At 39.9% G+C, this 72089-nt stretch overlaps 1 long non-coding RNA gene across 3 annotated transcripts; it reads left to right on the top strand.

Annotated features, from left to right (window-relative positions):
• The first annotated feature begins 16887 nt into the window (after positions 1-16887).
• Positions 16888-71468, top strand: LOC136398934 (uncharacterized). 3 transcript variants are annotated; one of them, XR_010750070.1, is made up of 4 exons: positions 16888-17039; positions 26266-26349; positions 67310-67596; positions 67789-71468. It is a non-coding gene; the product is annotated as an uncharacterized lncRNA (long non-coding RNA). The 3 variants fall into 3 exon arrangements; XR_010750071.1 differs by adding an exon at positions 50683-50943 and having other exon boundaries at positions 67310-71468; XR_010750069.1 differs by having other exon boundaries at positions 67310-71468.
• The last annotated feature ends 621 nt before the right edge of the window (positions 71469-72089 follow it).

The raw sequence follows: 72089 nt of genomic DNA, 5'->3' as shown, positions 1-72089 counted from the left end.
CATAGATCTGCTAATTTACTCCACCGCTTAAAATGTTTCAATCATTTCTCATTACACTTGAATAAAAGCAAAAGAGTTTCAGTCTATGTAAGGATCTGAATTAATTAGTCAGCTCCTAATTTCTTTTTTTTTTTTTCTTTTTCTTTTTTTTTTTATATAATTTTATTTTTTTAATGGGGTGACATCAATAAATCAGGATACATATATTCAAAGATAACAAGTCCAGGTTATCTTGTCGTTCAATTATGTTGCATACCCACCACCCAAAGTCAGATTGTCCTCTGTCACCTTCTATCTTGTTTTCTTTGTGCCCCTCCCCACCCCCTATCCCTCTCCCATTCCCCCCTCCCCCCCATAACCACCACACTCTTATAAATGTCTCTTAGTTTCACTATTATGTCCCACCTACGTATGGAATAATACAGTTCCTGTTTTTTTCTGATTTACTTATTTCGCTTCGTATCATGTTATCAAGATCCCACCATTTTGCTGTAAATGTTCCGATGTCATCATTTCTTATGGCTGAGTAGTATTCCATAGTGTATATGTGCCACATCTTCTTTATCCAGTCATCTATTGATGGGCTTTTTGGTTGTTTCCATGTCCTGGCCACTGTGAACAATTCAGCTCCTAATTTCATCAAGAAAGTTTTACCCTTTCTTTTGCTAGGGAACAACTACTCTAATTCCATCATTTCTGAGCTAAAACAAACCTAAATTAAACTTTTAATAAGGTTTCTTCCTACTTCTGTTTCTCCTTTGTTTCTGAACTATAGATAACCATACTTCTTTTTTTCTGTTGATCAAGCTGTTATTTCACTATTATAGTATTGCTCCATTTTTTCTATTTAATAAACACAGCAGGTTCATGAAGAGGAAGGGACTTGAGCATGCCCAATGCATGCCACTGAAGTCTTTTAAAATTGTTCTGCCCTGTGGATTTCCCCCCAAGATTTATTAAAATATAATTGACATATAAAATTGTGTAACTTTAAGGTATACAACATGATTTGATATATGTCTATATTGTTAAATAATTACCATGATAAAGTAAATTTGCCCATCATTTTATATAATTAACACTTATTTATGTATGAAAAGAATAAAGATCTGCTCTATTAGCAAATTTAAATTATATAATACAGTATTATTAAATTTAGCCATCATAATGTTTATAAAATCCCCAAACTTATTTATTCTATAACTGGAAGTTTGTACCCTTTGACTAACATTATCCCATTTCTCCCATCTCTGGCAACCATGTTCTACCTTTCCTTTTTTTTTTTTCTCATTGATTTGAGAGAAAGAGAGAGGAAGGAGTGAGAGAGAAAGGGAAAAAGAAGGGAAAGAAGAAAAAAGAGAGAGAAACATCAACTTGTTTCACTTCATTGTTCCATTTAGTTGTTTAATCATTTGATTACTTCTCCAATGTGCCCTAATGGGTCAAACCCACAACCTCTGGGGTGACAGCGCTTTATCCACTGAGCCACTTGGCCAGGACCTTTCTCCTCTTTGTTTCTTTAGACATGAAAACAACTTGAGTCTCTCAATCTATGAATGGATAACAAAAGTAAGCATATATATGGATATTATTCAGCCACGAGAAAGTAGAATATCCTACCATTTGTAATAACATGGACAAACTTTAAGGATATTATGCTAAGAGAGATAAATCAGAGGAAAACAAATCCTGTATTTTCTCACTTATATGAGGAATCTAAAATAAAAAATAATCACACTCTTTGAATGATAGGATTGTTATGTTCAGTGGGAACTCTTCCTCTGGTGATTTCTTTTTTTTTCTTTTTTTTATAAATAAATTTTTATTAATTTTAATGGGGTGACATCAATAAATCAGGGTACATATATTCAAAGAAAACATGTCCAGGTTATCTTGTCATTCAATTCTGTTGCATACCCATCACCCAAAGTCAGATTGTCCTCCATCACCTTCTATCTAGTTATCTTTGTGCCCCTCCCCCTCTCCCTCCTTCCCTCCCCCCACCCCCCTTAACCACCACACTCTTGTCCATGTCTCTTAGTCTCATTTTTATGTCCCACCAATATATGGAATCCTGCAGTTCTTGTTTTTTTTCTGATTTACTTATTTCACTCCATATAATGTTATCAAGATCCCACCATTTTGTTGTAAGTGATCCTATGTCATCATTTCTTATGGCTGAATAGTATACCATGGTGTATATGTGCCACATCTTCTTTATCCAGTCTTCTATTTCTTTTTACAGTGATTAAGCCTTTAAGCAAACTCTTGGCCAATACAGCAAGAATCCATAAAAGAGTAGTGCCCTTAACATGTTCACCAAGTCCAAGTTGGCCCCAACTCCATGCCAAATCCCTGAAAAATGCAACCCAACCCCAGTTCAGTCTGTTAGGAACTTTCACAAGGAGCAGGAGTCCAGGAATCCTCTGGTGATTTCTAAACTAGAATCTCTCACCTGGCCTGTGTGGTGCAGTGGATAAAGCATTGACCCAGAATGCTGAGGCCACCAGTTCAAAACCTTGAGCTTGCCCAGTTAAGGCACACATGGGAGTTGATGCTTCCTGCTCCTTCCCTCCTCTCTCTCTTTACTTTTCTCTCCCTCTCCTCCTTCCTTCTCAAAAATGAGTAAAAAAATAAAATAAACTAGAATCTCTGGGTCCTCAGCAGTGTAAGAATACTTTTTAAAAGTAATGCTTTTTTTTTTTGCATGCATTCTAGTCAAAACTCAAGTTAGTCACTTACAGTATTGAGAGTATTGGTAACTTCCTTTAGAAAAAGAAGCTACAGTTCACCAACAAATCTCTGTGTGCTGCTTTTCTCTCCACACTCTTACCCTGTCTATAACAGACACATTTAAGAAATGTCAAATGCCTTTAATAGATACATATAAAATGCCCAATAAATGTTGGTTTTTACTTTACTATTACTATTGTTACTATTATACTATCAACATGATTGTTCCCTCACTTGTTCGAAGCACACTACTTGCCAGAACAGTTAAAAGAGAACTCCAAGCATTATTTTAAATAACTCATTTTTCATATCAAATATATTATTATAAACAACTAAAAGTCTGACTTTTGGAGATTTATTTTATATTAACTGACATTTAGATAATAGAGTCACTTCCAATGTAACTTAAAATGAATTAATAATATGGTTTTCATTTTACTTGTTTTAGTGTCATGAAAAGTTCTTTGACTACTTCAATTTGATTATAAAAAAGAACAGAATGACCTATATTTAAAGAACTTTTTTTGTTCTAAAGAGTGCAGCCTTTAATAATACAATTCAACAAGTTTACATGACAGATTGCAAGATATGTCACAGCCAATATATCAATGTGCAGATTTTTCATGGTTATTATTAAATCCCTTCAACCTAATGACTCATGCTGTCTTTGGCATAAAAAACTTCTGTTCCTTAAAAATTTGCTACACGTGCAGTAAACCAGAATTACACTTGCAAATTAACAATTCTGTCTTTAATACAAAAAAATACTTTTCCCTCAAGTTCAGTACATCTATTTATTATTCATCCTTCTCTCTTCCAGAGCCCCAAAAATGCCAGTTTGTAGAAGTATAATTTTTGTCCTTTTCTTTTGCTTTTTCATACAAAGTAAAATGAAAACCATATTATTAATTCATTTTAAGTTACATTGGAAGTGACTCTATTATCTAAATGTCAGTTAATATAAAATAAATCTCCAAAAGTCAGACTTTTAGTTGTTTATAATAATATAATTGATATGAAAAATGAGTTATTTAAAATAATGCTTGGAGTTCTCTTTTAACTGTTTAGTCCTAGTATCAAATGTATATTATTTCATAGGAAATTAATTGGAAGGAAATAAACTTTGGGATAACTGTAAAAACCTTGGAAAACCTTCAGGTAACTAAACCTCAGAATTTAGTAGAAATTCTTACCTGTCCCAACTATTAATTACTGCCTATGAGACACTCTGCTGAGTAAATAAGAAATGAATATAGCATGAGGCAGTCTTATTTGTTTTGCTATTGCATTGAAAAAAGACTGTTTCTATACATTTTGATATCAAAAAAGAGAGAACTTATTTCTCAAGTTGTAGTAATCATATCATCTAAACCTCTAAATATATACTGAACACAAATGTCTTAGATTTCTGCAATATCGATCATTCATCAGTATATTCAATTGCATTGTTTTATTTGTAGTGATTATTCATGTATCCTAGAGCTGTTAATATCCCTTATCATGGATCCTGGAACATGAAGAAATGGCAAAATTGAAATCTAAACTCCAGATCTATCTCTAAATCCTAGCTCTGACATTAACTGTGTAACCTAGACATATTTAAACTTAGCATCTTAGATTCTCAGAGCTATGCCAATGTTTATATTGAATTATATAAAATAGCATCAGAAAAAGTATATTGTGGCATAAAATACATGGACTTGTTATTACCTGTCTTGTTGATAATAGCTAATCTAACAGGTGTGAGGTGGTATCTCATTGTAGTTTTGTGGGTTTTTTTTTTTTTTTTTACAAAGACAGAGAGAGAGAGGGATAGACAGGGACAGACAGACAGGAATGGAGAGAGATGAGAAGCATCAATCATTAGTTTTTCATTGCGACACCTTAGTTGTTCATTGATTGCTTTCTCATATGTGCCTTGACCGCGGGCCTTCAACTGACCGAGTAACCCCTTGCTTGAGCCAGTGACCTTGGGTCCAAGCTGGTGAGCTTTTGCTCAAACCAGATGTGCTCGCACTCAAGCTGGTGACCTCAGGGTTTCAAACATCCCAGTCCGACGCTCTATCCACTGCGCCACCGCCTGGTCAGGCTCATTGTCATTTTGATTTGCATTTCTCTAATAGCTAATGAAGATGAGCATCTTTTCATATATCTGTTGGCCATTTGTATTTCTTTCTGGGAGAAGTGTCTGTTCATGTCCTCTTCCCATTTTTTTATTGGATTGTTTGTTTGTTGTTGAGATTTATGAGTTCTTTGTATATTTTGGATATTAGGCCCTTATCTGAGCTGTTGTTTGAAAATATCATCTCCCATTTAGTTGGCTGTTTGTTCTGTTGTCAGTTTCTCTTGCTGTGTAAAAGCTTCTTAGTCTGATGTAGTCCCATTCATTTATCTTTGCCTTCACTTCTCTTGCCCTTGGAGTCAAATTCATAAAGTGCTTTTTATAACCAAGGCCCATGAGTTTAGAACCTATGTTTTCTTCTATGTACTTTATTGTTTCAGGTCTTATATTTAGGTCTTTGACCCATTTTGAATTAATTTTAGTACAAGGGGACAAGCTGTAGTCGAGTTTCATTCTTTTGCATGTGGCTTTCCAGTTTTCCCAGCACCATTTGTTGAAGAGGCTTTCTTTTCTCCATTGTGTGTTGTTGGCCCTTTTATTGAAAATTATTTGACCATATATATGTGGTTTTATTTCTGGACTTTCTATTCTGTTCCATTGGTCTGAGTGTCTATTTTTCTGCCAATACCATGCTGTTTTGATTGTCGTGGCTCTATAATATAATTTCAAGTTAGGTATTGTAATGTCCCCAGCGTCATTATTTTTCCTTAGGATTGCTTTGGCTATTTGGAGTTTTTTATAGTTTCATATAAATCTGATGATTTTTCGTTCCATTTCTTTAAAAAGTGCCATTGGAATTTTGATGGGAATTGCATTGAATTTGTATATTGCTTTGGGTAATATGGTCATTTTGACTATATTTATTCTTCCTATCCAAGAACAAGGAATATTTTTCCATTTCATTGTATCTTTTCCGATTTCCCTTAACAATGCTTTGTAGTATTCATTATATAGGTCCTTTACATTCTTTGTTATGTTTATTCCTAGGTATTTTTTTGTTGCAACTATGAAGGGGATTATTTTTTAGTTCATTTTTTGATGTTTTATTGTTGGCATATAGGAAGGCAATGGACTTTTGTATATTAATTTTGTATTCTGCGACCTTACTGTATTGGTTTATTGTTTCTAGTAATGAAATCCTCATTTACTGTTGGTGGGAATGTAAAGTAGTACAACCATTATGAAAAAAAGTATAGTGGTACCTCAAAAAACTAAAAATAGAACTACCATATGACCCAGCAATCCCTCTATTAGGTATATACCCCCCAAACTCAAAAACATTGGTACATAAAAACACATGCAGCCCAATGTTCATTGCAGCATTGTTCACAGTGGCCAAGACATGAAAACAACCAAAAAACCCTTCAATAGATGACTGGATAAAGAAGATGTGGTACATATATATTATGGAATACTACTCAGCCATAAGAAATGATGACATAGGATCTTTTACAACAACATAGATGGACCTTGATAACATTATATTGAGTGAAATAAGTAAATCAGAAAAAACTAAGAACTATATGATTCCATACCTAGGTGGGATATAAAAATAAAACTCAGAGACATGGACAAGAGTGTGGTGGTTGGGGGGGAGGGAGAAGATAGAGAGGGTAGGGGAAGGGGAGGGGCACAAAAAAACCAAATAGAAGGTGACGGAAGCCAATTTGACTTTGGGTAATGGAAATGCAACATAGTTAAATGTCAAAATAACCTGGAGATGTTTTCTCTGAACATATGCATCCTGATTTATTAATGTCACCCCATTAAAATAAAAAAAGTACATGGACTTAATAAAAATTCCACTATCAATAATAGTCTACCCTCCCACTGATTTCCCCTGAATTGCAATACACAAAAGGAATCACTGTTTTATTACAATTCTGGAACTCCACTGATTCTTCTCAATGACTTTTTAAAGACGTTTAAAAGTTGATCATCAACAGAGTGGATGTTTTAAGGAAATGATGTTATACATTGAAAACTAAGAGCAGTTTTTAATCACTGCAGATGGCAACCAATAAAAAATGAAAGTCAGTCATTCCTGAAGCTGTGTTCTACTTATGAAAAATTATAACATGAAAAATAATAATTTTATTTGTCACAATACAAAGATAAAAAGTAAAATTAACCATTTTCATTTGTACCAGCCACTCTACTAGGCATTTTCACATTTATTACTTCATTTAATATGACAAATAATATCTGAGCTATCAATTATTATTTCTACTTGTAAAATGACAACATGGTAGTTTAGAAAGTTACAGTAATTTGAAGAATACACATGTTATTATTAACATAAAAAGAAATTCAGCCATTCTATCTTTAAATCTGAAGCCAATACATTCCCCTAAACATTGAAAAATTATAGATACAGCTGAAAACATATACTGTAACAAACTATACTAGATTAGAGCTGCACTCATTTCTCTTTGACTTTTTGGTAGTAATATCAAGTAAACATTTGAAATATAGAAAAGAAAGTGTTTTTTTTTTTTTAACAAATAGGTACTTTAAAGGCTCTTAGTAAAAGTAACTTCATTTAACTTCTCTCCTAATTTTTTAAAAAATCTTATTTATTTATTTATTTATTTATTTATTTTGTGACAGAGAGTCAGAGAGAGAGACAGACAGAAAGGGAGAGAGATGAGAAGCATCAATTTTTGTTGAGGCACCTTAGTTGTTCATTGATTGCTTTCTCATATGTTCCTTGACTGTGGGGGCTACAGCAGACTGAGTGACCCCTTGCTCGAGCCAGCGACATTGGGCTCAAGCTGGTGAGTTTTGATCAAACCAGATGAGCCTGCACTCAAGCTGGCAACCTCGGGGTCTCAAACCTGGGTCCTCCGCATCCTAGTCCAACACTCTATGCACTGCACCACTGCCCAATCAGGCTCTCTCCTATTCTTAAACTACCTCAGAACTTACTTAGGTTTAAAACTCCCTAGCCCCAGCCTTGCCAAATTATTTTGGTGTCAGGGAGAGGTTGTAAATCCTAGAATATTTAGGAATATTTCTGTTAGATAGGTGAAACATTTATCACTACTGTTGCTTAAGTGTGTAGAAATGTTTTTTCCTTTTAATGGATCCTATAGATAACCATTGTAACAAGACAGTAAAATTTAATGAGCTTGTTAGTGAAATTAATGACTTTTGTACCATGCTCCCCCTCCTTCCCATACCCCAACCAGTATGTGATTTTGTCTTTAAAAGCTGGCCCCAAACTGTGTTTGGGGCCCCATGATTTGGATGACTTAGGTCTTCGTGAGTTCGCCTGCTTTAAAATAAAGACTCCTTAATTTAGGTACTTAATTGTGTGGCAAGAATTCTGTTTCTCATTGTTCCAATACAACATTTTGAAGGCCCCAGCAAGATTTGTGTCTTCTGGACACATTTGTCTTTGCCATACACAAGCAGGGCCACCAGCCTCCTTGGCCTGACTTCCGGGAACAAAAACCCAACAGGGAAGGCGCCGTCTGAGATGTTCCAGGGCCCTGCTGGCCTTCTCTGTCCAGCCAACAGTCAGTATTGGACAATTGGCATGCCCATCCACCCATTTGGAGTCATCAGGAAAGCTTCCGGAGGTGAGTAGAGCAAATTTGCAATTTGCTCAATTTGTAATCTGTCTGTGGCTAGCCAGTCTAAAACTATTGTGATCCAGGATTGGAAGTAACCGCACTCACACAATAGGCTCTCCGGGGCCAAGACATTGGCAGAGAGTGATCTAAAGTCTGTTTTGGTAGAAGAGTCCCAGGACATGTTTAAATTTGCTCTCTCATATGTTTACCCTCTGCTTTTTTGTTGTTGCTTTTGTTTATTTTTACAAGCTATCTTAGAGGACATCTCCTGGTTTAGTCCCTCTTCAGAATTTCCTTTCTGCATTCTTTACTGGATAGAGGACTTTATTTTCAAGGGTTAATCTCTGATTTTGCTCCTGCTGAGATCTTGTTCTTCACTTTTGCTTTGTTATTCTGTCTTTACACTGAAAACCCAAGTGAATAGTGTGTGAATGAGGTGTACCTGTAACTGAGTTTCCAGTTTGTGGCTCCATGGTTTTCACCATGTATAAAGTCGGGGCTTTATACAGACCTACCAATGTCAAGAGGTGCTCAAAGTTCCTGTGAGGGACATGACCAGGTGGGAATCTGAGGCTCCTCACAGGGCACTCTCTTCCCTTGTATGGCAAACTTTGTCTGAAAGTTCTTTGTCCTTTGGTTCTGTCTGTCTCTATCTATCCTTCTCTCTGACTCTCTCTCTCTCCCTCTCTCTGTCTCTGTCAAAAGAAAACTACTACTTGCCAGGCTTAGAATCTATTATAGAAAGCATAGTGTCCAAATGTTTAGTCTGTGCTCAAGTAAACACTAAACAAAATAGAGAAGTCGTAAAGAGAAATAGGGACAGAGGAGCTTTCCCAGGTGAACATTGAGAGATAGATTTTACTGAAGTAAAGCCACCAGCACAGGGATGTAAGTACCTATTAGTTTTTTGTTTGTTTGTTTGTTTGTTTTACAGAGACAGAGAGAGGAATAGATAGGGACAGACAGACAGGAACAGAGAGAGATGAGAAGCATCAATCATCAGTTTTTTGTTGCAACACCTTAGTTGTTCATTGATTGCTTTCTCATATGTGCCTTGACCGTGGGCCTTCAGCAGACTGAGTAACCCCTTGCTCAAGCCAGTGACCTTGGGTCCAAGCTGGTGAGCTTTGCTCAAACCAGATGAGCCCGCGCTCAAGCTGGTGACCTCAGGGTCTCGAACCTGGGTCTTCCACAACCCAGTCCAATGCTCTATCCACTGTGCCACCACCTGGTCAGGCCCTATTAGTTTTTATTGACACCTTTTCAGGATGGGTAGAAGCTCTTTCTACTATAAATGAGACCACAGTAACAGTTGTTAAGAAATTGCTGTATAAAATTATTCCCAGATTTGGCTTGCCCATTCATATTGGGTCTGATAATGGGCCTGCATTTGTGTCTAAGGTGTCACAGCTAGTAGGAAAGGCACTCAATATTAATTGAAAATTACATTGTGCTTATAGGACTCAGAGTTTGGGACAGATTAAAAAATAAACTGAACTCTAAAAGAAGTCCTGACTAAATTTATTTTAGAGATGGGTGAAAAGTGGGTCAATCTCCTTCTCTTTGCTATTTTGAAAACATAATATACACCCTATAAAGCTGGGTTCACACCTTATAAAACTGTATTTGGGAGACCACCATTATTGCTCCCCAAGCTTAGAGCAGATATGTTAGCAGAATTAAGAAAGCAAGAACTCATTAAGTAATTATAGGAGCTGTGGAAAACTCAGGAGCAGATCCATAAGCAGGTGTGAGAAATTCTTTCTTTGCCCAGCTCTAAGCCTGCTCACCCATTCCAGCCTGGTGACCATGTCCTGGTAAAGAAGTTTATCAAGGAAGGACTGACTCTGGCCTGGAAGGGACCCTACTATGTCATCTTGACTGCACCAACTGCAGTAAAGGTTGATGGCATCTGGCACGGATTTATCACTCATGGATCAAAAAAGCCAATCCAGGATGGACCATCACAGCTACCAAGGACCCTTTAAAATTAAGATGAACCCATGTTTAATTGTTTTACTTTGATTTTTGTATGTAATTCCCTGCAGTATAGGAGGTAACCCCCTAAGCCACCACAACCATATAAATTTCAGTTAAGAAACAGAATTATAGGAGATATTATCAAGGAATATATATATTTGGACAGGAGGTAATGCCCAAGTCATGCTTGACCTTTGTGATATTTTTCAAAGCAATTTTGAAACAAGGTACAAGGGGAACTCATATAATATAAAAAGAGCATTTGAAGTAGATAGAATAGTAGAAGGATAAAGGACCTTTGGATGCAGCTATGTAAGTCAGGAAATAGGACTAAGGAGGTTTGGAATCTATATTTGCCCTGGATCTGGTAATGTACAGTCAAGGTGTTTAAATGTTGAAGAGTATTTCTGCCCTTACTGGGGTTGTGAAACCATTTTCACCATAGACAATAACAAGAAGAATAGGGATAATCATATTCTTCTATCCAGAATAGCCCCCACAGGCAGCTGCCAAAATACTGGCAAATGTAAACCTATAAATACTACCATCATAAACCCTAAAAATGCTGGATGGGCTGTAGGAAAAATGTGGGGAATACGACTCTATGTGTGGGCTAAAGATCTGGGAACACTTATAACCATGAAAGGAATACATACACCCCACTTAAGAATCTCATAGGTCCCTTAGCAAAATTAATACTGCCAATCCCTGTAGCTCCGCTTGTTATGCAAGCACCCTTGTTACTCCTTCCACCAGACTTAAGAGATTTAGCACCATCTGAGGTACCTATACCTACTTTAACTCCTAAATCTCTCCTTTTTAGTATTCTTGATGCAGTACATAAAGTTGTAAATAGTACAAATCCTGATTTGGGAGCAGACTGTTGGTTATGTCTAGGATCTAAACCACCTTATTATGTTAGTCTTAGAATCATACGTAATATTACTTCTAGTAACCAAGAAAATATATGTAGTTGGGAACAACCTAGGTTAACTTTAGGAGATATACAAGGACAAGAGTCTGTTTGCAAAGCCAATCCTATCCAATTTGCAGTTCCCCTTATAAAAATCTGTATGGTAAAACACTTGTTATAAACAATCAGACTACAGGGAAAGGAGAAGCTAAATACTACACAGCCCCCAATGACAGTTAGTGGGCCTGCACAGATGGGCTCACTAGGTTTGCTAACAAAAACAGGTTTAGAGAACAGAATAAGCCTCTATTGTGTATTCTAGTGTATGTCATGCCTCAAGATTATTTGTATGGAGGAAATGAAGGAAGGCTATTAATGCAACCACCTAGCACGTTGTCTCATTGGAAAAGAGTCCCAGTTCTTGTCCCCTTACCAGTAGGATTAGGATTAGCAGGAACAGCTGCAATTGGGACTATGGCATTAGTAAAAGGAGAAATTCAAATATGGCAATTAAGTAGTCTAATCAGTAATGATTTAGAAAATATAGAGCAATCTATCTCCAAGTTAGAAGCCCAAGTAGATTCCTAAACTGAAATAGTTTTACAAAATTGAAGAGGCTTAGACTTACTTTTCTTTCAACAAGGTGGTTTATGGTGGCTTTAGGAGAAACGTGTTTCCATGCTAGTAATTCTGGTGAAATTAAAGAAAGCCTATCTTTAGTTAGGACAAACATAGAAAAAAGAAGAAAAGAATTTGAACAATCAGAGAATTAGTTACAGAAAATGTTTAGTTGATCAGTATAGCTCACTACCCTATTGTCTGCTGCAATCGGTCCTCTTTAATTTTATCTTGTCTGATATTAGGACTGTGTTTAATCAATTTTATAACAAGGTTTGTTTGAGAAAGGATAAACTCTATCAAATTAATGGTAATCAGAAATCAATATACACCTATACAAGAAGATAACAATGAAAATGAATCGATTTGATTAAATTTTAATTAAAACCAGCAAGGAATAAAATGTAGAAAAGAAAGGGCTTCTTAGCATAAGTAACTTTTTAGCAGAACTCAATTTCTCTAAAACAAAGAGACTTTTGGCAGAACTTACTTTTTCTAAGACTCTCTACCCCTGGCCTTGAGGCTGGTTTCCCAGACTGTGGCCTTGCTTGGGCTGGTTCTGCAAGGTTACAGGTGTTCCCAGAATGTTTCTCCCTGAGTTAATCTTATAGATAATCCTCTAGATAAGTCTTGTAAATAAGCTTGTTTCACTGCTCTGTTTTACTGCTAGCCTCCCCCCCCCCCCGCATCAGTGTGTAATTCTGTCTTTTTTTTTAAAATTTTTTTTTAAAATTTTTTTTTAAATTTTATTTATTGATTTTACAGAGAGAGGAGGGGAGAGAACAAGAAGTATCAAGTCATAGTTGCTTCACTTTCGTTGTTCATTGATTGCTTGTTGTATGTGCCTTGACCGGGCAAGCCCAGGGTTTTGAACCGGCAACCTCAGCATTCCAAGTCAATGCTCTATCCACCGCACCACCACAGGTCAGGCTGTAATGCTGTCTTAAAAAGCTGACTTCAAACTGTGCTGGGGCCACATGATTTGGATGACTTAGCTCTCCTTGTGGTCACTGGCTTTAAAATAAAGACTCCTTCATTTGGCTAAGTTGTGTGGCAAAAACATCTGTTTCTCACGGTTCCAATACAACAATGGCTATAATGGCATTGTGCAGGGCTGGGCTTGGCTACAGTCTGTGCCTGGCAGGGAAGGGAAGGTCTGTTGGTGAGTGTGATTCCCTGACCCAGAGCTTGGGGACTGCCCCAGAGGGTGCATCTGGGGCTCAGAGTTTGTTTGAGGTTCCCAGGACCCTCACTCCAGGGGTTCTTTCCTGCAAGGTGTACACAATGGCTGAGCAGGCAGCACCATTGGGACTTATGTTGAGTTGATATTTCCGAGGGCAGAAGCCCAGGGGAGTGTTCAGGCCTGGGCTAGGGCTCAGCTGCTGGGAAATCCACCGCCTTAACCTGGGCCTGGTAGGCAAGGGAAAGAGTGAGGACCAGGTGAGACCAGGGTCCACTTGCGTAGACTGGGGTAGGGCCATGTGGGACAGGGACTGTCTCTGCTCCACCTATCTGTTAATACCTATCAAAAGCTTTATGTTTCTGGCTCTGTTATGAACCAGGAGGAGGTAGATATTCAGCACAGCCAGGGTGCCCTCCTGACCTCTTCAGAGCACAGCCCCAGGGCCTCTGTATGAGGAAAGATGGGCCCCAAGAGACTGTGTTCAGCCACAACCCTGACTGGACCTGCCCTTGATACCTATTCTCCACAGAGGTGACAGATCCCAGGGTTCTAGACAACACATTCCCTGGGTCTGGTGATGGCATCCACTGGACAGCTGCTGCCTTGCCCCTGGGGTGTGGTGGGGACTGCCCACTCTGCCTGATGTAGCATTTCATGTGTCTTGTGTGTGTCCATATGATAAGGTGCCATAGAATTGCAAAAATTGTTAACATTAGTATTTTAAAAGGAAGAGTCAGGCCCCCTTACCCCTCCTTTCTGAAAAGAAAAAAAAACCCAGAGAAAGAGATTAAAAGGGCAAAAGTTAGTAACCAATCTTAGTTTAACTGTAGTTCTTTGGAAGGACTAAGGCCACTTGCTAGACAGCAAAGATAATAAAAGTTATCTGAAAACTTCCTCTTCCCCATCCTTAAGAGCCTTTAGGAGACAATGTATACATATCTTAATTAAAAATTCCTACACTGATTCTAACAATTCCTGCCCTCCTGGAGTCCTGAGAGTGACATATACCTCTAGACCAGTGGTTCTCAACCTTTCTAATGCCGTGACCCCGCAATACAGTTCCTCATGTTGTGGTGACCCCAAACCAAAAAATAATTTTGGTGGCTACTTCATAACTGTAATTTTGCTACAGTTATGATTCAGAATGTAAATACCTGATATGCATTATATATTTTCTGATGGCTTTAGGTGACCCCGCTAGGGTCGCGACCCACAGGTTGAGAACCGCTGCTCTAGACAAAGGGATCATGAGCCCACTCCCCTTGGTTGAAAAACCTGCATTCTGTAGGTTTTTATATGCTTTTTAATAATTATTCCTTTTTGCCTGACCAGGCGGTGGCGCAGTGGATATAGCATCGGACTGGGATGCCGAGGACCCAGGTTCGAGACCCCGAGGTCGCCAGCTAGAGCATGGGCTCATCTGGTTTGAGCAAAACTCACCAGCTTGGACCCAAGGTCACTGGCTCGAGCAAGGGGTTACTCGGTCTGCTGAAGGCCCGCGGTCAAGGCACAACTAAGGTGTCACAATGCGCAACAAAAAACTAATGATTGATGCTTCTCATCTCTCCATTCCTGTCTATCTGTCCCTGTCTATCCCTCTCTCTGACTCTCTCTCTGTCCCTGTAAAACAAAACAAAACAAAACAAAACAACAAACAAAAAAATAATCATTCCTTTTGAAATCCTTTATATGTATAAAAACTTGTAAACTAAGGAAGTGGGGACTAGCTTATTAGGAATAATAAGCTAGCCCCAACACTTTTAGCAAAGGTAGTTTCATTTAGCTTCTCTCCTTATCCTAAGCTAACCATTTCATTGTGGCAACAAGGATGGGTGGTAGACACTAGAAGATTTGGGAATGTCTTTGCTGAGAATGTAAAACAATGATCACTACTGTGTTATCTTGTGGTCTTGATGTGTAAGAATGCTTTTTCCTTTTAATAGATCCTCTAGATCAGGGGTCCCCAAACTTTTTACACAGGGGGCCAGTTCATTGTCCCTCAGACCGTTGGAGGGCCGGACTATAAAAAAGAATTATGAACAAATCCCTATGCACACTGCACATATCTTATTTTAAAGTAAAAAACCAAAATGGGAACAAATACAATATTTAAAATAAAGAACAAGTAAATTTAAATCAACAAACTGACCAGTATTTCAATGGGAACTATGCGCCTCTCACTGACCACCAATGAAAGAGGTGCCCCTTCCGGAAGTGGGGCGGGGGCCGGATAAATGGCCTCAGGGGGCCGCATGTGGCCCACGGGCCCTAGTTTGGGGACCCCTGCTCTAGATAGATGTTGTAAGCTTGTAAGTAACTGACTACTATACCATGCTCTCCCTCCTTACCCACCCCAACTGGTATGTGATTTGGTCTATAAAATCAGCCACAGAAGGCCCTGGCCGGTTGGCTCAGCGGTAGAGCGTCGGCCTAGCATGCGGAGGACCTGGGTTCGATTCCCGGCCAGGGCACACAGGAGAAGCGCCCATTTGCTTCTCCACCCCTCCGCCGCACTTTCCTCTCTGTCTCTCTCTTCCCCTCCCGCAGCCAAGGCTCCATTGGAGCAAAGATGGCCTGGGCGCTGGGGATGGCTCTGTGGCCTCTGCCTCAAGCGCTAGAGTGGCTCTGGTCGCAACATGGCGACGCCCAGGATGGGCAGAGCATCGCCCCCTGGTGGGCAGAGCGTCGCCCCTGGTGGGCGTGCCGGGTGGATCCCGGTCGGGCGCATGCGGGAGTCTGTTTGACTGTCTCTCCCTGTTTCCAGCTTCAAAAAAAAAAAAAGAAAAAGAAAAAAAAAATCAACCATAGAATGGTAGGGACTTGCTACATGATTTGGAACCATGCCCCATGTAGCTTGCCGGCTAATTAATAAACTCAAAATTTTATTTGGATTTGGTGTCTTTATGTAACCCATGGATTCAGTACTTTAAAACATCCAGGGTGATGTGTGTGAGAAAGATACGTGTTTGTCATGGGAGGGGGGGCCAGGCTGGAAGATGAGCTCCCAGCCCCTTTTTTCTCCCCCTTTACCAGGCCAGGTTCGCTGGTGTCCTGTTTTGGTTGAGAGGCCAGTGTTGCAGCGAGGCTGGCATGGGGTTCCCCTCACTGGCCCCCTAGGAGGAGGTGTGCAAACTGACTGGGCTGCCTTGGGCTCCACTGTTCCCATTTTATTCAATTTGAAGGAAATTAGGGATCTATAGAGAGGGATATAGCTGGTAATTAAGATGATGTAGATATAGAATTTCAACAAAAGTTAGCCAGGATTAAAAATCTTTTGAATAATTTAATTTAACAAGTTCAAATAGCATTAAGTACAATTAATAAGGTTTGAATCAAACCCCTGCAACAAGTCCTGGATGCTCCAGCTCATGTCACTGGCACTGGAGGACAAGGCACATTCAGGGCACCTTGGGCGTCTTCTGGGACCCTGTCTCCCTTCCCATCCCCAGGTAGTGCCCTGAGGCTTTAACAGAAGAGTGATCAAAGGGCTTGCTTTGAGGCCTGGAAGGAGCATTGTGTCCTGCAGAAGAGGAAAGGCTCCCAGGGGGGTTTTGTAGGGAATTCCCAGAAATATCCTCGGGCATTTCTGGATACTTTAAGGACTACCCACTCACGCCCCTCCAGATTGTATTCCTAGAGAAACCCCGCTCCCCTAGACGTGGGACTCTAGGCCTGAACTTGTCCACTTGTCCCCTCCCTTCTCCAACCACTAGTCCTGCTGGAGTGCGCCTGCGCGTGCCCCTCCCCCTTCGCGCTCCCTCCCGGTGCCCACAACTGAGTCCGCAGCTTGGCCACCTGCTTGTGAGTCCCGGCCCCGGAGCCAGGCCAGCAGGCAGAGAGTGCGGACGCGGCGCGGGGCCAGCGGCGCTGAACTGCCAAAAACCCCTGCCTGAGCCCGGTGAGGGGCGGACGGTGAGTACAGCTGCTGCTGGGGGGACCGCTGGGAGCCGCCAGCTCAGACCGGCGGGTTTCCGCCTTCCGGTCCGCTGGGCGGTGGGGGCGGGGGCGGCACGTGGGGGCGCCGCGGCCTCCCCACTCCCGGCAGCGGGGCCAGGTTGGTGGGGGGTAGGGCACTGGTGCCCAGGATGGCCGAGGCCATGCTCTGCCCCCAAGTGGCCGCTGGTCCGGGCAGCGCCGTCCCCTCCGGCGCCCCTCCTCCCGTGGTGCAGTCCCTGCCGGTCCCTTTCGCATCTCCTTGCCGCCCGCTCGGCGCGTCCCAGAGCCATCACCGTCAGACCTGCGCCCAGGCCGCCTCTGGCACCCATGTCTCGGCTCTGGTCCCCTTCCTGCCCCCCTATGGAAAGTGAACCTGGCCAGGTTTTCCCAGGACCCTGGAAGGAGCAGGTCAGGTCGTGTAGAGGGGACCCGGGCTGTGCCCCTGACAGGTGCTTTGTTCCACTATAGCCCAAGCTCTACGCGGATCAGGTGTCCCTGATTCGACTTCTCTGTGCAGTGGGACACTCCTGCTTATCAGCAGGGCTGGCAACCTCTTGGAGACTACTCTTGGGGCGGCTATGAGGATTCTACTTAGTGCCGAGACCCACTGCCACCGGAGGAAAAACACGACCGACACAGAGTAGCAGTAATCACACAGGCAGTTTATTACTCACAAATCCTTTTGGCGTGCCTGGGTACAGCCTAAGGGGGCCGTCATCGTGCTCCTCTTGGCTGTCTTTGGTCAGAGTTCAGAGCTATGTGGAGATAGTCCACATCAACGTTGGAGTCTGGGTGACTACTGCAGCAGGGGGAGCCCTTAGCTTTAGAACCTTTTCTGGCCAACCTACTTTTTTATTTTTTTTTTATTTTTTATTTATTTTTTTATTCATTTTAGAGAGGAGAGAGAGAGGGAGAGCGAGAGCGAGAGAGAGAGAGAGAGAGAGAGAGAGAGAGAGAGAGAGAGAGAGAGGAGAGAGAGACAGGGGGAGGAGCTGGAAGTATCAACTCCCATATGTGCCTTGACCAGGCAAGCCCAGGGTTTCGAACCGGCAACCTCAGCATTTCCAGGTCGACGCTTTATCCACTGCGCCACCACAGGTCAGGCTGGCCAACCTTCTAATAGGTGTCAATCTACAGGATTATCACCTCAAACCACCTTTTGGGAGTTCCTCGCAGGGAACCCCCTTTTATGTTAATCTACTGAAATGTTTACATCAAACCACTTTTTAAGATGTTCTTATTATGTTAACTTACAAAGTTATGACACCAAACCACTTCTTATCTATGTATAACTTCACACACACACTAACTGGGCCCTGCTTGAAAGTCAAGTCTGTTTATCACATCTGCACCAACTATATTAATTCCTATCCAAATGGCATAACTTTAATTTTGATAATTACTTTTAATATTATTTTAATTATTTTTATATATCATTCATATTTTTTTTTACATTTCTATATATTTAACTACTATAACATTATATTACTACAACATGCTTCTCCTGGGAAAGCACCTTGCCCGCCCCAGGAGCTGGTTGGGGGCTGTTCTTCCCCTTCCTTGGCCTCCCTGCTGCCGATTCTAGAAAGGGACCTGGGTCCCAGTGATCTGTCTGCTGGGTGACAGGAGCCACCACTATGAGCCTCCTCGATCATCACAGCCCTGCCACCTGCACCTGAGTGCTACGAGAGGAAGGGATGGCATACCAGTGAGCAGAGGGGGCGGGTGGCAGGCAGCAGGCGAGGACTTGAGTCCTAGTGTTCTCAGTGTTGGGAGATTATTGACGACTGATCAGCCTTTTACTAGTAATCTGTCCAGATTTCCTATTGTTTCATTACTTTGTGAGTGGCGTAGTATTAAAAATTTATCCTCTAGTTTGGCTAAGTTGTTGGTATATGTAAAGCCAATATCCACGGCCACCATCACAGCAGCCTAACCCATGCAGGTTCGCATTGGATTCGGACAGACATTAATGAAACAACAGAGCCACGAACTGGTGGGCCATCATTTTTAATCCTAGCTTGCACCAGCAGGCAAGTAAAAACACACACTGGGCTCCGAAACCTACTCATTCAGTGCTCACAAAGCTACTGACTTATCCGAGTTTCCAAGAATCAAAGGTTTCTAGCTCACCAGACTTATTCACCTGTGTTCCCCATCGCCTTCCTTCTCCCTGCACAAACTCTGCACAAACTGTTTCTCTTTCAATACTCCACCATCTTGGCTGCTTCTCCTGGCCTCCTCCACATGGCCTTTCTCTGCTCTTCTTTCTAATGCTAATCTCAGGAACTGAGAGAGCAAGCTCCCAGTCTGCCCCACTTTATAGTACAGAAATCAAAATCTTTAATCCAATATACAAAATAGGGAAGTCTCTAATACAGAGTCACTTATCTGAGGCATGATAGGATTGCACCACCTCACATTAAAAAGAGTGGGAAAGGCTTAGTCCTAAAACCAAGCCCCAGGCTACAAGGATCCTGCCTGCCCACAGCCCGCCCCAACACACATTAATATCACCTGGGTGACGGGCTTCCACGTGGGCAGCGCCATCTTTAACAAAGTGAGCATAATATATTTTATCTGCCCAACAGTATATAATTGTTCATGGTAGTTGCTCATGAGCCTTTGTATTTCTGTGGTATCAGCAGTAATGTCTCCTCTTCATGTCGAATGTTTTCTCCATGGCAGTCCTCACTTCTCTTGGTGAGTTTAGCTAAATGTCAATTTCTAAAAAGATATTTTCAGAGAATCTAGTTTTACTTTCTTTAAATTTTCTATTTTTCTGGTCTCTGATGAAGGGAGAGAAACCAGAAGAATGCAGAGGAGAGAGTGACCTGAAATGTCTGGGGTCTTACACTCTAGCCTGTGACCTCAGTGTTCTTGAATTGTAGTAAGTTACCAAAAAGCTACAAAATTAGTATTAATATTTTAGGGAAAGAAATGTGAAAGTTTCCTGGCTTGCAGAAATGTACTGTGTAGGAGGCTCCCTTCTACTAGGAAGCTTAAAGAGCATTTTGTTAATTTGGGCTAGGCGTGAAGAGAAATTTTGTAGTATGATTTTATGCTTATGTGATTTGCACCAAGTCAGAGTGGCCAATAGCATTGTATTGTAATTGAAGAGGGGAAAGAGATTTAGATTCCCTTCTTTCCCTCAAACCTGTAAGGAAGCAGGTAAATAGTTAGCCAGGTGCAGGAAGAGAGAGATTGAAAAAAACCTTTTCTTATTTGATGAGCCATTTGCAGGCATTTATCCCCTAGTGCCATGGAAACTACCCCTCCCCTCCTGAAAGCATGTAGTTAATGTATATATCTCTAAACAAAGGAATGGCAAATGAACACTAGAAAATTTAGGAATATCTTTTAATATGTGCAATAATATTTTTGCTATTGTGTTACCTTGTAAGTTTTGATATATAGAAATGTTTTTATAAATCCTATAGACAAATGTTGTACGCTTGCTAATGAATTGTGTCCCATCCCCCTCCTCCTTTTCCTGCCAGCCTGTGTGTGTGTGAGAACAAAGGTATATAACCTGCCGCAAGGGCTGTGCCAGACACACACAATTTGGGTCTGCAAATGCCCCGTGTTAGTCATATGCGGCCGGCATATTTAATAAATCTCCTTTAATAAAACTCCTTAAGATTCATCTGGACTTGGTGTCTCTACGTAAACCCACAGAATTGAGGTACGGGTACTTTACAACAGACTGAGGGAACAAGGGCAAACAGAAAAGTTTGAAAAATAACACACCAGGGTGTGGACCTTGCTTGTTATCCTTTAAATCAGGGGTCCCCAAACTATGGCCCACGGGCTGCATGCAGCCCCCTGAGGCCATTTATCTGGCCCCCGCCGCACTTCCAGAAGGGGCACCTCTTTCATTGTTGGTCAGTGAGAGGAGCATAGTTCCCATTAAAATATTGGTCAGTTTGTTGATTTAAATTTACTTGTTCTTTATTTTAAATATTGTATTTGTTCCTGTTTTGTTTTTTTACTTTAAAATAAGATATGTGCAGTGTGCATAGGGATTTGTTCATAGTTTATAGTCCGGCCCTCCAACGGTCTGAGGGACAGTGAACTGGCCCCCTGTGTAAAAAGTTTGGGGACCCCTGCTTTAAATGAACTGCAGCTCCAGTAAGAAGAATGAGTGATAGGATTATCAAGATGGGCCCTACGGCTACCTCTCCCCTTCCCCTCCCTAAGACATGAAAATCCTCTAGGTCTGCAAACAAAGAAATCGCCCCCCCCCCCCCCCCAACTGAGGAGGACTGCAGGGGGAAGGGAGCCAGCAGTGGTTAACTGCTTCCTATAGTTCTCTGAAAGGGTGCATGAGGCTACTTGCTACACAGAAAGGAAGATTAAATTTATTGAAAAATCCCTTCCTCTCTTTTTTCCTTAGAAGTTTTTAAGACCTTAATTTGTAAACTCCAACACTTAATATCTGACCTCACCTAAACCTCCTCCCATCCTGAAATTGTTTGATTGACATGTACCTCTAAACAAAGGGATCAGGAGCCCCTTGTGTGTAAACCTGTGATCTGCAAAGGATATATGAGATCTAACTTCAGAAAGCACGTGTTTGGCTTGCCTCTTTAGGATGTCACGCTGCTCTGCCAGCTAAATCAATCCTACTTCCTTTAGCAAGTTGTCTGGGCGTTTTTGTCCTCCTTTGATTCCTGCAATACTATTTCATTTATTTTTGTTCTAATCTTTATTTCCTTTCTGCTCACCCTGGGCTTTATTTATCCTTTTTCTAGTTCCTTGAGGTATATACTGATGTGGTTTGAGGTCTTCCTTGTTTCTTAATGCAGACATTTATTATTATAAACATCTTTTTAAACTGTATTTGATGCATCCTATAGGTTTTGATATGTCATATTTCCATTTTAGTTTGTTTCAAGGTATTTCTTGTGTAAAGCCAGTAGTCACAGCCACCATCACAGCCGCCTGGCCCATGCAGGTTTGCATTTGATTCGGACAGATGGTAATGAAACAACGGAGCCAAAAACTGGTGGGCCATTACCTTTAATTCTAGCTTGCACCTGGTGGGCAAGTAAAAACACACTTGGCTCCAAAACCCAGTGCTCACAAAACGACTGACTTATCTGATTTTCCTAGAATCAAACGTTCCTAGCTCACCAGCCTTATTCACCTCTGTTCCCCATCTCCTTCTCTCTACACAAACTGCACAAACAGGCTTCTCCTTCAGCACTCTGCCATCTTGGCTGCTTCTCCTCTCTTCCATGTGGCCTTTCTCTGCTTTCCTACAGCATGGGCTTCTCATAGAATGTAATCACTCTTCTCCTGGAACAACGTGATCTCTCTTCCTTTTAAAACCTTTTGGCGCGAAAGCCCTCCCGAACACATATTAATATAATCACGCCCATTTCAAGCAATCACCTGGGTGGCGGGCTTCCATGTGGGCAGCGCCATCTTTAACAAAGTGAGCATAATATATTTTGTCTGCCCAACATCTTGATTTTCCTTTTGATTAATTTTTGACCAATTGGTTGTTCATGAGTGGTATGTTGTTTAATCTTTATATATAAATTTTTAGCTTTCCTTCTGTTACTGATTTCTAGTTTCATATTGTTGTGATCAGAAAAGATACTTGAATGACAATCTTCTTAAATTAGTTGACACATTTTGTGACCTGTCCTGAGATCAGACCTGGAGAATGTTCTGTGTGTACTTGAGAAGAATATGTCTTCTGCTGCTGTTGGATGCAATGGTCTGTATATGTCTTTTGGGTCCATTTGGTCCAAAGTGTTATTAAGGTATTTTATTCCTTATGGATTTTCCATCTAGATGATCTACGGTGTATTCATTGTTAAAAGAGAGGTATTGAATTCCCCTAGCATTGAATCGTTGTCTATTTCTCCCTTTATATCTAATAATAATTGTTTAATATATTTAGGTTGTCCAATATATGGAGCATGTATGTTTATAATTATTACATCTGCCTGATAAATTGATCCTTTTATCATTATGTAATGACAGTATTTTTTTGTTTTGTTTTAACAGTTTTTTACTTCTGGTCTCTTTTGCCCGATGTAATTATAGCTGCACTCTTGGTTCACATTTACATGGAATACCCTTTTCATTCCCTTGACATTCAGCTCATGAATGTCCTTTAGGCAGCATATAGTTGAGTTTTGTTTTTTATCCATTCAACCACAGCATATTTTATCTGGAGAACTGAAACCCTGTACATTTAGGTAGGTAAAGACTTACTATAGCCTTTTGTTAGTTGCTTTGTGGTTGATTTGTAGTTCTGAAGTTTCTTTCTTCTGAAGTTTCTTTACTATCTTTGTGACTTGATTTTTTTAATAGTATTATGCTTTGATTCATTTTCTTTATTTGTTGTACCTATTAAATACTATGACTCTGAGGTTAACCATGTGGCTTTTATTATATGTTATAGTTATAATTATCAACTTTAATAAGCTGATAACTTCAATTTGTCAGAAAGTTCTACCTGTTTTCCTGTCGCCATAGTTTATTCTAACATCCTAATGTATATCTCTACATATTGTGTATCCATTAAAATAATGTAGCTATAGCTATTTTTAACACTTGTCTGTGAGCCTATATGCTTCAGTTCAAAGTGATTTATTTACACAACCCATTACAGGATTAGAATATTTTCTTGTATTTTTGTTTTTATTGAAGTATGGTTAACCAATTATATGTATATTAGTTTCAGTTGTCCAACATAATGATTTGATATTTGTATACACTGTGAAGTGATCTCTGCAGTAAGTCTACTTAACTGTCATCACCATACATAGTTACAAAGAGAATTTTCAAGTTCTAGTCTCTTAGTAGCTTTCAAATTTGCAATACAATATTATTAACTATATTCCCATGACTTATTTATCTTACAGGTGAGATCATATGGTATTTCTTTCTCTGACTTAATTTCACTTAACATAATGCCAGCAAGGTTTATCCATGTAGTGACAAATCGCAGGGTTTTTTTTTTCTTTTTATGGCTGAATAATATTCTGATGTGTGTATATATACCACATTTTCTTTATTCATTAATGCATTGATGGACACTTAGGTTGTTTTGATAACTTGGCTATTGTAAATAACACTTAAGTGAACATGGTGTGCATAGATCTTGGTGAATTAGTGTTTTTGTTCTACTTAGATCAATACCTTGAAGTGGAATTACTGGATCATGTGGCAGTTTTATTTTTAATTTTGAGGAAACAATAATGTTTCCCATAGTGGCTGCACCAGCTTACATTCCCGATAACACTGCCCATTCCCTTTCCTCCTCACCTTTGCCAACACTGTTCTTTCTTTTTGATAATACCCCTTATGACAGGTGTGAGCTGATTCCTCTTTGCGGTTTTGATTTCTATTTCCCTGATAATTAGTGGTGTTAAGTACTTTTTCATGTAGCTGTTTGCCATCTCAACCCATTTTGTTATTGGGTAGTTTGGCGAGGCTTTGCTATTGTGTTGTATGAGTTCTTTATATAGTGTGTAGATTACCCCTGAGGCATAGATATGATTTGCAAATTTTTTCTGACTTTTAGCAGGTTGGCTTTTCGTTTTGTTGATTATTTCCTTTGTTGTGCAGAAGCATTTTATTTGATGTAGTCCCACTTGTTTATATTTGCTTTCCTTGCCTTTGCATTTTTAGTATGAGATCCAAAAATAATCATCAACAAGACCTATGCCTAGAAACTTATAGCCTGTATGTTTTTCTAGGAATTTAATGGTTTCTAAGCTTATGTTCGGATCTTGAATACATGTTCAGATACATTTGTGTGTGGTGTAAGATAGTGGTCCAAGTATATTCTTTTGCATGTTTTTGTTCAGTGTTCCTGTGGTGCAGCTGTGTTTGGCTTGTTCTCTGGTTTGCCGACTGCAAGCACTTTGCCTGATTGGTACATGAGTGTGTGGCAGTGCCACGTGCACAGGCGGATTAAGGCTGGTTGAGGCCCCAGGTGCAACTGTGCATGGCCTGTGCAGTGTAGTATGTAGCGTAGTAATTGGGGTTTTGCTGGGCCCTTCAGAAGTCGGGGCCCAGGGCATGCACCCAGTGTGCCCGCCATTAAATCCACCTCTGACTGCGTGTGTATAGTCTATATCAGGGGTAGTCAACCTTTTTATACCTACTGTAAGGTATTTTTCCCTGCCGAGAAGGAAGGAAGGGGCGTAGCCACCAAGTGTGGAATAGTAAAGGCTTTATTTAGTACAGAGTGTTTCTTGGACGAGATTCACTGGCTCAGAAGATGGAGGTCAGGAAAATTGTGCATGGAGAAACCGCGTGGGCAAATTTAAAGGGGTCCTCTAGGGAAGTCGGGCTAATATGATGTAGTGAAATCTCACCGACTGATAGTCAGTCGCTTTTTTTCCCAAGGACTCCTGGGAATTTTCTTGGCATGCTTGGTTGTGGGCGCTCCTAGCCAAAGTTCACAGGCCTGATTTCCCCACGTGACCTTTCCCCATTATCCACTGATCTTACACGTACCACCCACTTTCGTATCTCTATTAGTAGTAAAATTTTCTAAACACCCACCAGTTCCACAGTAATGGTGATTTATAAAGTAGGGAAGTAACTTTATAAAATTTATAAAGCAGAGTTACAGCAAGTTAAAGCATGTAATAATAATTACTTACCAAGTACTTTATGTCAACTTTTCGCTAAGTTTGGCAGAATAAATCTTTATAAAACAACTTACTATCTTTTTATTTATACTTTGGTTGCTCCGCTACAGCCCACCATAAAAGCTGGAACGCCCACTAGTGGGCAGTGGGACCAGGTTGACCAGCACTGCTCTAGAGCATACTGTTATTCCTGTGCTCATAAAAAAGGGTTCAGGAGATAAATTTGGAATCCTCCCCTGGCCTATGATTGTGCAAGGTTTATTTTTCCTTATAAACATTTTTGTTACTTGAAAGAAGAGAAGCCTAGTAATTGGCATCTGTGGTCCAAATTTACTGTGAGAGCCACATGGTTGAACAAACCTGATTTCTTAAGTCACAATAATATTTCAAGTTTGTGTACTTAAGAGGAAGCAAAGTTTTAGGGATTATTAGTAACAACAAATTCTTTGATTGAAAATACTTTTATAAATTATAGTAGAGATTATTCATACTATGCAGAATGCTATTCCAGTCTTTATAGCTTATTCATATCTGGGAAATCATCCGAATTCTACTGTTTGGTTGTTTTCTCATCCCAGATTACCACCATGAAGTGAATAAGATCTCAGAATTCAGCAATGATCTCAATGGAGAGAGCAAAGAGACACAACCCACTTTTTTAGGTAGGTTTCTGTATCAATTTCTTAGCAAAACAATGTGTCTTTCTGCAATTAGGGGAGAAAAGGGACATGTCTGACATGGATGATGATGTTCTTTTCAACACCTTGTATTTTACATATTGCCAATATAGCGTTTATTAACATTGGTAAAAGTTGTAATTTCAGACATAAATGTTTCCTAGGGTCTACAAATAGTGCTAATTAGCACCCACTCCCAGGGCCGATGGTGAAGGTGCACTCTGTGGTCTGTGTTCACCCTGTTTACATGGCGTATTCACTGGCACAAGTTTGTGTAATTGGGGTATTTCATCTTTGATATGTGGATAACAGAAATTCAGTTTCCAGGAAGCTGCTAGTTGTTTAGTTTTACTTCTGCCTTGGGTGAGAATAAAGAATTAATATGCTGTTTTATTATTACCTCTCTTCACCTTTGTGGCCTGGTTGCTAATCCTGCACTGACAAAATTAAATCTTCAGTCAGAAAGCATGAGAAAAATAACGGTGTGATTGTCAGCTGAACCCCCATTGATAGTTCTACAGTGTGTCCGTAAAGTCATGGTGCACTTTTGACCTGTCACAGGAAAGCAACAAAAGACGATAGAAATGTGAAATCTGCACCAAATAAAAGGAAAACCCTCCCAGTTTCTGTAGGATGATGTGGCAGCATGTGTGCATGCGCAGATGATGATGTAACACTGTGTATACAGCGGAGCAGCCCCTGGCCATGCCATTCGAGATGTGGACAGTACAGAGGAAAGTTCAGTGTGTTCTGTGGCTCGCCAAATTCGAATTTGTGAACAAAGTGCAATGTGAATATCGGCGCATTTATAACGAAGCGCCACCACATAGGAATAACATTACTTGGTGGAATAAGCAGTTGAAAGAAACAGGCAGTTTTGTGGAGAAACCCCATCTGGTAGGCCATCAGTCAGTGATGAGTCTGTAGAGGCTATACGGGATAGCTACCTAAGGAGCCCTAAAAAATCTGTTTGTAAGCCCACATCGAACTACACTGAATAGGTATGAAACTGGGAGAGTTTTTCTTTTATTTGGTACAGATTTCACATTTCTATCATCTTTTGTTGCTTTCCTGTGACCGGTCAAAAGTGCACCATGCCTGACCAGGTGGTGGCGCAGTGGATAGAGCGTTGGACTGGGATGCCGAGGACCCAGGTTCGAGACCCCGAGGTCACCAGCTTGAGTGCGGACTCATCTGGTTTGAGCAAAAGCTCACCAGCTTGGACTCAAGGTCGCTGGCTCAAGCAAGGGGTTACTCAGTCTGCTGAAGACCTGTGGTCAAGGCACATATGAGAAAGCAATCAATGAATAACTAAGGTGTTGCAATAAAAACTAATGATTGATGCTTGTCATCTCTACGTTCCTGTCTGTCTGTCCCTGTCTATCCCTCTCTCTGACTCTCTCTCTGTCTCTGGGGAAAAAAAAAAAGTGCACCATGACTTTACGGACAAACTGTATTATCACTGAGCAGCTCCTCATTTTCCGGTCTTTGTGTTTATTTCATGACAGCAGTTGGGGTCAGAGACTAGCTGTGCTTTGCTCTCACTGTCCTCATTTCTAGCTCAGCTCCAGGACACAAGAAAAGCAGTATCTTTGAGACTTTCCCACAAATGTAGCTGCTTGTAGCTCTTGCTATGTGTAGTGTTTGTTACCTTGCACATGCAGTTTCTTATCTGCAGACCACTGGCTCCAAATTAGGATTTTGGAGTATTTTTGAGAAATAATTGGCCTCTATTTATACTTTTATAACATACTTATAATGGTAGAGCTCTTTTGTTTTTGCTCAGGTATTTTGAACTTTTCTGAAGTTTACACATTATTCTCTCTTTCCCAGAATAGCTTTTTAACTAGAGCCCTTTTGAAATAGAGCAAAAAGGAATTCCTCCTTCACCACAAATGTCTCTCTGGCCACACAGGTCCTTTCTCCCTCCTTGCTGAAACATCAGCACAAAGCCAACCTCCCCCTGCTCTGGGTGCATCCACCTCTGCCTTCTCAGAGGCCTTGCTCTGTCATTCTCCAGTCTCCTCTAACTTCAAAACTTTCCACTCCATTAGCTTTTACCCTTCAATACACAAATATACTTACAGTACATCTCCCTCTAACTACCACCACATCTCTCTTCTCAGCCAAGTGTTCGGGAAGAGACGTCCTCAGTTCCTATCTTCACTTTCTCCTGTGCTATTCACTTTTCTGTCCCTGCCTGCTATCTGCAGGCACACATCCCCAGTCCCTGAGTTGCCATAGCCAATGGCATTTGTAGTTTTCCTGCCCTCCTGACATCTGACTGTGTTTAGGGAATTATGTATGGGGTGCCTACCAGCCAGACACTGGGGTAGGTCCTGCTGCACCAGAAATGAAAGACAGAAGTGATCCGCAGCCTTGTGGGGCGCAATGGACCAGCCTCTCCTGATAGTACTCAGGGTTCTCGGCTTCCACTGCTCACCTTTGCAGGCTTCACTTAAATGCTACTGAACTCTTCCTATTCTCCAAGTTTAAAAAAAATTTTTTTCTCATTATACATATCTTCTTGAAGCAATCAGTTTTTTACCCTTGACTTTAATTACTACATATACTGTAATGACAATATAATGTTAAATGTCTTAACAGTTTTATTTTATATTGGGTGCCTTGTTTACTAAAACCATAGATTCCAAGTTGCTCCATGAAAGCAGTCTCAAAAAATGTGATATTCTTAGAGTGTAAACTTTAAGAATTTTCTGTAGTTACTTTCTTTGGTTTGTTGAATGTGTGCTATCTTGAAAATATAAGTTGGGATATCACAAAGCGAAGTTGGCCAGTTGAGGTTTATATTGAACTTCAGCCCCAAATCTCCATTTCTGTGTTTCACTTAACAGCCAAAAATGATCTTCCTTTACAAACCTACTTCTCTGTCTGTGTTCTCTTATCTAGGAGACCGTCACTGCTGTGTACCCAGTCCCCCAAGGCAGATCCCAGCAGCCATTGTTGTCTCTCCTGTTCACTTCTCTCCCTATCTGGTGGGAGAAGGAATTTAAAATTACCGATGTGAAATGTTACTGCCGGTGCTACAGAAGAAGGTTTTTGGTTGGTTGTTTTGTTTTGTTTTACACAATGGAGAACCCACAGAGTTGTGATTACTCTAAAATATCTGCTTTGACACAAGTGTGTCTTCAGTCTTACTTGAGTGACTTCACAGACTTCGGTCACGTTGCCTGTTCTAGAGAAGGGTGTGGTTGGGTGCTTATTGAGATCATTGGTCAAAATTTCTAAACACAAGAAAAAAAATAGGCATTAATTTGTAACATAAGATTTGGTAGTTAAGATGCAAGATCCTGCAAAATAATGTTTGTCTCTATATCTCCCTCTCCATCCTCTCCCCTCCTGGCCATAGATTTCTGTTTAACTGTAAGAATCTTGAGGTAAAAGGTTTAAAGACCAGATGTTAAACACATTGTTGACTGCTCACGAGTTAACTCGTGATTGCACCTGCATTAGCTCTTTCAGTTCTTGAAACTCAGGGTAATATAGGATTATGGTATTTGTGACTCTTCGCCCTGAGGGTCGAAGTTCGAAAAACAGCACACCATTCTATATTCTCATGTGGGCTCCTTTTCTTCCCACTCCTCCAGGCATGAGACTGCAAAATTGAAGGTGGTACGGTAAATAAAACCAATCAGTGTCAAGCTGCCTAAACTTGGACCATCTTCTAACTGCTTGCAGTTTGAATATACATATCAAGGACATTGTAAAATCTTTTTCTGTGTCAGGCATGTTCAGTTTATTATTAAAAAAGTGACTTTGCTTGATATTTAGGTTTTTACTGCAATTTTAGTTTTACCGAAGTTTCAACTATGACAGATGGTGAAGGTGAAGAACTTTTCACTGAATTATAAGCAGACATTTTATCTGATTGTTCGAGTGATTTTGAAATATATCGTAGTGATGTAGAAAAGAGATGTAATAAGATCTGATAGTGAAAGTGATTTTGAAGAAAAGTGGATTGAAAATGATATTACACCAACTTTGGAGGATTATTCACATATTTCAGGTATAACTGCCAACCTTAGTGATCCACAGAGTATCAGGGGAGTGATGGAATTACTTTTCAGTGATGATTTTTTTTATTTGTTTCTCACACCAATTCATACCACCACCAATGGAACAATTTTACAAAAAATCTACTAAAAGTGTACTAAATCTACTAAAAGAAGTTTCTCAGTTTGTTGATATTGATGGGACATACGAAAAAATCACATTGGAGGGATTACTGGTCAATGGACCCTTTGGTCGAAGCTCTAGTATTTCCTAAAGCTATGAGAAGAATGAGCTGATTATTCGAGTGATTTTGAAATATATGGTAGTGATGTAGAAATTGATAGTCTATCAGAAGACAGTAATGAGTCAGATATTAGACCATGCATCATTCAAGCAAATTCTTACATTTTCCATCTTTGTGATAATTTACAAAATATATCCAATGAAGACAGACTGTATAAAATTAGCCTCTTTTGGATTACTTTCTTCCAGAATTTCAGTCTTTGTATGTACCTAAGCAGGAGTTATCTCTAGATGAAGCAATGATACCATATACAGCAGTCAGTAGTCCTCGACCCCGGGCTGCGGACCGGAACCGGTCCGTAGAGAAAGAATAAATAACTTACATTATTTCTGTTTTATTTATATTTAAGTCTGAATGATGGTTTTTGTTTTTTTGTTTTTTTTTATTTTTTAAAAATGACCAGATTTCCTCTGTTATATCCGTCTAAGACTCACTGTTGACACTTGTCTCGGTCACGTGATACATTTATCTGTCCCACTCTAAAGGCCGGTCCGTGAAAATATTTTCTGACATTAAACTGGTCCGTGGCCCAAAAAAGGTTAGGGACCACTGATATAGAGGATGTATCAGCTTCAGAACATATAATCCAGCAAAGAAAAACCCCCAAAATACCAAAAAACAAAAAATGGGATTTTAGCCAGAATGCTTTGTGAAAGCAGGAGTAAATATGTTTGCAACTTTGAGATTTATTCCAGTGAAGGCAGAAGGCTGGAAGAAACTATATCATCTGTCTTAGAGCCATATGCCATATCTTGATTCTTGGCATCATGTATACCAAGATAATTACCACAACAGCATTTCTACAGCTGAAATGTTATTAGAAAAGAAAACATTAATCTGTGGCACCATAAGAGAAAACCATGTCTTGCCAAAGGTACTAAAAGAAAAGTCAAAGAAAATGATGTTTTTATGGAAAGGACCCATTGTCCTTATATCATGGAAGGATAAAAGACTAGTGAATATGATATCAACTATCCACGATACCTCTATGAAAACTGGAAAGCAAAAAAGAAATTCTATGGAAGATATAGTTAAATCTGTGTGCATATTAGACTGCAACAAATACATGAAAGGAGTCAATCGAGCAGACCAATATTTGGTGAACAGCAGTATCTTTTGAAAAAGTATAAAGTGGTTTAAAAAAGTAGCATTCTTTCTGATCAGTTGCACTTTATTTAATGCATTCAAGATTTACTGTAATTACAATAGACAAAATAATATACAAAAAATTTGTACCTGAAGTAGCTAGGGAATGGATAGCTGCTGGTTCAAATGAGTACGGCTCAGAACCTAACACTTTTTCTGGTATTTCTAAAAGAGCTCCTTACATTGATTCACCTTTTAGGCTTTCAGGGAAACTAAAAGACCACGTTTTAGAAAAAATAGTCACTGGTATAAAGAAAAATCCAATGAGAACATGTAAAGTATATGTTTCATAAGGAAAGTGCAGCGAAACCAGATATATTTGCAAAACATGTTGTATACCATTACACATAGGTGACTGCTATACAGTATACCACACCAAAATAAATTACTAAAATATATACTATGTAGCAGATATGTACAGAATTTCATTTAAATTCATTATGTATGAATAGAGTATACTGAAGTTTATTTAATTGTTTCACTTTCATACTTAATTAGGAAAAAATAGCTGGTGACATGAGATAACTTCTGCCTAAAATTGCTGGTCAACAATGTGTTAACAGGGATGTGTGTGTGGGGGGGGGGGGGAGAGAAGGTGAAGAGAGACAATGTTTGATTTAAAATCATTCTGAGTGACAATGTAGCTAATGAAGACCATGTTCTTTGAAGTATTGTAGAAAACAGTATTTAATAACAATGTTAAAGCCCTTTTGATCCAGTCATTTCAATTAAATACCAGAGATTATTTTTTTTATTTCATGAAGGAAATGTTTTATAGCTCTTATGCTATTTAAACTTTAGTTGAGCTTCTAATTTCTTTAAGAGTTAGAATAATGAAACCTGTGGATTGAGCCAGATGGCTTTGTATCTGAAAAATATTCCCTTTCCAGAATATTCAAATATTGTGAAAAAAATGAACAAATTATGTGAATTAATTAATTTGTTCTTTTGGCCCTGTTTGATTGTCTCAGTGGATAGAGCATTTGCCCAAATAGCAGATGTCCTGGCTTCAATCCCCAGTCAGGCACACATGAGATGCGACCATCTGCTTCTCTCCTCTTCTCCCTCATCTCTTTCCCTCTCACATCCAGTGGCTCCATTGGATTGAGCCTTGCCCTTTGATAGGGTTGCAGGCGGGGGCCATGACCCCCTCCTTCCTTAAGTGGATGAAGGGACATTGACAAACTAGATGTTCCAGATCACCTTCCCCCAGGCATCCGGATTGACTCACCCAGGTGTGGAAGGTTCCCTAGCTAGCTTACGGTTAATCTTACATAAATCGCTGAAAACTACATTTTTCCCCATAATGACAACCAGTTCCCACCCTGGAATCCCCTATTTAACCCTCTTAGAGAACTGGTTGCTGACCTCCACATTAGCAGTCAGCCAGCAGATTGACCCCCCAACAAACTTTTCTTGCTTAAACTCAGCTGTCGTCCTTTGGCCGACCTTTCACCCTTGACTGCTAAGGATGGCTCTATTGGTACAGGAGATGACCTCAGGCACTGGGGATAGCTCAGTTGATTCTAGCATTGGCTCCAGATGGGGTTGCCAGATAGACCTTGGTCAAGGCACACACGGGGATCTGTCTCACTATCTACCCTCCTCTCAATTAGTACATTTTCTCTCACCAGAAAAGCACTTTAGAGTGTCTTCCAGTAATATTTGCTGAATAAATGAAAAACACATAAGCTTGTTTAAGAAAAGAACTGAAATTTTGATTTTCTTCTTTTTTTAATTTGCTAAGGAATCTGGAAATGTAGTTGTCATATGTCACTGTTTTAAAAATGAGCTAAGGAATAAAATTTTGAAGGATCTATTTTTGGAAACATTTCATCCAGTAGAATTAGGTTTTTTGCTTGGTGGTGTTTGTCCACTTGCTTTCTCCTGGGTCATATATTTTGTGACTAGAACTCATGTAAAATCTAGCCAGATTGTTTTCAAATGAGGTTTTCCTTTAGGAAAATCTAATTTCCACATCTTCTGTTCAGTGATAGATAGCAGAGGGGTAGTAGGAGACTTCTTCCCTCGGGGCTGTGAACCAGACTGCCTAGGCTGGGCCTCTGTCCTGAACTTGTTTGCTTAGTGTGGGACAGTCACTTATTTTCATGTAGAAAATATTGCCTCCTGTTAATAGTTGAAACTATTCACAGTTGAGAGAGTCTGAAATCAACCTTGTTTTCCTATATTGTTCAGAAAAAGTTTTAAAATAAATGAAAGTATGGTAATTTCCCTGAAGTAGAATTTCTAGCCTTTAAAATGTTTGAGCCCTGGCCAGATAGCTTGGTTGGTTCTAGCATCCTCCCAAGGTGGGAGGTTGATCGTTTGATCCTGGGTCAAGACACATACTGGAATAGATCTTTGTTTCTGTCTCTCCTCCCCCCCCTTTCTCTTTCTCTAAAATCAATAGTGTAAATGTTAAAAAAATCTTTAAATGTTCTATTGTATGTAATACCCTTGAGTTCTAGTTAGAACTTAAGATCCTGAATTCTTATAAAAGACATTTAAGGAGAAAAGAAAAAAAATATAATCAGAATAAAGGCAGCTTCATATAAAATGGATGCTAAACCATTGAGCATATCAATAATTGAAACCTTCAAAACCAAACTAATTCTGCCCCCTTCCCTGCCCTCTCAGCCCTCCCAGCTCCAACTAGGCTCCAGTTGAGGTGGATTTTTTGCAGGAAGACAGTTCTACTTTGCTGGTTTGCTGAGTGAATATTTTTTTTGTGTGTGTGACAGAGAAAGATGAGAAGCATCAATCCTTCATTGTTCATTGATTGTTTTCTCATATGTGCCTTTTTGACAGGGGGCTACAGCAGAGCGAGTGACCCCTTGTTCAAGCCAGCAACCTTGTTCTCAAGCTGGTGAGCTTTGCTCAAACCAGATGAGCCCATGCTCAAGCCGGCGACTTTGGAGTTTAAAACCTGAGTTCTCTGTGTCCCAGTCTGATGCTCTATCCATGTGCCACTGCCTGGTTAGGCCTAGTGAATATTTTTGAAAGCATTCTTGTCTTTCCAGGGGTTTTGTTTTCTCAAAATTTAGAAATAATGCAAACTATAGCTACTGCATATTTATTTTACTTCCTCAGACTGTGCGAAGACCCATTTTTGAAATTAAGTTTGGTCATGAGCTGCATCTGTAGATGTACACGTGCATTCATTCACATTGGTATTTATTACATGTTAACATTGCTTAGCATTACTGGTTTATTGGGTCTGGAGTATTTATTGGTACCAATTTTGTGACATACTATTTGTGAAGCATTTTTGGAAGGATAATCTTTCAAGTTACCCCACCCCATATACTCCCCACTTGCCCTTGATTGGTATCTATAGGTTGAAGGAAAATAATTTCTCCTGAATTTGAAGGGTTTGGTGTCTATAGACAATAGAGGGATAAAGGATGGTCAGCACAACAACATGAACACACTTGAAACACTCCTGTTTGAGCTTTCTTTTAGAGCAGAGGTCTGTTTTAAGGATACTCTAATTATTTTTAAAAAATAAGACAGTTTTAGAGTTTTAAAACCTAAATTTTGTTTAACAAATGTTAATGTTTTGTGACAACTATTTTCCAAAATCCTGTGACTAAATTAAAAGAAAGAGCTTTGCCTGGAAGGACCTTCTAGTCTATGAGGAAACAAGAATTGCATGCATAAGAAACCTAATGTGATCACCGTATCTGAATGACCCAGTGCATTATGTAGTTAGCCAATGGTGGCATACAAACAGTAAGGACGGAGGACGCCAGGTGGAGAGTCTAGTGGTGAGTAGCACTATGGAGGAAGGTTTGAGGAGGTCTGGTACAGTTTTTGAACTAGAGTTTGAAAACTGAGAGGAGAGAGACAGGGCAGGCGGTGAAATGTGGCTCATAACTGAGCAGAATGCTTAGAGAAACTGGCTGGATGAAGGATCTTTTGTTTGTTGTTTTTGCTTTTCTTTTTTGACAGACAGAGAGAGAGTGAGAGAGAGGGACAGACAGGAAGGGAGAAATAAGAAGCATCAGTTCTTCGTTGTGGCACCTTAGTTCATCGATTGCTTTCTCATATATGCCTTGACTGGGGGTTTCAGCAAAGCAAGTGACCCCTTGCTCAGGCCAGTGACCTTTGGGCTCAAGCTCGTGACCATGGGGTCATATCTGTGAACCCACACTCAAGCCAGCAACCCCGTGCTCAAGCTGGTGAGCCTGCGCTCAAGCCAGTGACCTCAGGTGTTGTTGTGAGTTGAGGGCGCAGAGAGAGAGATCAGCAGACGAAATCATCAAGGACTAGCAAAGGACCACCGCTCGCTCAGGTAAATGGCCCCGAGTTCACGCTGTGTCCTAATTTTATTCACAAGATTTCAAAAAGCTTGTTTACTGAGAATTTGGCATAACATCAGGCATAACCTTTACTTAAAGATATATGGAGTACACCTGCATGATAGCTTAGTAACAACATAATATCAAAAGGCATTAATTGCTATTGCTTCTATAGATTCCATAACATTCCTCTTCTTATCTGAAGGGATAACCTTGGAAAATACAGAAATCTTTTTTTTTTTTTTTTTTGTATTTTTCTGAAGCTGGAAACGGGGATAGACAGTCAGACTCCCGCATGCGCCCGACCAGGATCCACCTGGCACGCCCACCAGGGGGCGATGCTCTGCCCACCATGGCGTGATGCTCTGCCCCTCTGGGGCGTTGCTCTGTCATGACCAGAGCCACTCTAGCGCCTGGGGCAGAGGCCAAGGAGCCATCCCCAGCGCCCAGGCCATCTTTGCTCCAATGGAGCCTCGCTGTGGGAGGGGAAGAGAGAGACAGAGAGGAAGGAGAGGGGGAGGGGTGGAGAAGCAGATGGGCGCTTCTCCTGTGTGCCCTGGCCGGGAATCAAACCCAAGATTTCTGCACGCCAGGCCGATGCTCTACCACTGAGCCAACTGGCCAGGGCTTGAAAGTACAGAAATCTTATGAGAATGTTTTACTGAGAAAAGCCCAGCAACTGCCTTCAGTCACATAGATCTGTTTCAGTGACCCGCCTTCAAGTCACAAAACAATTCTCTTGGCAAAACATTCTTTTCTTGTTGGCTGTGTTCCCATCCAAGGCCATGCAATGGGTTATTCCACTACATTTCCCCCTTTTTGTTTATGCTGAATGTTATGAAGCACCACAGAAAACAGAGCCTTCTGTCATTCATCCCTTCTTTCTTTTTTTTTTTTTCCTTCATTTTTCCGAAGCTGGAAACGGGGGGGGGGGGGGGGGGGCAGTCTGACAGACTCCCGCATGAGCCTGACCGGGATCCACCCGGCATGCCCACCAGGGGGCGATGCTCTGCCCCTCTGGGGCGTTGCTCTGTCGCGACCAGAGCCACTCTAGCGCCTGGGGCAGAGGCCAAGGAGCCATCCCCAGCGCCCGGGCCTTCTTTGCTCCAGTGGAGCCTCGGCTGTGGGAAGGGAAGAGAGAGACAGAGAGGAAGGAGAGGGGGAGGGGTGGAGAAGCAGATGGGTGCTTCTCCTGTGTGCCCTGGCTGGGAATCGAACCCAGGACTCCTGCACGCCAGGCCAATGCTCTGCCGCTGAGCCAGCTGGCCAGGGCCCATCCCTTATTTCTTTTGCTTTGATTTGTCGACAGACTATATATAAAAGAAAACATAGAATTAATATTATAAAAAGTCCTATAGTGGATTTCCAAAATCCTTTAATATATTCAATAGGATTTAATTGCGATAAATTATTTATTAATCTCTTCAATATAGGTTGACATGTTAGAATTTCTAATTTTCTTTGAAAAGCTTCATGAATATGTCTGTAATTTAATGATTTCTTTAGTTGCATTATTATGATTTAACAAATGCTTTTTAACATTTTTCTAATGGAAATAAGTATTATTTTAAGAAATGGTAACACAAAAAGTAGTTACATTCTAATTACATCTTAGCTTAATTTGTCTTTGCAGGCTAACAATTTGATCTCTTAACACAATTATAGTTGTTCTAAATCATTAGCTTTAGTATTAATGTTACTATTTATATGTTATTGAGAAGTCCACAGTTGTTCAGAATTTTCATGCCATTTTTGCACAAAGTCTACAGTCTGAATACTTTGATATAATCCAACTTTAGATATAGCAGCCACGGTGGTTACAGCTATTAGTCCTATAATGATGGCAATGATCAGTCCAACCAGTCTCTTGGTTCACTTCAAGGACTTAATAAGATGTTATAACAGCATCATGGAAGGGGAACCCTGCCACATCCGATGCATCTGTACTGGAATCTAGACTCCTGTTCAGGTTCTTAAAATGTAAAGACTTTGACTATTTTATTAAAAAGAATAGAAGAGTTAATACATGTATAAAAAGCACACTTATTGTAAGTTATTGAATAATTTTCAGCTGTCTTTTTGGTTTCACCTATAACAAATATATAAAGCAATCTAACAGAAGCAGATATGAAATGTGTTTTATTCTTCTTAAAGATTAACATAATATGATTAGAAGGATAATTTCTCTAGATTTTTCCTTTCTACACTGACATATGTTTAAGTGCTATGGCTATTTTCCACAAATGATATTGTATAGGACCAAATTTTATATGAAGAGCTCGAGGTTACATCTCTCCTCAATGCTATATGATAGTGTGATTATTTTGATTACTAGCTGTAATTAAACTATTGTTCTATGCTACCTTAAATTAGTACCCTGCCCTTTAACTTGGGCAGAACTATAAGGGCTTTAATTTATAACATTTTATGTACAGATGTATTACTTTGAAATCTATATTTTTGTAATAAACGTTTGGTTGTTGTTTTTTTTTCATATCCTTTACTGTTATCTTTGACAATAGAGAGCCAAGCTTGAGCTTCTATGTATAAACAATGTGGCTCATGTTCTATACATATAGGTAATTCCTCAACTCCTGTTGTATGATTTTCTAATTTTACACCTTCTTTTGAACGTGCTAAGGGACCTCTATCATTTAAAGGTCCTAGAAGCCAATTAGAATCATTAACAAAAATAGGAAAGGCACTATTTTTCTAATGAATAGCTCTACTTAATGGAGGATTAGGAACATATGCCTAATAACTAAAATTTTCAGCTCTACTACCGGAATTGTTACCAAAGCAATCATTGCTAAAAACAGGTTAGTAGCATTTTTTCTTTCTAGTAGCTTGTAGCATATTTTTACCATTAAAGGTCAGCCTTTTAAGTTGAACCCAACTTGGTATTTTAGCCTTTTCAATACCAAGCACTAGTACCTTTAAGATTCTTTTGAAATTCATTTCTTCCATCTCAGCAATGGGTGGATGTGGAAAGAATCTATTATTTTTATTCATGTTGTTAGTTTAATTGTGAGCAGGATACCAAAGAACTTCACCGGATTTTGCAATGACACAAACAAACCCTCTTCCCTAATGTTGCACTACACTAGGTACCTATTGATTCAACTCACTTTTATAATGTATAGGTTGATTAATCTTAGAACTGTTACTTTTTGTTTAATGTCTGCAGCAGTCAAATTATCTTCTCCTGTATTTAAGAAATTTAAAGTAAATAAAGCTTTGTGTAACATAATTCTAGGGAATAATCTCCTTTCTTCTCCCCCCTTTTGTTTAAGTAACATTTTTCAGAGTGCAATTACTGCGTTCAATAATTGCTTGTTCTTGTGGATTATATGGAATTTTAGTAGTATGTTTAATATTTTAAAATACTAAGAATTGTTGAAATTTAGTAGATGTATAGGTAGGATTATTGTCAGTTTTAATTGTTTTAGGAATGCCTATAATATTAAAAGTTTTAATAAGATGTTGAATGACACAATTAGCCTTTTCTCTAGGCAAAGGTGTGGCCTATTGAAAGGAAGAATAAATATTAATAAAATTGTACATAAGATAGTTTTTTAAAAGAAGAAATATGAGCAATATCTATTTGTTACAGGTTATTACTTTGTTGCCTTCTAGGATTGATTTTTCTTAATAATAAAGGAGTATTTATAATATTGTACTATACTGAGGATAGTTTTTAACAATATTTTAAGCTTTTTGCTAGGTTATTTTAAATTTTTGTATAAATTTTTTTTATTTGTATGAGTCTTTATATAAAACTTAGCTATTTTTATTAATCTAATGAGTAATTAATTAACTTCATTATTTGTAGTAGACATAGGTCCTGGTAAAGCTGTATGAGAACAAATGTGAGTTATATAGATAGGCAAATTTTATTCCTACAATAAAAGTTGTAACTTTTGAAACAATTTGTGCAATCTAGAACTATTATTTGAAATATAGACAGTTTTTATAAGTTTAATTGTATGTTCTACATATTGTGAATCAGTAACAATGTTAATAGGACAGGATGTTTGAATTTTGTCTTTAATTACAATTAAACACTGATTTAAGGTTTCAGAAGCATTTTTAAGGATGACTGAAAATTCAGCATTATTTTTATAAGCTATTAATATGTCATTTATATAATGGATTATTAAAGATTGAGGATATTTTTAACAAATTTTTTCTAAAGGTTGATTTACATAATGTTGATACAGTGTCTGACTATTCAACATTGCTTATTTAAGTAATAGAAACTTAGTAAGAATAGTTAGTTATGCTTATTGTTATAGACACAACAGCTAGCATTGCTAGAAACAGAGTCAGTGATGTTTTTTGAAGTCTTAGTCTTAATTAAAACATTTTTTTTGCCTCTTGGGTAAGTTTATTTAATTGTCAAATTTTCCTTTTTCCTCTTTCTAATTTATGCTGAGGCTTCAATTTTCTGGAAGGTATTTACTAGTCCCATATTTGTGGAGATAAGAGCAAATCCTCACCCCTACATTTTTTTACATTGCTGTTGTAAATTAGTAAACTGTCCATTTAAAATGTTCATCTTGTGTAATATTAATAAGAAGGTTAGCATTAGCATTTTGATTAGCTGGAATACAAGCTTGATTTTCCTAAGTTATAAATTGTAACTCTTTCACTTTTGAAAGAACAGTCCAAGCTAACATCTCTAATTTTTTTGAAATAAAATATTCAGAGTCTATGAAGGAGGATAGCAGTTCCTGCGTATAAAGACAGTTTTATACTGGGAGCAAGCTGTTTTTAACTCTTTAAGAGCTTTGACAGAAGTTTGGTCATAGTGAGTATAAAAAACTCGTCAGAAAGTTTAGACTGTAATTTAAAAAGTTGCTCTTTTAATTACTTATAAGATAAATGTTTTTCTTTATCAGAGGCCAAATGACCCTTGTTATTTTCCTATTGTAAAAGAAATCTTAGAGCTTTGTTAGGGACTTTTCCTAAGCCACGCAGTTTAGTGACTACTGCCTAAGTGGGCTAAAAAGAAAACTAACATTGCTTAGTAATAAGAGATGCATCAGCTTCTATATCTAAAAGTCTTTTGTATTGTTAAGTCTATTATAGGGCATCAGAGGAACTAAATTCCTGCTTTCCTCAGTGCCTCCTTTTTCAGGATGTTGCCTTACAAGCAGCCAACTGTCTGAAGCAGCTTGAGATAAATTCTTAAAATGACTTAATTTTACTTAATTCCTTTGTTTTACAAATTTGAGCATATTTTACATATAAACAAGACAATTTTCAATACAGAAACACAAGTATAACATATAACTTTAATTAGTCCTAATATTTGAATTCTTATTTGATTTCAAACTTTGAATATACCTGATAATGTATTTACCAAATTAGTAAGTCTTAAGGATCCGTATTCTATTTAATTTAAATTTAAATGAGTGCTCCTTATAATTTCTCATTTTAAAGTAAAAATATATGGATGAAACTATTTTTTCAATATAAAAGCTGGCATTTTTAATTTTTACAAATGGAAACACAATTCAGGCCTTAAAAGTCACATTTTAGACAACATCAAACAAAAACTAAACAGAAATTAGAATCAGATAAAACAGACTAGACAAACCAAAGAGAAACCAGGATTTCAGAGCATAGTCAGACTAGAAAGATGCCTGCCTGATTTTAATCAGGGCATTTTCTGACAGAGGGACTGATAATGGATGAGACTAAACAAAATTTCCCCAAGAAAATTCTCTTGGCAGCTGCTAGGGTATTTTCTATAGTCAGATCCAACCCATGTCCCCTGCCTCAGTTTCTAGGCAAAGAATAAGAAAGAAACAAAATGATAGCTCAGAGGATAGTAGTTAAAACACCAAAGAAATTTAGTATTTATTTATTATTACAAAGACTAGAGAATTCTAAGGACTTCATGATTCTTCTATATGTCCTAATTCTAATTGAATTTGTACCAACTGATGTAAAGCTGCAAGCTTTTCTTCCTTTTCTCCATTTCCAGTGATTTGCATCCAGGCTTTAAGACAAGCGATCTAATTTGAGCTATAACAACATTGGTATAATTAGTTTATTGTTTCACAGCTGCATAAGTGCCAATGCTGATGAGCATTTTAAAAGTAGCTCCTGGGGGATTATTTCTGGTGTTCATGTGAGATATTTGAAGAGCCTCCTCTCTCCACCAAGATTTGAATTGTAAATATTGTCCTGGTTCCAAAACCATACTAGCAAGCAAATCCCAATCCAAAGCAATCATTAAATGATCATTACAATCGGAAGAGATAAGACCTTGAACATATGAGGACTGAGGTCCATACGTAGCAACAGCTTGTTTGACTAGCTTTAAGAAAGTAAATTCAGTTTGGTCAAATTGGATATTATGCCCTCCCCCAGGATCTGGAGCATTAAGAGGAAAAGGCTATCGAATAATTGGAAAAATAGATGCAGAAAAATTACTAGAATTAGATTCTAAATCATCATGATGCATAAGCACCTGTTGCATTTCAGAGATTTCAGGGAATTGAAAAATCCTTCCCCTGCCAGTACCAATTAATTTTTTACCTTGAATTGGAGGAGCCATAGGCTCATATATATCTTGCTTTTGAACAGGTTAAGCAGTATACTGATTTCTATTCTTCTGTTGTTCCAGTGTAAATTGTAGTTTACTTAATAAATATTTTAGACAGGCACCATCATCCATAGAGGCTTCCTCATTTTTTAAGAAAGAGGGATGAAAACCTGTGGAATGCTGAATTTCATTAACATTATCAGTAACTTCAGAAGCAGAGACAGTATTGTCCAAGTCATTATTCTGTTCATTCTGTGCTGAATCAAATTCTTCAGGCTTATTAAAAATAACCTCACTCAAGTCTTTAACAGAATCTCCATTTGATTGCAAAGGGCCAAGGGCTGTAGCAATAAGATTATAAGCAGCCCACATTTCAGCATCAAGTGGATCCTCGTGCTGATGAACACAGCGTAAAGATTTTCCTACTTGTTGCCAAACATTCAAATTTAATTGATTACAATGTTCAGGAGTATACCAATAACAGTGTTTCTGAATAGTATTTAAAAGACGTAACAAAACCTTGTCTTTTATCTGAATCCCAGACCCTTTTAAAAGGGATTGTAAAACCTGTTCATAATTGTCATGTAATAAATGGGAATTTCCCTTGACTTTGCTAGTTACCTTAAAGTTTCACGTACACAGCGCATTCAACTTACCCTTTCGGGGTTCCATCTGTTCCCAACCTCTTCTTAAGGCCCCACGGTAGGCGCCAAATGTTGTGAGTCGGGGGCAGAGAGAGAGAGATCAGCAGACGAAATCATCAAGGACTAGCAAAGGACCACCACTCGCTCAGGCAAATGGCCCCAAGTTCACGCTGTGTCCTAATTTTATTCAAAAAGCTTGTTTACTGAGAAATTGGCATAACATCAAGTGTAACTTTTACTTAAAGCTACATGGAGTGCACATGCAAGATAGCTTAGTAACAACATAATATCAGAAGGCATTAATTGCTATTGCTTCTATGGATTCCATAACATTCCTCTTCTTATCTTAAGGGATAACCTTGGAAAGTACAGAAATCTTATGAGAATGTTTTACTGAGAAAAGCCCAGCAACTGCCTTCAGTCACATAGAGCTGTTTCAGTGACCCACCTTCAAGTCACAAACAATTTTCTTGGCAAAACGTTCTTTTCTTGGCTTTGTTCCTATCCAAGGCCATGCAATGGGTTATTACACTACACTCAGGGTTTTGAAACCAGGTCCTCTGCTTCCCAGTCTGTCTATTCACCACACCACTGCCTGGTCAGACTGTTTGTTTATTTGTGTTTATTTTTTTAAGTGAGAGGAGAGGGATACAGGCACAAAATTCAACATGTGCCCCAACTAGGATCCACCCAGCAATCCCTGTCTGTAGCCAATGCTTGAATAAACTGAGCCACTGGCTGTGAGGAAAAGAGGGAGAAGGCAGAGAGAACATAGACAAGAAGAATATGGATGCCTGTCACATGTGTTCTGACTGGAGATTGAACCTGGGATGTTCATACACCAGGCCAATGTTCTACCTGCTGAGCCAACCAGCTAGGTCAGGGGTTGTGAACCTCTGGCTCGTGAGCCAGGTGTGGCTCTTTTGATGGCTGCATCTGTCTCGCAGACAAATCTTTAATAAAAAAAATAACGTTAAAAATATAAAACATTCTCATGTATTACAATCCATTCATTTCCTACTGCTCCTGTTCATGGTTGCGGGTGGCTGGAGCCAATCACAGCTGTCCTCCGGGACAACACCAAATTTTTATTGGATAATGCTGAACATTCACAGGTCGTTGTATGGCTCTCACAGAATTACATTTTAAAATATGTGGCGTTCATGGCTCTCTCAGCCAAAAAGGTTCCTGACCCCTGAGCTAGGGCCTGGATGTTTGGAAAGTAAAGTTGAGGAGATAAGGTTAGGGCAGGTTCTGAAGAGACTCTTTAAACCCCTCTGTTCTTACAGATAGGTTTCTTGGCCTCACAGATTAGGAATAACGCCGAATCTGACCTGTGGTACCAAATAAAGGATCTTCAAAAATCATTGAAGTACTACTTATAATTCACTGGTGAATGTTGGACCGAGTATTTGTTTTATTTTTAGCAAAGTTTTGGAGAGTAGAAAACTTGGAAGAAAGTAAACTTCAAGACCAACATTGACTTTTCTTTCTAGTAGGTCAGCTAGTAGACTGTGCATCTTTGGTTCAGTGAGTGATGGGAGGTTACAGAGACTGTACTTTCTGTGCAAAACTGGAGCTAGAACTGAGTTGTGTTCAGAATGATCAGATGTGCTCTGATAACTAGGGTAAACTCACTTTATGGAATTTGTAAATTACTTTTAGAGGAGATATAAAATGATTAATTTAGTCAAGAATGTTGTTAAAGGCCCTGGCCGGTTGGCTCAGCGGTAGAGCGTCGGCCTAGCGTGCGGAGGACCCGGGTTCGATTCCCGGCCAGGGCACACAGGAGAAGCGCCCATTTGCTTCTCCACCCCTCCGCCGCGCTTTCCTCTCTGTCTCTCTCTTCCCCTCCCGCAGCCGAGGCTCCACTGGAGCAAAGATGGCCCGGGCGCTGGGGATGGCTCCTTGGCCGCTGCCCCAGGTGCTAGAGTGGCTCTGGTCGCAACATGGCGACGCCCAGGATGGGCAGAGCATCGCCCCCTGGTGGGCAGAGCATCGCCCCATGGTGGGCGTGCCGGGTGGATCCCGGTCGGGCGCATGCGGGAGTCTGTCTGTCTCTCCCTGTTTCCAGCTTCAGAAAAATGAAAAAAAAAAAAAAAAAGAATGTTGTTAAAGTCCTAGTCAAAGTTAAGTAATATAATAGAATTCCAGTTCTCTGTTTCCTTTTTAACTTATGAATTGGGTAAATAAAACAATATAAAAGAGACAGTGTCATTCATAGTCTAGTTAATTTCTTATTATAAAACTCATTTTTGTGAACACATGTTACAGGAATGAACATAGAACCAGGTAAAAGGTATAAAAGCAGGACTCTCATCTTTGTTCAAGTAAATCAATCAGAGCAGAGTGCCTATCACATCGATACATGCTGAGATGAAGAAATGTTGTCAAGAGCTACTAGCATTAAGGTCACCAATGGCTAGATTGTGTTTATTGTTTCATGTAAGACTGTGTATATTCCTTACAGATGGAATCCTCTAACCATCTGAAAAAGCCCATTTATGCCTGACCAGGCAATGGTGCAGTGGATAGAGCGTCAGACTGGGATGCGGAGGACCCAGGTTTGAGACCCTGAGGTCACCAGCTTGAGTGTGGGCTCATCTGGTTTGAGCAGAAAGCTCACCAGCTTGGACCCAAGGTCGCTGGCTCTAGCAAGGGGTTATTTGGTCTGCAGAAGGCCCGCGGTCAAGGCACATATGAGAAAGCAACCAATGAACAACTAAGGTGTTGCAATGAAAAACTGATGATTGATGATTCTCATCTCTCTCCGTTCCTGTCTGTCCGCATCTGTCCCTCTCTCTGACTCTCTCTCTATCCCTGTAAAAAAAAAGAAAAGAAAAAAAAGCCCATTCATGATTCACAGTTCCCACTTTAAAACTCCTTCATGTTTAATGTTCTCTAAGGTCAAGAAAAATCTATATTTTCTTAATAATGGCTCGATTATTAAATCATTATATTAGGATTTCTCTCAATATAGCTTTGAAGATGATTTCTGTCCTAAGATTGTTTTTCTAGGTTTGGAAACAAATCTTCATAAAATTCCTGTGAGTGAACATAGAAGAGAATGAGCTGATCCATGAGTGGGGCTTAGGTGGAACATTGATCCTGCCCTAGTGTAGAGTCTGATGTGGGAAGGGGAGGGGAGATATTTTTAAAAAGCTTCTTTCTACCCCCCTTTCAGCCTAGCTGTGCTGCTGCCTGAACCTAAGCACTGTGGTTAATAGCGGGATGAGGGTCGATAAACCTCTATCATGGGGTCCAAGAAGTTTAGAATCCTAGGACCCCCAAGCTAGATCATCTCTGTTATGAAGAGTTTGTGTCGGCAATGACTGGGAGTTGGAACAGTTCTCTGTTTAAGTGTATTACAGACAGGCTAAGCTAAATTAGTTCCACATCATTTGGTTAAGGCAGATAAGTTTCCTATTCATGGTCAGAACTAGCACAGACAATGATCATCTCTGTGATCTGGCTTGGCCTGCTATTAGGAGCTAACTCCCACAAGACTTGATTTCCTTTCTCTCACCTTGTAGGTTCCAAATTTCATGGTTAAAACATGAGGGAGCTATGTATACTAATAGTTCCAACTTAGATTCTTGGAGAAATTGGATTAGGTCTACTTTACCCTGGTAAATTTTCACCTCACTTGTAATCTCAGAAAATTTCATCTCAGAGTTTCTTTCTCCTTCCTATTAAAACCATGCCATCCTCAGCACTTCCCTTTAAACTGCCCCCAGGTTCTTAGATTGCCTTCTCTTCTTCCTCCATTAAGTTAGAGCTCTGTCCTACATCATCTTTTTAGATACTAGTCTTTTCAGAGTTGCCCAGATGATAAAATGATCTGGTGAGTCATTCTTCAAACTCAAATCTTCCTTTTCCATTTTTCCACCTATAGGAGTCTTCTGTGTGACAAGCAGGTGGCTGTCAGTGAGTGACAGACCAGGTGATTTTACAGGACAGACAGGTGGTGTGGCCTCCTCACCCACCCATCCCCGCCATTGGCATATGTTCCTGAATATGAATGTAAAATACAGCGTTCTGTCTGGTTTAAATCTATGTAAGTGGAATAGTACTAAGAATATGATTGTAACTGTCTCCTCAACACATTTTAAGATCGATGCATGTCATTGTCCATTTGATTATTCCTGACGGATGCCCAGAATTCTACAGTAAAAGCATTTACCAGGTTTTTACTTGTTCGTGAATTTCATAGTGGTCCTAGATGGCCGCCAGCACTACTGTAGCACAGTACAAGCAATGCTGTGATAAGTATTCTTGCACAGGCTCCCCTCCTTTCCTGAGAGAGATTTTCTCGAGTAGACTGAGCAGTGGGATTTTGGGCTCACTGGATATACAGATTTGCATTAGATACTGCTGAATTAGTCTAAAGAATGGTTGTATTAGCCCTGGCCGGTTGGCTCAGCGGTAGAGCGTCGGCCTAGCGTGCGGAGGACCCGGGTTCGATTCCCGGCCAGGGCACACAGGAGAAGCGCCCATTTGCTTCTCCACCCCTCCGCCGCACTTTCCTCTCTGTCTCTCTCTTCCCCTCCCGCAGCCAAGGCTCCATTGGAGCAAAGATGGCCCGGGCGCTGGGGATGGCTCTGTGGCCTCTGCCTCAGGCGCTAGAATGGCTCTGGTCGCAACATGGCGACGCCCAGGATGGGCAGAGCATCGCCCCCTGGTGGGCAGAGCGTCGCCCCTGGTGGGCGTGCCGGGTGGATCCCGGTCGGGCGCATGCGGGAGTCTGTCTGACTGTCTCTCCCTGTTTCCAGCTTCAGAAAAATGAAAAAAAAAAAAAAAAAAAAAAGAATGGTTGTATTAGTTTTAACACTTCCAACATTAGCGCATGCAGGTCCCAGTTTCCCCACATCCTTGGTGATATTTGCTATTTTTTAATTGTCTAATTTTTGCCAATACAGTAGTAATAGTGTCTTGTGTTAGTTTTAACTTGTACTTATTTAGTGTATTACTAAGTTTGTACCTCTCTCATATACTTCTTAGTCACCTGAGTTTTCTCTTTTGTAAGCTGCCTAATTTTAGTTCTTTTTTTTTTTTACTCTGATGTTCCTGTCTTTCCAGTTGATTTTCAGAGGTTTTTGTTTTTTTTAAAATATACTCGAGCTATCAAGTCCTCACCTGAGACATAGTAAGTATCTTCCACCACCCTGCCACTTTTCAGTTCACATTGTCTATGTTGTCCTTAATTTTTCTGTAAGTGAATTCATTATAATTTTCACTTTATGATTTGTAGTTTTGAGTCCTACTGAATAGAATGATTAGTGAGTCAGTACAGGAAAATTAGTAAGGACTCTAAGAAGTAGAAACATTTAGTATAAAATAACATTTAGCATTTCAAGACATCGGAAAACATAAAATTTTTAATACATGGCACTTGAGCAATTAGTTTTTTGCTTTAGGGAGGGGAAAGTATGTGTGTCTGCACTAAGATAAATTCAAGTTGGGTCAGATATTCAAATATGAAAGTGAATCAGCCTGAGTGGTGTTGGCACAGTGAATAGAGCATTGACGCAGGACACTGAATTCCTGGGTTTGAAACCCCATAGTTACCGGCTTGAGTGCAGGCTCATCTGGATGGAGCGTGGGGTCACTGGCTTGGTCCAAAGGCTCTGCTAGAGCCCCCCAGTCAAAGCACATATGAGATGCAATCAATGAACAACTCAAGTTCCACACCTAGGGGTTGATGCTTTTCATTTCTGTCCCTTCCTCTCTCCCTCTTTCTCTTTTTCTCTCTCAAGAAAGGAGGAATAAAGGGATAGATTCAATATCTCTCAACTCTGAGGATATTAATAATCATGTTTTAAAATTTTTTATCATTCTCCATAGTTTGTTTATTTATTATATTTTTTGTTTTGTTATGTTGCTCATGTTAGAAGTTTTTCTCAGCTGCTTGGTGATCATTAGCTGCATAGAAATATGAAGAGTAGAATGTTAAGAAGCTGATTAACAATTCTGCTGGGTTTTGTTGACTGTGCTGCTCTGTAGAGCGATCTGGCCGAGCTCTTTCATTCGAGATATGTGGTGTCAGCCTCTTTTGGCCCTTGGACCATTCACATCCCCAGAGAAGACTCTTCGCATCGTCTGTGCAGAGAGAATCAACTTGGCTTTATTTACTCCCCATTTTTCAGAGAGTCCTTCACTGTCAACTCTGCTTCATGTCCCTCACTTGCAATCTCTCTTACCTTTTCTAAGAAAAAATATCTAGTTCTCTCCCTGGGCGACCTAATTGCTTCTGAAAAAGCCTTTGGACCTGTCCTGCTCTTGTCTACATCATCCTTGCCACACTTTGAGAACTGCTCAGCATGCCCAGTGCCTGGGTCAGGGAGCCTTCCAGGACTCAGGGAAGCCCTCTGGGACTCAGCAGATTGATTATAGGTTTTCCTGCTTTGATTGCTGGTTCATCTTTGTTGGGTCTTCTTTGTCAGTTACACCTTTCCTGTTGTCTAACTTCCAAATTGTTTTGCTGTCAACTTTTTTCCTATTATTTTTGTCTTTGTGATTTCAACTTTTTTAAGAAAAATTAATTCCATATTGTTTAAGTGAGGTTTCCTGAGGAAGACACAAATATGTGAGTTTACCATCTTTAATCAGAGATTTTCTGTGTTGCTATAAGGCAAAAGCAAGTGTGTCTGAAAACAGTAAGTTACGAGGAGTTTGCAAGGAACACTGGTGAAAAATTGCTGTCTTTTCATCAATACCATAGGTGTAGAGCTAATAATAAGGGTTTAACATGATTTTATTTCTTTTATTTTTTTGTATTTTTCTGAAGTGAGAAGCGAGGAGGCAGAGAGAGAGAGACTCTTGCACGCGCTTGCCTGGGATCCACCCAGCATGCCCAGTAGGGGGCAAGGCTTCGCCGATCTGGTGCCTTGCTTCATTGCAACCGCAGTCATTCTAGCATCTGAGGTGGAAGCCATGAAGCCATCCTCAGTGCACATGCCAACTTTGTTCTAATGGAGCCTTGGCTGTGGCAGGAAAAGAGAGATAGAGAGGAAGGAGAGGGGGAGGGTGGAGAATCAGATGGGCCCGTCTCCTGTGGCCCTGGCTGGGATTTAAATCTGGGACCTTAACATGCCAGATGCTCTACCACTGAGCCAGGTGGCCAGAGCTAACATCCTTTATCTCCATAACTTTGACAGCCTTCTTTTTCATTTAGGTAGAAAGGTAAGGTACATACAGGCCCAGGTTTGCCAGTGAGGTAACCTGAATGACAGACTCTCCCCAAATGAAAAATAAAAGTGCTGTGGACTCTGCCCCAGGCTCTGCATTAACCCGGACTTTGTTTTGGTATGTTCCTTCAGTGAAACCGCTGTGTTTTATCTCTTTTATTCCCAGTCTTCTAACCTATTATACAGGATGATGAGAGCCTGAAGGAACCCACATGTGAGGAAAAGGATGTCATCCCATTGTCTGCAAAGGTAGAAAAGGAAGATTTTGAGCAGGTCCAGAGTGCCAGTGCAGTGTGCTTCTACTTTCAAGAGTCTGGGAAAGGGAGCATTTCCAGCAGCTCAGAGGGAGAAGTCATTGACTCAGGACCATCAGTGCGTGCAGCCTGGGAAGCTGAGGCCCTTCCAGGGTGACTGACTGAAGTAGCAGGTGAGGAGTTGCCACGGACCAGCGCAGCTCCTAATAATGGTGCAGAATTAAGGAAACACACTTATCAAAACAAAAACGATGGGACTGGGAGGACTCTTCTAAATGCCTGGCAGTATCCAAGTGCCCATAGCCCCAGTTTGCTTTATTATATAGCCATATGGAAATCAAGGGCCTTGATACAAAGTTGTACATCTAAGGCTAAGACAGGAACTCTCCCAAGGCATAAAACAGGATGCATTAGTAAAATTTACCAACATCCGAAAACAAAGAGTCAGAGGAAGGGCATGTATATTATTGCTTCCAGCAACCCAAGGAAACAAGTGGAGTGGGTGCAAACAGTCAGCATCAAAGCCAAATATGGAGATGGAGGGGGGAGAACTTAGCCCCCTGCCAAGCCTCGAATCTATAATGGCTTTTTGCCATTAACGGTCCACAACATATCCCCCTTTTCTTTTTAATTTGTGTGCTGAGATTTGCACTCATCTGATTTTCTAGATTCCCAGATTCTAATTTTGAGGCAGACTGAAAAAATACAGAACAAACACAAAATTAGTATAGTTAATGCTAACAGATACCCAAACAAACATTCTAATACATTACAGTGATTAAAGCCTTTAAGCAAACTCTTGGCCAATACAACAAGAATCCATAAAAGAGTAGTGTCCTTAACATGTTCACCAAGTCCAAGTTGGTACCAACACCATTCCAAATTTCTGCAAATGCAACCCAACCCCAGTTCAGCCCATTAAAAGCTGTCACAGGAGCAGGAGTCCAGGAAACATCCAGGAGAAGTCCACATGGCATTGGAATTGCTGTCACACTTCCACACTGCAGCTAGCGTCAAAGTCCCAGTGACCGCTACTCCAGCTGGCAATGACTCAAGTAGACTGAAAAAGCCATTGCAGCACGCATGAAGATGGAGCTTCTGTTTTCTTTAAACTGGAAAGATGAACTCAGGGGGCCTTATACTGGAGCTTTACAGCCATGGGGTGGTGAGGAGAACCTTGGGACACTTAAGCTGGGTGGCAGAGGTAAATTTGTAAGTTGGCAAAAAAGGAAAAAGCTCTAAATTAGGAGTAGGTCCTCGCCTAAAATATGAGTGGGGCATTGAGGCAGGAGGAATAAAGGAAAACTATATATTAAACAAAGCAGCAGAAAATAGGACTATCAACACCCACAACAGAGATCTTCGAGGGAAGAATAAAAAGCCTGAATATTCAGGCAAGGACATAGTGAAGTGGCCCTTGTGTAAATGAGATCAGTTTACCTGTTACTTGGAAGAAATACCCTAGGCTCGTCCACAGTGTTGTAGATGGGGCCGACAGCCCTGGGCACCTTCAGCCTTCAGTGGCAAATCCCAGCATTCTGGGCAAGGTTAGGTCACAAGTGGCTGGAGCAGGGCTGGAAGAGACTGAACCCTCCCTTAGAGGAGCGAGGGGGCAGTTTACCTTCCAGTGTCCCTTTTCCCTCAGCAAAGGCATGTAAGCCTGGCAGGCTTCGGCTTAAATGACCATCATTTCCACTATTGAAGCAGGGCCCTGATGGAGTCCTATGAGGCCCTGTTGGGACGTTGGAGCCTTTTGAGGGTGTATGCCAAGAGCTAGTATTTCACCTGATCTCTTTTGGGCTTTTTCTGCCTCTTGGTACCTTAAAAGCCATGCTCAGAAGATCTTGCTGAGGGGTTTGAGGATCCCCATCCACTTATATAAACCTTTTTCATATATCTGGAGCTATTTGGAAAAAGACAAAACAGTGTTATTAGTTGGATCAAATAAAAGAGGGTAGAAGTTTGCAGGAGAAAAAGATTTGGCATCTCCTGTTCATCAGCATTCAAAAGAAAAAATTTTTTTAAAGTAAAAAGCATGATAAGGTAGACCCATAGGAGTTCCAGGATATGACTCCTTTTAAATTTTTTTAAATTGACCTTAAAATATTTGCTAGGTACACTTTAATACCTTGACTTTAAAGATTTTAAGAAATACCCATAATTCAAAAGGTTTGACAAAATACAGTAAATGCTTTTGCTACATATGCAGGAACATTGTCAGTTTTAATCATATCAAGAAGTCCAATAATAGAAAATGCATACAGACAATGAGCTATAACATGCATAGCAGCCTCTCCTGTCCTAGCAGAGGCTACCATAAATCCAGAATAAGTATCCACTGTAACGTGGACGTAGGACTGTTTGCCAAATGAAGGTATATGAGTAATATCCATTTACCAAAGTTGTCCTGGTAGGAGTCCTTGAGGGTTAACTCCAAATAGAGGGACAGATTATAGTATAGGACACATTGGACAGGATTTAACAATCTGCTGTGCTGCTTCCCGGGAAAGTTGAAACTGTTTACGCAGGGCTGCAGCATTCTGGTGATGAATAGTATGAAACTGAATTGCTTGATCTGTTATGGTTGCTCCAATAATTATCTTCTGGGTAGTTTGACCAACAAGGGCATTCCCTTGTGCTAAAGCTCCAGGGAGCATGGAGTGAGCTTGAGTATGTCCTATAAAACATGGAGCTCTATGTTGACATACAAGTCTTTGAAGAAGGAGAAATTGCTGAAATAGTTCATCAGCAGTTATCCCTAAGACAGCAGTCTCTATAGTGGAAACAACCATACGTAAATAGGATCAATTTGGCCTCTAAAATTTGCAAAAGCAATTTGCCGTTTAGTGGGTTTCCCAGAGCCATTGTTGTTGATCCTTTGAAAAAGGAACAATAATTTGAGGCTCAAAACCTATAAGCTGTAAGAGTCGCCTACACCCCTTGATAATCCGACAAGATCAAAATACAAAGATAAAACTTTTTTAGAAGTAACAGCCAAATCTATTCAGTAGGACCTGAAGCTTGCCACAATAGTTCCGTTGGAGTGTAACTTGAGGGACAAATTAGTAAGGCAATTGATTCTTCAGGATTTATGCATTTTAGTTGTGCTTGTTGCAAGGCCTTTTCTACAAGCTTTAAAGCTTGTTATCCTACCAGTGTAAGTAGCCGAGGAGAAGCTGGTTCAGCTGAGCCTCTAAGAATATCAAAAAGCGGCTTCAGTTCTCCAGTAGTTAATTTCAAGGAAGGTCTAAGTCAATTAATGTCTCCTAACAGTTTCTGGAAATTATTCAAAGTTTGCAAATGATCTGTCCTGATTTCTATTTTTCTGTGGGCGAATTTGTTGTCCCTCAATAATTTGTCCTAAATAAGAAAAAGGTAAAGATTGCTGTACTTTTTCAGGAGCTATATAAAGTCCTGATTCTTTCAAAGAATATTCTAGTTGTTGCAAAATAGTCAACACAGTGTCTTTATCTGGATGAGCAATAAGAATATTATCAGTATAGTGAATTATGTATGCCTAGGGTGCTGCCTAACAGGGTAGGACTGTTAACCATACCTTGAGGCAAAACTCTCTACTGGTATTGCTCCATGGGAGCCTAGAAGTTAAATGAAGGAACACTGAATGCAAAAATCTTGCAATCATGTGGGTTTAAAGGAATAGTAAAAAAGCAATCCTTCAAGTCAATAATTACAAGGTGAAAATTCCATGGAATGGCAGTAGGAGAAGGGAGTCCTAGCTGGAGAGGACCCATAATTTCCATAGTCTTATTTATTACTCTAAAATCTTGTAATAGCCTCCAGTTTCCTGATTTCTTTTTAATGACAAATACAGGCGTATTCCATGGACTGTTAGATGGTTCAATGTGCCCAAGCTGTAACTGCTCTTGTACCAATTGAGCCTTAAGTTTCTCCTGAGAGAAGGGCCATTGGTCTACCCATACAAGATTATCTGATTTCTAAGTAATTGAGTCTGCACAATGCATTATTGGGGTAGCAGGAGCTACCAAGAGCCCTATGCTAAATTTTGCTATCCTAATCCATACCTTCTGGTATTGGATGCCACTTCTATGGGGGTGAGAATTCCCCGCTGTTCTTTTCCCTAGTCCCTTAGTGGGCAAAAAATTTCTGATCAAGCATTTGAATGCTAACTAAACTAATTAGGACTGACAAGCAACACTCTCATATTTTTCAAAACGTCTCTACCCCACAAATTAACTGGCAATCCAGGGAGCACATAAGGCTGAAAAAATCCAGAATGACCTTTATCTTCCCATTGTAAAAAACTAGAACTTTGTTGAGGGGATTTACTCTGCCCTATACCTTGTAGTTCTGTGGCTGCTGCATGAGTGGGCCAGGAAGGAGGCCAATGTAGCTTAGCAACAACAGATACATCAGCTCCAGTATCTAAAAGTCCTTTAAATTTACACTCTTGTATTGTTAGTTCCATTTCAGGGTGTTCCTGACCTATTTTTTTTTTAAATTTAATTGGCAAAAACAGAGGAGCCAAATTACTGGTTTCCTTGGGGACCCCTTTGCAGGATGTGGCCTGAGAAGTATAATTAGCATCCTTATACTATTCTTCTAAGTGCCTGAATTAGTCGTGAGACAAAGTCTTGAAATGACTTATTAGGGCCCTGCTTAATTTTGCTCAATTATTTTGTTTTGCCTGAGTATAACCTTACACATAAACAAGACAATTTATGCACAAAAAAACACAAGTATAACATAACTTTGGTTAATTCTAATACTTAAATTGCTATTTGGCTTCTAACTCTGAACACACCTCACAATGCACTAACCAAATCAGTAAGTCTTAAAGATCTACATTCTATTCTATTTAAATTTAAATGAGCACTCCTTAGAAGTTCTAAAAACATTTTATTTTTTCTAAATATTAGAGCCAGCATTTCCAATTTTTGCATGCAAAAAAACCTTGATTCAGGCCTTAAAAACAGACACATTTTGACAACATTAAACAAAGACTAAACAGAAACATGAATTAGACAACCCAGAGAGAAACCCGGGATTTCAGAGCACATCCAGATTAGAAAGATGCCTGCCTGATACTAGGGCATTTTCTGACAGAGGGACTGAAGGATATGACTAAACAAAATCTCCCCGAGAAAATGTGCTCTCAGCAGCTGCTGGGATATTTTCTATAGTTAGATCCAACACAGGTCCCCTGCCTCAATTTCCAAGCAAAGAATAAGAAAGAAACAAAATGATAGTTCAGAAGATCATAGTTAAAACATTAAAGAAAATCAGATCATGACAGAAAAAGCTATAACTTTCCTAATACCTGAATCTCCTATCCATTCTCAAATTCTGTAGTTGCTGTAACTGGCGGCTCAGGTTGACTATACTGAGATTTTTCTCCTACCTCAACAGCCACTTCATGAAAGTCCAACTTCCACAGCAAATAATCACCCCCAGAGAGACAAGCACAAGCAATCTCCTTCCAGTCATTTGGGGGAAGAGCCTTTGCACTAATAGTATCCGATAAACCAAGTGAAAAGGGGCAGTAGGCCCATACTGAACACAAGCAAGTTTAAGCTCTTTCAGAGTTCTAAAAGGTACAGGTTCATGTTCTTGCACTAATCTCCCTGTATCATCCTGTCTTTCTACAATAGGAAAACGGGTAAAGCCATTTATAGTTTCCCCTACATTTTGAGCCTGATCTATAGATTGTTGGAGAAGGGATTTCCCAGATTTTGAGCTATAGACTCTGCAATCAGCCCAATAAGGGAATGGAGGAGCAGAGAGAGGGTTGAATGTAGGAAGGAGCTGAGGGCACCAGAGGCCCCGCGGCTAAGGCAGCCATAGCCACAGGTTTTTCATCCCCCCTGTCATCCTCAGACTCCAAGTTATCCTCATATTCACATCCCTCTGTTTCCAGCTCACTCTGATACTCTTCAGACAATGATTTGTCTTCATATGGAAACATTTCTACATAAAGGTCCCTTATTTTTTACCCTATCTGTCCCATAATCTTTTACTCTCAACTACACTTTCCCCCAAAACTTTCTTTACTCACTGTGTGCACTTCACTTTGGGGAGTTCCGTCACCTTCCTTCAGTTTTGTTTCCTCATACTCAAGTCGTCTGTTTGGATGCCACTTGTGGACCCAGCGCAGCTCCTAATAATGGTGCAGAATGAAGGAAACACACTTGTCAAAACAAAAATGATGGGACCAGGAGGACTCCTCAAACTGCCTGGCAGTATCTGAGTGCCTCATAGCCCCAGTTTGCTTTATTATATAGCCATATGCAAATCAAGGACCTTGATACAAAGTTGTACATCCAAGGCTAAGACAGGAACTCTCCTAAGGCATAAAACAGGATGCATTAGTGAAATCTACCAACATCTGAAAACAAAGAGTCAGAGGAAGAGCATGTATATATATTGCTTCCAGCAACCCAAGGAAGCAAGTGGAGTGGGTGCAAATACTCAGCATCAAAGCCAAATATGGAGATGGAGGGGGGAGAACTTAGCCTTTTGCTAAGCCTCGAATCTACAATGGCTTTTTGCCATTTACAGTCCACAACAAGGAGCAAAGCGCCCATTCCCAAACTCTTTCTTGCACTGTTCAAGTTTTCCACAATACAGAGACCTTTTCTCTGGCTGCCAGTATGGAGGCTGTTGGAGCTCATTAGATTTTTGTAGTAGAAGCATCATCTGGTAGTTTGTCCAACTAAGTAGATGTTTTCTTAGCATATTAGGATGACAACACATGAAGGGGCATTCCAAAAGTGCTAGAATTAAGAATGAGACTAATTGGACACGCAGATAAATTTTCTTACATATTATACTGCTTTCTTGTATTTAGCCTTTGACATTTAATCTCAATTTTTGAGCAAGATTACACCCCTATTGCTATAGCATGGTTTTCAAGGTGGGAGAATGTCTACTTTCTGGTATTAAATATATCCAGGTTCATCTTATAAATTTCCTGTCTCAGACCTGGAGTCAACTAGTCTCCAAAGGTCTTTCACTTTCTTTTTGAGGGAGATGCTACTTAGAGATACAATCTAGGCAATAAGTACGTTAATTGCTATAGGGTTGAGTCAGTGTTTCTAGGTATTTTCAGTTACTGCATTTTAAAAAAGATTTATCTCAAGTTCAATACTACTATTTTCAAAAATATATTTAGAAAATAAAGTTTAACAGTATGAGGTTTTTACATATTGTATCAGTCTTACCTATCTCCTTTATGTCACAACAAAAAACTTATTTTCATTAATGTCAACATAATTACTCATGTGTAACCCCACTCCTCAAACAGCAGACATAGCATAGCAGCACCATGCCAACAATACATTAATAATAACAGTTGGATATTCTGCCTTTGTTTTTATTTATAGGGTGTATCTCACTAGGCACTCATGTTACAAAATACTGTATTTTAACATATGTTGAAGTAGTTTATCTCTGTGTAGCTAAGTAACACACTACAGACAGGTTCAGTTTTTTAAACTTCCTTTTAAAGTTAGGAGTTTCTTTTAAATTTTAATTTTAATAGTTATGTGAAATATTTACATGTTTCCCAAATAAATTTGTACAAGGAAGTATACTTAGAGAAGTCTGGCATCTACTCTCTCTGCTCCTTCACTTTGCTCCTTCTCCTCTCTAACAGGTAATCATCGCTTATGATTTCTCTTTTCACTCTTTCTTTTCTAATACGAGTATACAGAAGGTGGCAAAGTAGGTTTATAGTTAATTGTATAAAAATAATACAATAATTAGCAAATAATAATACAAAAATAAACTTTTATATACTCACAACTATTCACCTACTTTTGCCCCACCCTGCATATATAATATTAAATGTAAGCAAACATATTTGTATTTGTCTCTCTCTTGAGCTTTTAAGAAAAAATACAACTCATTTTTCTTCTTTGTTTTTGGCTTAAAAAATATAAACTGAGCCTGACCAGGCGGTGGCTCAGTGGATAGAGTGTCAGACTGGGATGTGGAGGACCCAGGTTTGAGACCCCAAGGTCGCCAGTTTGAGTGCAGGCTCATCTGGTTTGAGCAAAGCTCCTCAGCTTGGACCCAAGGTTGCTGGCTCGAGCAAGGGTGTCGGGAGCCGATCAACAACTGCTGGCTGACAAGGTCACAGTAGAAGAAGATCAAAAACTGCTGATTGACAAAGTCACAGCAGAGAAGACCAACGGCTGCAGGTTGATAAAGTCACCACAAAGGAAAGGCACAACGATACTTTCCCCTTTGACTTTTTGAATAATCTGGCCTTATATCCCCCCTTTTCTGGGTGTGTGCTATTATTTATGGCACAGGGATAATAGTACTGTGCTTTCCCTGTAGATTCGTAGTAATTTCTTTGGAAATGAGACAGAGGGTGTGAGTTCCACAGAAAAGCCTGTAAGCCCCTTGAACTGGGCTCATAAACATAAGAGGCTGGCTATGATATCCTTCATAAAGGGTTAAGTTTGTAGGAGAATTTTCTTCTTATTAATCATGTTAGAAAGAATAGATTGTGACTTGAGAATGGGTAGGAGGCAGTGGCTATGCACAGAGCACCTTTTGGCCTTCACTTAATTCATCATTTTTCCTCCCTAGCCTTTTCATGTGATAGAGTAGAGAAACTTTCCTTTCTTCTTGCTTACCTGACCTGCAGATGGTGGAACACTCTGAGAAGAATATAGTTAGAACTTAACTAGTGTGTGAATATAGTAAATAAATAAAATTTGACTAGACAATAGAATCTTAGGTAAGGTGTAGTGGAATGGCCCGTTGCGTGGCCTGGGATGGGAGCGCAGTCGGCAAGAAAAGAATGTTTTGCTAAGAGACTTGTTTTATGACTGAAGGCAGTTGCTGGGCTTTCTCAGTGAGACATTCTCATGAGATTTATGTACTTTCCAAGATTTTTCCTTCAGATAATGAGAGGAATGTGGGGGGATCTATAGAAGCAATAGCAATTAATGTCTTCTGAAATTATGTTGCTACTAAGCTATCTTGCAAGTTCACTCTATATATCTTTAAGTAAAAGTTACTCTTAATGTTATGTCAATTTCTTAATGGGCAAGCCTTTTGAAATCTTGTGAAAAAAATTAGGACACTGCATGAACTCAAGGCCATTTGCCTGAGCAAGCGGTGGTCCTTGGCTAGTCAATGATTTTGTCTGCTAATCTCTCTCTGCCCCTTGACTCACAACAACAGTAAAGTTGAGTTATTAGTTAGTACTAATCCTTTAAAAGCTTTTACCGATGTTGTTATCGCTATTCAAGTTATTTTATAATTGTACTTTGAGTGATTTGCCACCTGATTTGTAGTTTATAGATATAAATTAACTGTTATCTGGAACTATGTAAACATAGTGAATCAAAAGCAATGATTAATACCATGTAATTGTAACTTAGTGTGTGTGTATAAAAAGGAAGCTATACTAGCATTTGGCAGAGATGCCTGGCAGTAAATGCTAATGAGAGAATAAAGAGAAAGAAAAGAATTTGGCTCTCTCACTCGATTCGTGCCGATGCTGTCTCTTCCTGTGGGACCCCTGGATTCCCCCCGGGGCTGGACCCCGGCACAAGGGGTTACTTGGTCTGCTGAAGGCCCATGGTCAAGGCATATATGAGAAAGCAATCAATGAACAACTAACGTGTCTCAATCAAAAACTGATGATTGATGCTTCTCATCTCTCTCCATTCCTGTCTGTTTGTCCCTATCTATCCCTCTCTCTGACTCTCTGTCTCTGTAAAAAAAAAAAAAAAAAAGAACCAATACTCTAACTAACTGAGCTATCTGGCCAAAGCTAATTTTTATTTTAACTTAGTGCTTTTTTTTTTGTTCTTTTAAAGAAAATGTAGCCTACTTGAAGGTCAGAATGGTATGCTTCTATATTATCATCTAAAGCATTGCTGTCCAGTAGAAAACTTTTCTATATGATGAAAAATTTCTATGTTTGCATCTGTAGGACTGATGGCTACTGGGCATTGATGATGGCTAGTTGAAATTATGGGACTGAATTTTTAGTATTATTAATGTTTAAAAATTTAAGATTAAGATGAAATAGTCATATCTGGTTATTGGTTGCCATAGTTTCAGCAGAATTTTTGTTTTAAATCCACTTGAATTTTTTTTCTTAAGTATCTTATAGTGTAGGACCTGAGATTCACTTTCTCCATGTGCAAATCCTGTTTGATTTTCTACATACATGAGACCATTTAATAAAATGGCCATCTTTTTCTCACTACTCTGCAGTGCTACCGTTGTCATAAATTAAGTGACAGCTTCTTGACCCTTCTTTTTCATTGGTCTGTTTATCTGTTTTTTTGTCAATACCATTCTGTGTTAAATACAGGAGTTTTTAATATGTATCAAAATACAGTTGTGTAAGTTCTTCTACTGTGTTCTGCTACAGGATTTAGCTATATTTGACCCTTTGCATTTCTCTATTATACAATGACTTTGTCAGTTTGTAATGAAAACTGAGATCTGACTTTAATTGATATTACATTTAATCGGTAGAAAATCTGGGGCATTTTGACATATTTTATCTGGGTTTTTATTGATTCTATTAAAATTATGGGGCTTATTGACATAATGACCATATGTCTGTAAACATCTCTTACATTAACATGATGTATTCTTTTATTTATTTTCTTTCAATGTTTATGTGTCTTTGCATGAGTGTGTTTGTGGAGATACTGCACACCTTTCATTCCATATTTGATATTCTGATGGTATTTTAAATTTTTTATTTTATATTTTGTTTCTATTGCAGACATAAAAATATAAAACTAATTTTTATATTGACTTCGTATCCAATGTCCTGGCTAATTCATTTTAAAATCTCACATTTTTATATTGTAGTATGTTACATATACTATTATACCATCTCCTCATGTTAGTTTTATGTATCTATTTACTTTCTAGTCATAGTTTCTCATGTTATGGTTTGTGGCATTGTTGAGTTGAAATGAGTATAATAGATAGTCTGTTCTTATTCCTACTCTCAGAGGAACAGTTCTTAATATTTGATATAAATACATTATTTTATTTTTTTCTTAGAGACCCTTTATCAGAGTAAGGAAGTTTCATTCATGAATGGGTATTAAATTTAAATTTTTTTTTGCTGTTTGATGTGATATAAATTTACTTTTAATTTTAATTATGTATTTATATTATCCTTCTTCATTTTAGTGGATTTCCGTGTTTAACATTTTGGTTACAATTTTTAAAATTGTGTTTGTGATAGAAACTGGCTTGTAATATTTTTGTCAGGGTTTGTTACCAAGGTTGTAGTTATCTCATAAAGTAAGTTGAGAAGTATTATCCCTTTTTAAATTCTTTGTAAATTTTGTGTAAATTAGTGTTTGTTTTTCCATAAGTATTTAGAACAAAGAATGAAGCTTTATAGGACTATGGCATTCTTCAAGAAAATCTTTTTAATTATCAGTTCAATATGTACAATTTTTATAAAAATATACTTATCACAATTTCTGGTTATATCAGTTTGGTTAATAGTGTTTTCTCATAAATTTGTGCATTTAATCTAAATTTGATAAAGTATGGGTTTACTGTAATGCTGTAAATAACAGTGATATTTTTTACATTCTTTAGATTAATATTTGCTTTTTCTCTTGTTTCTGACATGTTTTACCATAAATGTATTAATTTTGTTAGTTTTTTTAATGAGTCATGTTTTGACCATTGGACAATATAAGATAAGTAAACTCTCAAGTAAAAAAATGGAAGTCAGAAAACAATAAAATGACTCTTCAAGGGGCTGAAGTAAAACATCTGAAATATAGAATTTTAATTAGAGCATTTAAAATTTATATTACAAAGTAAAAGGTAAGGATAGCTATGTTGATAGAATTTTAGGTGCTATAATATTTGAAATATAATAATATTTTTAAAGCCACAAATGTACTTCTTTGGTATTTGTACATTATTAAAATAATAAATTAGGCTTTAAAAAGTCATGGTTTGTTTGTTTTCAAACTCCTTTTAAGCGGCCCACTTTATTCCTTAAATAATTATATAATTATTGAAGAATTTATCACTGCTTGACAGTTCACATAAGAGATTCCCTACCAAGTAGGCATGGCATTTTTTCTTAGTGGAATATATTATATGTAGTGACAGGTGTCAGCAGCAGCTTTTAATGGCTAAATTTGTATTTGAGAATTTGAGACATGGTTATCTCGCCTTATATAGTGTGTCTGTTAAGTCATGGTGAACTTTTGAGCTGTCACAGGAAAGCAACAAAAGATGATAGAAATGTGAAATCTGCACCAAATGGAAGAAAATCCCTCCCAGTTTCTGTAGGATGATGTGGCAGCATGTGCGCATGCGCAGATGATGATGTAACACCATGTATACAGCGGAGCAGCCCACAGCCATGCCAGTCAAGATGTGCACGGTACAGAGGAAAGTTCAGTTTGTTCTGTGGCTCACTAAATTCGAATCCGTGACCAAGGTGTAATGTGAATATCGGTGCGTTTATAACGAAGCGCCACCACATAGGAATAACATTACTCAGTGGGATAAGCAGTTGAAGGAAACTGGCAGTTTGGTGGAGAAACCCCGTTCTGGTAGGCCATCAGTCAGTGATGAGTCTGTATAGGTTATACAAGATAGCTACCTAAGGAGCCCTAAAAAATCTGTGCGTGAGCCCACATTGAATTGCACTGAATAGGTATGAAACTGGGAGTTTTGCTTTTATTTGGTGCAGATTTCACATTTCTATCATCTTTTGTTGCTTTCCTATGACCAGTCAAAAGTGTACCATGACTTTATGGGCATACTGTATATACAACTTAATATATTAGACAAGATTTTTTTCATTTATAATAATGTCATGATGGTACTAATACTTAATTCTGCCCCCCCCCCCCTCCCAGAAAGATATTTAGAAATTTATCAAAATTTTAAAATGCTGTCTTGGAGCAGTACTCAATGTGAGAAAACAAATTTGGAGTACTTGTATTGCTTTTTTCTGTATTTTTTGTTACTGACAAACCAAAAGTTTGTTTAAGAAGATGTTTCTTACGGCTTTTCATTTGCGTTTATTAAATTTTCTCTACTATGAAAAAGTTTTCTCTTAATGCTGTTTAAAAATCTGAGAATAAAAATCTCTGATGCTGATTGTAATGTAATTCTTTTTCCTCACCACTCACTTGCTACTTAACTACTTTGAAAATGACTTTAGCCCTGGACAGCTGGCTCAGTGGATCAAGCATTGTCCTGGTGTGCCAAGGTCACAGGTTTGATACCCAGTCAGGGCACATATGAGAAGCAACCAGTGATGCCAAAACTAAATAGAACAATTAAGTGGAACAATTAGTTGATGCTTCTGTCTCTCCCATCATTTCTCTTCCTCTCTCTCAAATTAATGGGAATAAAAAGAAAAAAATTTACCCCTGACCATCTGGACTGCAGAGATTATCAACAATGTGATAATTATAAAATGCGTCATTTCTTCTGAATTTTATTTTCTTTGCTTTTAGTGGTGTCTGCCATTTGACACTTTAACTTTGTTGGAAGCTCTTCTTAACCACCACTTTCTTTTTCTTTTCTTTTGTATTTTTTTCTTAAATGAGAAACAGGGAGGCAGAGGGACAGATTCCTACATGTGCCCAACTGAGATCCACCTGGCATGCCCACTAAAAGGCAATGCTCTGCCCATCTGAGACGTTGCTTCATTGAAACCAGAGCCATTTTAATGCCTGAGGGCGGAGGCCACAGAGTCATTCTCAGTGCCCAGGCCAGTCTGGCTCCCATGGAACCTTCACTGTGGGAGGGGGAGAGAGAGAGGAGGAAAGGGGAAAGGGTGGAGAAGCAGATGAGTGCTCCTCTTGTGTGCTTTGGCAAGGAATCAAAACAGGGACATCTGCACGCTTGCTCGACGCACTACCACTGAGCCAACTGGCCAGGGCCCCCACTTCCTTTCTTATCTGATAAATCATTGCACTAATTTTTATTTGATGTGCCGTAATTAATTATGTATTTATATCTTACTTTCCATCTCAAACTGTTATCTCCTGGCTCCTTCTCCCTTCTTCTCCACTAAGATCTTACATTTCAGAAATTTTAGGCCCTGCATCCTGTGTGCTGTTTCTTTTATGCATACTTCATTCTCTCAGCTGACCTTTATGTGGTTAATCCCAATATGTCTGGTACCAGTCCTGCCCTTTTCTCCAAGTGCCAATCTCAAGTCTTTAGTAGCCTGTTAGTCTCCCATATGGTACCAGATATACCATGTCTAAAATCTAACTTTTTCTATAGGACAAATGTTTATTGAGTGTTGACTCTATTCTAGGTGCTGGACTTACCTTGTCAGATATACACATGTGTTTATAATTGTTTATCTCTGATGATGTCAGAAACAATTGACACATTAATGATTACTTTAATTGTGGCAGTGTTTTTGGTGTTGTGTGTTTGATGCATGCACAGAACATGAAGGGAAAATATGAAAGGCATGCCTAGGCTTATCTGGTGGAATCAAAGTTAGACCTTCTAGAGCAGAGATCATTTGATGAATTAGGCAAAGTTTTCTAGAGAGAAACTGTGGGAAGATTTTCCAAGCAGTGTGAGTAGCAAGTGTAAAGGTATAATCAACCGGGGTTATAACACATGTCCTGAGACCATGAGATGTCCCATATTACTGCAGCATAATACACCAGAGAGGGAACTGTGGAGGGGGCTGTGTGGTTACATAGAAAAGGCTTAGAATATAAATGCCTTGTACGTCATGTAAAAATGCTTTAGATTTCATGTGCCCAAAATTAGAACAAAACAAGAATTTTCAACAAGAAAGTAACAAGATTCTTTTGTTAATAAAAGTTTTCTTCAATTGAGAAAAGAGTTGTGCTGCAGGGAGTCGGTGTGTGGTGTGTGAGTCTAGAGTCTGAAAACTAGGACATTGTTGCTGCAATAGGTGAACCTCTGCCAGGGCAGCAGCTGTGGACATGGAACAGAAAAGGGGCATGTTCAGAAGCATGTCTTAAATTTAGAAATTTGTCAGCATTTAGGAGGATGATTAAGTGGCAAGATGTCTTCATTCTTGGTCATTGGTTCGAAGTGGTGAATACGAGGGTGGAGGGTCTGAGATGACTACTTTCCTATGAGTTCGTCTTAAGTGTTTATTAGTCCGCCAGGTGGTTATGCTCGAGGCTTTTGATATCACCTCTGTCTCTCGTTCTTTACAGGAAATAAACCATCATGTCTAGTTGTTCTTCCTTGAGCCTGTCTTTGAAACGGTGTCCCCTCAGTCCCCAGTGATTATGTCACTTGTTCGTATCGGTCATTTTGGCTTTCTCAGAGCCTGCTTTTATTGTTGTTTACAAGGAAGGCCTGTCCAAGATCACATAATTGCTTGTGTCCTCCTTCATGTACTTATACAACCATTAAATATTTTGATCAATGATTGTTTCTTTAATTCTTAGAAGTGGTCTGTATTTCACTAGAACCAATAAATAGAGTTAGGTAAGTAGCACAGTGATCAGCAGATTACCTTTGTCATTTTAGAGTTGATCAAGTTTTAAAAAGCTAGGTCTTCTTGTAGATATCTAGTATTTAATAAATCTTTTGGGATATACTCTATTTCCCCATGTATAAGATGCTCTCATGTACAAGATGCCCCTTAATTTTGGGGCCCGAAGTTTGAAAAAACATGTATTACATAAACTGTTTAAACTCAGATTTGATTCATCATAATATTTATACAATTCCTCATCACCGTCAACACTCTCATCTGTTAGCCGGTCCTCATCTGTGTCTGATGAAGAATCACTATCTCCATATATTGCCTCGTCTCAGTTCCATCTATGACATTTGAAATGCCACACTACTTAAATAGAAATCTACACCAACTGTATAAGATGCACCCAGTTTTTAGACCCCAAATTTTAAAATAAAAGTATGCATTTTATATGTGCGGAAATATGGTAAATGCTCTTTGGGGATTAGAAATATCAGATAGATTGTCAAGAAAATATAAGAAGGTTCTTGTTCTCTTCATTTGTATTTTTATCAATACCCATTTACATTACCAGCACTTATGATAACACACAATCAGACGCAAACGTTCCATTTTCTTTTTTTTGTCTTTTTCTGAAGCTGGAAACAGGGAGAGACAGTCAGACAGACTCCCGCATGCACCCGACCGGGATCCACCCGGCACGCCCACCAGGGGCGATGCTCTGCCCCTCCGGGGCGTCGCTCTGTTGCGACCAGAGCCACTCTAGTGCCTGGGGCAGAGGCCAAGGAGCCATCCCCAGCGCCCGGTCCATCTTTGCTCCAATGGAGCCTTGGCTGCGGGAGGGGAAGAGAGAGACAGAGAGGAAGGAGAGGGGGACGGGTGGAGAAGCAGATGGGTGCTTCGCCTGTGTGCCCTGGCCGGTAATCGAACCCGGGACTTCTGCATGCCAGGCCGACGCTCTACGACTGAGCCAACCGGCCAGGGCCTCCATTTTCTTATGTGTTCGTTATACCCTTCATGAATTTATGTATTTAGTACCAATAAGTTTCCTATTTATTAATTTAAATAATTTTATATTTTTATTTCAGAGAAGATGAGGGGGAGAGAGCTGGCAATGTGCTGGGACAACAATCCACACCAGCCGCGTTACACAAGCCTGTACTGTTGGTCCCTCCTCGCGCTGACTTTGTCCATCTCAGTGCTGATCGTGTTGCCCTTGGACATCAGGCGCACGGATTTCTGGGAATAGGAGGCGCATCACCTCATGAGCAGTACCTTCTCCCACCTTTCTGCTGTGCGCTGGCTCTCCGCTGCACCACTCCCGGCTGGCCTCCTGGAAGCCTGTACGATGTTCCACTGTGTGCACCAGCAGCGAGTGTGTAACTCCTAACACCCTTCTCAGCCTCCTCCCCTCGTCCTGTGCTCTTCCGCACCAGGTCCTCACATACTAGGAGGCCATCGCCAGATCAAGCCCCTTCTTTGGCCTTTGCTTCTTCAACTCACTTCTGCTGGTGCTGCAGCTGCTGTAAATGTGCTGGTCTTACCTCATTCTTCCCGTGGTCCACAGCTTCACAAAGGCCGGATGGAGAAGGACATTTGCATCCACGTGGAGGAGTTGGAATTTAGCAGGGGCAGATGGCTGAGAGCTAAGCAGCAGAAGAATGGAGGAGCTAAGTGGCCCCGGGAGGTCCCCACTGAAGGGAAGCTGGGTGCCTGGCCAATGGGCACAGGATGGGTAGTAGCTGGCTGAGGTCTGGCTTTGAGGGTTCCCTCAGTGCCTTGAATTTGTGGGGCTTATGGATTGGCAGCCCATGGGCCAGCTTCCCCCAGGGTGAGGAGGAGGGCTGATGACCTGTCTCCAGGTCCTTCCTTCACCCAATCCTCCCTCCTTCCCTCAGAGCTACTGGACAGAGCTGGAGGGTGGGCAGCAACAAGATGCTGAAACCCACCAGCGCCACCACCAGGAGCAGCCTGGGGACTGTGAGGAGTCCCAGTGAAACGGGACACAGCTACTACAAGTTGTTGCTTCTTGCTCCTCACCAATGTTTTTCAATCTCCCTTTCTCCCTCCCTCTTTCTTTCTTCCTCTTCCTTTCTCTATAGTCAATAAATTTTTAAAAATCATTTAAAAAATAATGAGGAAAGTCAATCAAGTATTAACATATTTATGCATATTTACATATATGGTGATAGGCTGGCAAGATGCACATCTTTATGCAAGTCTGGAGTTGCTGAGCTCAGAAATATTTTTTTTATTAGTATTACTCAACATTCTTTCATTTGGAAAAATGTACCAGAACCAAGCCAAGAAATATCAAGGCCCTGCTTCTAAGAGATAGGTTTAGTAGTAAGTAAGTGAAGAAGTTGGATCTGGTCATGGGTGAGGTTCAAATAACTTTTTTTATCAAAAGAGACAGTGACAGGGACAGATAGCGACAGACAGACAGGAAGGGAGGGAGATGAGAAGCATCAACTCAGTTGCAGCACTTAAGTTGTTCATTGATTGCTTTCTCGTATGTGCCTTGACCAGGGGCTACAGCTGAGTCAGTGACCCCTTGCTTTAGTTAGTGCCCTTGGGCTTCAAACCAGTGACTTTTGGGGTAATGTGTATGATCCCAGGTACAAGTCAGTGAACTTGTGATCAAGCTAGTGAGCCCAAATTCAAGCCAGTGACCTTGGGGTTTTGAAACTGGGTCCTTTACATCCCAGGCCAAGACTCTATCCACTGTGCCACTGCCTGGTCAGGCAGGATTCAAATAATGTGACAACTGGTTTTCTGCCAAAACGACCATTTTAAGTATGGAAAAATATACACTGAACGGTAGTTTACTATTTCTTGCATTTAAAACAAATAAAAACAATAAAAGAGGTACACAAACTAGATTGTGTTAGTTTTAAAATACTAATGAAAAAATATTAAATAATACCTGACAAAAATCAATAAAACTGTTAAAGATATTTCCCATGACAGCTTGCTGCCTTGGTTGTTTGGCACTTTTTCTGTTTGCGTTATGTGTTTGTGTACTGAAGTACCAAAGACGAGGAAAATAAAGTGTGGTTTTTCATCAAAGGTTTAATGAGTTTTATGAAATGAATAAATAAATATTACAAGCATAGTTTGGCAATGTTTTTCACCTATGGATGGAATGAACATTACTGTCAGTGCTTAGAATATGTTGTAGCACAGATAAATGTAAAATAGAGTATGGCATGTAAATTTGTGATTTAGACATTTGGTGGCTTGCCAGGTGACCATTGTGGAGTGCAAGTGCTATTTTAACAACCAGGTCACTGAATTCAACAAAAAAATAGGTATTGGTTCTGTCTAACCTACAGGTCCCCAAACTTTTTACACAGAGGGCCAGTTCACTGTCCCTCAGACCGTTGGAGGGCCGCCACATACAGTGCTCCTCTCACTGACCACCAATGAAAGAGGTGCCCTTTCCGAAAGTGCGGCAGGGGGCCGGATAAATGGCCTTGGGGCTGCATGCGGCCCGCAGGCCGTAGTTTGGGGACGCCTGGTCTAACCTGTGTGAACTGGCTTAATCCCACCATTGCATATAGTCACTCTCTTTCAAAGAGAGTTTTTTTAAATCATGAATAAAGCATCAGATGCCTTTACCACATACACTATAGCAAAAAGTGCTAATGTCCCCGTCCCTTACCTAGACCAATCAGCATCCTGCCAGACCTTTTTTGAAGCAATTTTTGACCAAGTTGCTCCTCCAACTCAAGTTCTCAATCTAGAGCAGTAGCAGTCCATGCTCCAGATTATTTTAGGAAGTAGCAGAGAGATCATCAGATTTAAATACACTCAAACAATAGAATAAGGACCTACCATGTGCCAAAACACTCTTAAGCTACTCAAGTCATTTTATAAACTTAAGAATTCTACTTATTTTTAGTTAAAAGCAAATTCAATGATTTAATGGGTAACTAGCTTAAGCCTGGACTGCAGGATAGCTATAAGCCTGAGTCAGAAGGCTGACTGGCTTGATTCAAGTTGTCAAGGGTACAGAAAGCACTGGGAAGCCCACACTCAGGCAAGGTTTTCATCTGCTTGGCTACTTACAACCGCCCACCTCTGCAGGCTCACACTCGCCCTAGGCCAGGAGCTGCCTTCCCAGAAGGAAAGGGACTGACTTGTTTTCCCCTCCCAGTCACCATCAAGGTCCCCGATGACTTTACTTGGTCCCAAGAAAGCATTTGCCAAAGCTCTCCCCACACGGAGTTCAGTGGAACTGAAGCACACCAACCAGCTAAAGACCTCACTTATATTCTCCTGCCTTTTAAATTTTATTTATTTATTTATTTATTACAGAGACAGAGAGTGAGTTAAAGAGAGGTATAGACAGGGACAGACAGACAGGAATGGGGAGAGATGAGAAGCATCAATCAATAGTTTTTCATTGTGTGTTGCAACACCTTAGTTGTTCATTGATTGCTTTCTCATATGTGCCTTGACCACAGGCCTTCAGCAGACTGAGTAACCCCTTGCTAGAGCCAGGGACCTTGGGTTCAAGCTGGTGGGCTTTTGCTCAAACCAGATGAGCCCGCACTCAAGCTGGCGACCTCGGGGTCTCAAACCTGGGTCCTCTGCATCCCAGTCCAACGCTCTATCCACTGCGCCACAGCCTGGTCAGGCTATTCTCCTGCCTTTTAAAGTGATGGGTGGTATCCCTCGGTGGCGATTTTTCCTGATCTCTCTCCTGCCACTGCGGGGTGTGGTTCCCTGCTTCCCTCATTCTCCACCATGAGGGGCCGTTTTCCTTCTCCCCTGCCCTCCACTGGGAAAAGTTTTCCCTTGCTTCTTCACTCGCCTGTGTCTGGGAGTCTCCAGTCATCAGAAATGACCCAAAGCTTTCTGGCTGTCAGTTTCTCTCCTGATTGCCCAAATTTAACGTGAACCTGCCTGGACACAGACACCAACATTACAATAATAATATCAATTTATGTAGTTAATTACGGAGGACATATCTGCTAATTATTCCAGCATAAGTTGCAGGTGCATCCCTAAAATGCAGAAATTGTTTTTGAAAGAGGCTTACTTAAAAAAGCAAATAGGAAAGCTGTTTAAAATTTAGAAGGCCCTGGCCATTAGGCTCAGTCAGTTAAGAGCATCGTCCAGAAACATAAAGTCCCAGGCTTGAGTCCTGCTCAGGGCACATGGGGGAAGAAGTCAATGAGTGCGTGCCCGCGTGGAACAGCAAATGAATGCTTTCTTCCTCCTCTCTTCTCTCTCTTCCTATCTCTCTCAAAAAATTAAAATAAAAAACTAAGCTCTTGCCAAATAGTTCAGTTGGTTGGAGTGTGTTTTTTTTTCTCAGGTGCCTGACTCTGAGTTAACTCCCTGGTTTCCTCACCACCTGCAAGTCCTTTTGCCCTCCTAGGGCCCAACAACTTTGTCCTAAGTCCTGCAAGCACCCCAAGGGGTTCTGCCCCCAACTACTGAAACCCCACACCCTTCTGTCCCCTGTTGGGCCACTCACCTCCCTACGAGATATTCCTGAGGGTGTCGCAGTCCTGGGCTTTAAAGAGAGGCACCTCCAGACAGGAGGTTTCTGGTGACTTCTAAGTGGAAAGGGGGAAGCGAGGGGGCAAATAAGCTAAAGCCTCAGGCTCCGGGAGGACGGGAGGGACCTCAGAAGCTTCTCTTACCTGTTTCCCTCCACCGTCCTGGTATAGAGTTCACTAGGCAGGCTTCCTCACCGCAGTCAGGGCAATGACTGCACCCACTGTGGAATGAGACCCGCCCCCTTCACACACACCCAGGTGCCGCCAACAATTATGGCCTTTTTCCTGATTTCAGATGAGTGGCCCAGTGCTCTGACAGGATCTCTACTACTGAGGTCCCCAGGCCTCCTAAGTG

This window comes from Saccopteryx leptura, chromosome 3, assembly GCF_036850995.1.
Source record: "Saccopteryx leptura isolate mSacLep1 chromosome 3, mSacLep1_pri_phased_curated, whole genome shotgun sequence".
NCBI classification, from domain to species: domain Eukaryota; kingdom Metazoa; phylum Chordata; class Mammalia; order Chiroptera; family Emballonuridae; genus Saccopteryx; species Saccopteryx leptura.
This window is presented reverse-complemented; position numbering and strand designations above follow the sequence as displayed.